We start from the raw sequence: 72,089 nt of genomic DNA, 5'->3' as shown, positions 1-72,089 counted from the left end.
GGCCCGTTCAGTTCGCTAATTTGAGTTTTTAATTTGAGTTGAGATGTGATGTTATGTGAGAGCTTTTTATCGTAGCAAAAAAGTTAGATGTGACTGTTTCTGAGAGTTTTTTACTATAGCAAAACTCGAATTCTAAACTCGAATCAGCAAAAAGAACGAGACCGAGTAAAAAAAAGAAAAAAAACTATTGAAAGGCAAATAAATAGCAACAGAAATATAGGAAAATTCAGGCGGTGGCCGTAAAAATTATAGAGAAAATTACAGCAATAACCATTAAATATTTGAACTACCCATAATTCTAAAGCATCCAAGGTATCAAAATCCAATTTCTTAGAAGTTTCTTCCGTATTTTGGTTTTTGGGGTTTAGCTCCGTCAATCTGCCAATGCCCTGATCATTGAGCAAAAGGTGCATTAGTGGTAGAGTCTAGCTTCTCTTCAAAAATGGGATTCTTTCATCCAGAGAAAGATTTTTTACTGTTAATTGAGCTTTTGCGGAGAAAAATGGCAGAGAAGAATATTCGGAAGGTGTTGCGTGCAAAATATGTGCAAAATAATTCTGATTTAAAAATTATGATTAGAATCATCCTGATTTAAATTTTCATAATAAATGAACTTTTAATTGTGTGACGTTATTATAGTTCAGGGTAAGCTAACGTATAAAATACTAAAAATGAAAAACCAAATAGGACAAGTGTTAAAGTTCGGAAACAATTTATAAAATTAACTCAACCAAATATTCAGCTAAAGAGAATTTACTCTTAACAATATTTTCATTGTTATCCGCGTTTCTCAGAGAGAGAGAGACGGGTGCTAATTGGTAATACATAAAGTTCAAGGGCTTATTTTTTTGAGTGAAAAACTCAAAAAGAGACAACTCGAGTTACAATTTTATTTGAGTTCATGTTCTTTTAAGTTTAAATTCGAGTTTAAACTCGAGTTTAAATTTGAGTTTAGGACTAAAACTCGAGTTCAAGTTTCCTCTTCAACTCGAGTTCAGAAACTCGAACTCAAGTTAATGAACAGTATTTTTTCTATTCTTGAAAATGATATAACTTTTTCGTTTTAATTCTGATTGAGATGATTTTTTTTTCTATGCGTTAACAATGAAAAGACGAATAAAACTAGACCAATATACCCTATTAAAATTTTTCATTAGCATTGAGTTTTTATTAAAATACTATCTAAATACAAATTCAAGTTTTAACTTACTCAAACACAAACTCAAAAAAGATTCTTATCTCAAACCATAACTCAAATGTACACAACAAAATACAAACTCAAATTACAACTTCAATTCAAGTTATAACTCAAACTTAACTCAAAATCTACACTCAAGTTACCTAACTCAAAAACATCAAAAGAACAAGCCCCAAAGTTCACCTCAGCTATGGAACTTCTTGTCACAACATCACCATTTTTTTATGGAATGCACAAAATAAAGACAAAAAAAAATCTAAGAATATTCTAGTAAGCAAACTATTCTAAAAACTGTTCTCCGACTAGAGCAGCAAACACTTGGGAATTAAATTAAAAACAAAAATTAATAGCCATCCTCTTTAACACTAAGCAGGACATTACCACAGCAAATTAGGAATAGGACAGCAAATTTTCATAAAAGAAAAGGTGAAAAAATTATTTACAACACGACAGCTAAGTTTTATCCTTGGCACCACCTGTTGTGAAAGAGAAGCTATATCTTAGGCATAAATAATTTTAGAAATTCAGCAAGTTGGCCAATGGGGTCAGGCTTTGAAGCCAAGGACTGTTCAACAATGACCAATTGTCTTGAGCGGCCCAATCCAGGCCCAATTCTCTGGGGACTTGGATCTCTGGCAACTTCTCCTTGTACCCTTGTGGCAATTGCAAAGATGCGGAAGACCCTTTGACTCCCAATATTGCCCTCTCACCATGTTTGGTTTCTATATTTGCCACTTCTTCAACTTCTTTTTTCATGGGGACCAATTGGTGAATGGTCACTGATGGCACTTGTGGTGGAGTTTTCTCTTCTTGTGGGCTGCAAAATGAGATACAAGTGTCCATTGGAGAGGCAGGGCATGCATTTTGTAAGTTCTTTAGCTCTTCTTCCATTGCCACCCTCTGCTCTAGGACCTTCAAAGAAGTTGCCTTTCTATACACCTTGCACAAGACTATGTCCTGCATGGATTCACAAATTGAAATCACATGAATTCCTATATAAGGTCTTCTTTTCGTAACAAAAATGAAAATGTCACATTTCACTAGGCCTAAAACATTACCATATTATCACACAGCAAGTCTTCGGCACAACTTATAATAAAAACAAAATTGCTAGAGAGCACCAATGAAGTTTAACCACACACAAATAGAAAGTTGGGACACTCTATCCACTCTTTTAGTTTTGTTCAACACCACTGGTGACTCCTAGTATTTTTTTTTTTTCAAAATTTGGTTGATCCCAATTATTTATTGAACAGAAAAAGCCACACGTGTAGCTTTTTTTTTTTTGTTTTTTTGGGGGGTGCATTCACATGTTTCATGTGAGATTTTTGTTACATGTCAATTGTGTAGAGATACGCGTCCCATATTTGAACTTAAGCTATTACCAGGATGCTTCTTCATATATATATATATATATTTCTACACACATGTATATGGACTAAGGGGCAGACTGAGAAGATTTTTCCTTCATGTTCATGTTAATTATTTTTGGAACACTTCAACAACTAGTCCTTTACTTTATAATCACTTTCCTTAATACTACAAAGTACCCTGAAAAAGACGTGACTATACGAGTTTGTAGTACCTTTGACAGTTTGCAGTGATCAGGCAAGCGGTACTCGTTCATGACCCAATCAGTCTTAGTTCCTCTGGGGGCTCTGCCCTTGTAGAACACAAGAGTCTTTCTCAACCCAATCACCCTCTTTAGCTCCGATAAGCTCACGATCTTACGGTCGGAACCCGTCGCCTTCCAAAACCCTCTCTCCGTCGTCCGGTTTGGCCTTCCACCACTGCCATGTTTCCTGTCCCTCGGCACAAAAAAGTACCACTCTCTCTCCCCAATCTTCGCCTTCCCTATATATATACATATATATATATATATAAATGAACAATTATATTTTCTTAGTATATCTCACTAAAAAAAAACTAGTTTATAAGACATGACATAATAAAGTGGTATCAAATAAATATGTAGCATATGTATATTAGGGTGTAAATATATACCAGGCAAGTCGCAAGGGTCGTAGTGGTAGATATTGAGATAACCAATTATGTCAAATCTCATCTTGCCAGAAATCATGTTCCTGAGGTAGAAATCAAGAAGCTCTTCCTCGGTCGGATGGAACCGAAAGCCCGGGAGTTCTAGCACGTCTGATGCCACTTCTTCCATGTTATTGGCTGCCATTGAAAGGATTAATAAGTTTGTTGGCTTTTGATCTTTTTGGCTTTCTCTTTGTTCTTTTAAAGGTTCAAGTAACGAGAACTTGTTTTACATGCAAACATAAGATACGCTTTGTAAGAGAATGAAATACCAAAGTGAAGGATGGGGATGGAAACAGATAGCTGATGTGTGTGTGATTTTATAAGCTGGTTTGGTAGATGAGGGAGGCTAGGACTTGGTCACCAAGACTTTAGGGAGCAGAAAAGTCTGTAGAAAATTGTATTCTTGTGGGAATGGGGCCCACGAAGCTAGGACCCACGCGGCTTGACGTAAAGTCCTCACACCAAGAGAAAAAATAATAATAAATAAATAAATACAAACATAGTGACGTGGACAGGACACGCAATTTTTATCCTTTGCTCTAGCTTGACTTAAAAGTTTTCTTTTTTATTTATGTTTTGGACTTTTACCTGGAAATTATAACAAGTGTTAAGGTATATATATTTCCAAGTAAAATTTTCCAAATCCATTAATTGTTGAAAAAAACAAACAGAAGTATGAATGAATGTGCACCAAATTTTCAATACATATGAGGCGAGTCAGCAAGTCTCCGGTCCGTTCAATGTTCAATCCTTGTTGTATTACTTTGAGTCAGTCATAACTCGCTGGTTCCCAGTTTGTTTCTCAGAACTCAGCGGTAAATCATCAAAAGCTTCTAGTTTGCTGATCTTGATTTCAACCCTTTTAAGTTTGTTGAATTGAGAAATTGTGTATAAAAAAAAAAAAAAAAAAAAAAAAAAAAAAAAGGAAATAATTTTGAGGAGCCGTTATATGAAGATTTAGCAAATTATTTTAAGGAGCTTTTTATGTTAGGATTGTTGTATTTGGGAGTAATATATGTTTTTGACCATTAGATTAAATTTTCATTAAAATGAAAAATAACATAACTAATGATATATATCTGAACTTCAAAACAACCATGTTTGTTAGGTATCTTTTCATTCCACATAGTAAAATCTATTGCCGTATTTGGAATTGTTCTTGTTTTTATTTTTCACGTTTTTTTAAAAAATAAAAATAAAAATGATTTTAAAACGACGTTTGGTACAATTAAAGATAAAAAAATTGAAATAAAAATGATTTTTTAGTTTAGTGTAAAACAGTCATTTTTTATTTTTTATTTTTGTTTTCTTTTCTCTCGAGCATAGAGAAAGAGAGAGACATTAATGGATTTTTTATACTGAAAATAATCTCTTGATAAAATTACTAAACACATTTTTAAAAATAATTTCTGTCTGATATTGAAAACGTTTTCATTTTTATTTTCATACAAAAAATAAAATTATTTTAGAACAAATTCTAAATGCATCCTATAATTTTGATGTGAATTGAGATCAAACACGTATGACGAACAGGCATACACTTTGCCCTATCACAAAAGTTATTACTTACATTTATGATTCAACAACAAGAAAAATTCTACGGTAGGACACATTAGGGTGTGTTTGGTTTCGTTTCTAAAACGTTTTTCACATTTTTCAAGGAGAAAAAATGAAATTGAAAACGAAACGGCGTTTGTTTAGGAAATATTTTGAAAACAAAAACAGTGAGAATAATTTTTGTGAAGGAATTTTAAAAACAGTTGAAAGTTGTTTTTACTTTTTTGTTATCATTTTCTAATACTTATCAACAATATTATAATATACTAATTAATAATTATAATCAAACATGATTTCACTATTTTATTATACTCAAAACAATCTTTTAAAAAACCAACCAAACGCAATTTCAGAATCGTTTTCAGAATGATTCTCAAAACAATCTCATTTTTACTTTTTATTGAAAACAAAATCATTTTAAAACTAATTCCAAACGCACTCATTATTTTGTCATACCTTTAAAACAAGCTATTTCAAGAGGATCCAAGACTCACCCATCAATTATGGATGGATTCTCCTCGTCCCCAAAGATGATGCAATTTTGCCTCTTAGTTGGGTCATCCAAATATGAACTGAGCCTATTGTAACTTGAGGGGTTTTTGATTGTTGGTAGAAGATTGTATGCACCAGGTTCCCTTATTGTCACACTTATGGTCTCAGTGAATTCCTCTTAAAGGGCTAAGTAAGGGCGTGAGGACATCATTGATATCTTTTTTCTCAACAAAACAAAATCATTTTATCAAATTTAAATTGTCTAATCTACGAGTGTCTGGATTAAAAATAATATACGGTTCGATACAATAATTCTCCCACACATAAATCAGACCTTATATGGCTAAAGAACTCGCTCCATAGATGAGGCAAACAAGGTATCCTAAATTTTCCTAACAATAATTCATGCCTTGTTTTCCACCTTTAGCCAACATATTACAGGAGAGAACTTAGTTCTACGGATTAGACCCCCCATGTTACATCATCATGCAAACAGAGCATAGGAGAAAAACGGATTATCACAAAACTCAATCTTAACAAAGAGGTCATCAAAGACCAAAGTGCAGATTATATATAATTTTTTGCCATCATTTTATTTTATTTTATTTTATTTCATTTCATTTCGCCTTAAAATTCAGATCTAGAAAGAAGTAGAAGATACTTAACAATTATTTACATTTTAATGCCCCAAAAAAATATTAATTACAATTTCAGAAAGCAGTTGAAGCATCAAAGCACTTTGTTTTAAACTATTTTCCTCTCACTTTTTACAATGATTATCACCTTCAATTTGCATAAATTAACAACCTAAAGTTGCTTTAATGCCAAAACGAGTTTCCTATGAAGCAAGCATCTTTAGTTGTCTAATATTTTAATGTTTAAAGGAAGCTTAATTATAAGGTAAGTTGACTTGTAGGGTCAACATGACGGGGATATACTGACGTTATTGGAAATTTCTTTATATTGGAAAAAGAGGAGATTTATCAATCAATTAACGCATTTAAATGAGTATAGATTTATTTGAAATGGTGGGGGTCGTCTCAAAAGTCTATATACAGAGAGTGGCCACAAAACTTAGAAGAGAAAAACAGAGCTTTCAATTAGTTGTCAATTCAAAGCAATAACGCGTTTTTCACATTATCTATTTCATACCCATTTTTCCTTTTTTTTCTTTTTTGTCTAAAAAAGGATTATGAAAGCAAATAAAAATAAAACTAAAAATATTTGTTATGCGATTTGATAGGAAATTTGACTTGGAAGTCTTTAGCCAAGACCAAAAAAAGTCCTTCCTTAAGTAAACGCTGAGCCTTGTATTTTCTTCTGGCAGTGCTCACTTTCTGGCCTCGGTTTCACTTATACCTTTTGTTGTTTGTTTTAATGTTACTTCTAGGCTTTCAAATTAAAGAAGTAGAACAGTTTTCTCCGATTCAACAGATCCATAATTAAAGGCCAGTCCATCAGTATCTTTGATTTTCCTGTGCTACTTCCTCGAATTTTCTTTCAGTCATTTAAAACTTATAAGCGCACTTTCACAGTTGCTTCTTAATGGCTGACAACGCACCCCACATGGTCTAGCATCGTCCAATCCCGTTACTCTGATTAAGAAACGACAACAAAAACCAAATGATCAAATTAGAATGCAGAACACTATCCTATATAATTTTGGAAGAGAGTTAATGGGGTTAGTGTTGAAGAATTCTGTGTTAGGATTTGAAAAAAAAAAAAAAAATAGTGTACCGTTATTGATTCACATCAAATTTATATTTAATTACGAAAGGAATGACAATATTACAGATTTTAAAGGAGTGTAAGTTATTTTTAAAGAGAAAATAGAATTATAGGTTGTTTGATATGAGGGAAAAATGAAGGGAAAAAAATGGAGAATAAAAGAATTTATCTATCCCATCATTTTTTATCCTTACAAAAGTGTAATTATTTTTTTTTTTTTTTAAAAGAGTGGAATGAATTTTTTAATGAAAAACTATTATCTCATACCGAAATAATTAAATTATATTTTTGTCTTTATTTTTAAACTAAAATAATATCAAATAATTAACAAATAGTAATTTAATTCAACACTCATTTTCATCCCCTTTTTCCTTCTCCCTTGCCAAATGGAGCATTTGTGAAATCTGACATTTAAAACTATAACCCTGTTTGTTTCCATTTTGGTTTCCATTTTTCACGGTTTTTGAGAATGAAAAATAAAAACGCATTTGGTGTAAAATTTTCTAAAAAATAAAAACAAAAACGTTTTTGTCCTTTTCTGAAAATCTGAAAACGATTTATTCTTGTTTTCATTTTCTCCTCCGTTTTCCTTTTCTCTCTTCAGCCCAGACTAGAGACCCCCATTGTGTGAACCTACGCTATTTTTCAGTTTTTTAAAATTGAAAACAATCTCAGAATAAAACTACCAAATGTATTTTCAGAAATGATTCCAAAATGAAAATGAAAACGTTTTCGTTTTCATACAGAAAATAAAATTATTTTGGAACGAATTCCAAACGCACCCATATTTTACGGATACATTTTTTTGCTCTTTCTAGCGTCCCACGGTCTATTTTGGATATATTATATTGGAAAGGCACTTTACTTAAAAGGATGAAAAAGGAACGTGGCCAACTATTATGGAAGTTGTTAAGCGTTGTTGGCTTCGCAAATTTAAGTTTTTAATTTAAGTAAAGATGTGATAAATTTTTAAAATTTTTAACTGTAGTAAAAAAATGTTAGATATAACATTTTCTAAAAGTTTTTAATTGTAAAAACTTAAAATTAAAATCTTAAATCGGTGAAATGAAAGAGGTCTTAAGCTTTGAGCTTGCAATTAACCGGTTGGCGTGGGTCACTCTAACCTAGCTTGCAAAACCCCGAATTGGGTCACTCAATAGAAGTTCATCTCTAACCTCACCAAGAGAACTCTAGCCTAGCTTGCAAAATATTCTCACAAGTTCTAGAGAGAAAATATGAGAACAATAGCAAGACGACAGAAAATTGAATATTAAAAGCTTTTAAAAACCTTAGGCCAACCCCTCTATTTATAGTGTTCAGAGGTTGCCTTTCAAATAAAGAAACAAACAATAAAAATAGAAAATTACAAAAGAAAATGATACAAAATAAAATTACACATAAATTAGGATAAATCATATAAATAATTTGAGGAAGAAATCTGGTATTTGCTCTGATTTTTAGAGAAGAAATTCAGATTCAGCACACAAGGGACACGTGTCGAAGCTTGGTCGGAGGAAAGGAATATAGTCACCACGTGTCGTGCTCAGAGTGGCTTGTGTGTGCTGGCAGAAGGCTGTCGCGGAGACAGCTGGTGCACGCGAAATGGATGGAGGGCTGGCGATGAACAGACGCGGGACCCACGCGAGACAAGGGAGAACGCGCTGTAGATGGCGCGTGCATGGGACGCGCTGCCTGGACGTTCTGCGTGTAGGTGACGCACGCGAGGGAAAGCGTGGAAGAGCTGGGGCCCACGCAGACTGATGCGACTTGGCCGACTCAGCTACTCGGCTCTCTCTCTGATGGCTTGTGCGGCTCGGCTGAGAGGCTTGGTTCCGGATGGTTGAAAATATGGCTTTCATGGCTTATTTTTGTGTAGTTTTTTACACTGCTTTTTATCTGTAAATAATTAAGCAAAAACTAGACAAATTTCAATTAGAAATATTATGAATAAAAATAATGGAATTGATTAATTAAAGCTTAAATATTTTAATATTATATAAATCAAAAGCAGTATTTAGGGTGCATTTTCATGCACTAATCATGAATAAAATGAGAGAGTCAGGCCCGAAATAATCAATCGGAACCAAACAACCTTTTTCTGAAAGGTTAATAAAGTGAAATTTCATATTTCAAGCAACCAGCAAGTAATTTAAGTAATTAAATTACTTACGACCAAAGCAAGGCCTTATCACCACCGTAATGGCCCATTCGGATTTCAGGTTCTGCCCCCAATGATACAATCTCCATATCCTATCTAGGCTATTAGCGGGCTTACCAATTCCCAAGATCTCTTATCTTAAGAAATCATTCATTAAACTTTCTAAAATAGCTCATTATAATTCCAATAGCTAAAATCAAGCTATGGTATCAAAAGGTTTTTCTTTCGTAAATATGTCATTTCTTTAAAACATTTGCAAGGTCAAAACTCTTTAAAAACAGGCTAATAAAGAAAGGGATCTTTGATACTAGCCTCTCGGATGTCAAATCTGTAGCTAACTTCTCGTCACCCTAACTTCCGCTTTTCTTAAAGCTTTAATACTCAATCTTCTCCGCTAGCTTTATGACAAAAGCAGTGTCTTAAGAAGTATTTCTCATTCCTAAAACAAATTAAGCTCAACCATGTTTAATTATTTCCTATTAGTGTGCCTTGACTCAAATCCAAATTTCACAAACGACTTTATAATCAGTTTGGGGGTTCTTTGAATATTGAAATCCAATTCATGAGTTTGGTTTCCTATTTAATTTCAGCTTAAAAATAATTTTTTAAAGAAATTTCGGCAGCATACCGACATAAATAGGAAAAATGTCAAACCTGCAATTCAAGTTCAATTTTAAAATAAATTCTCTAGAATCCATCAAAACCAGTTTGTAATCAATTAAACATGTCCAATAACTAAAAACCCCCAAATTTCATTCAATTCTAACAACAATTATTCAAATCCAAATCCTAACTCAAAATTATTCAAATCTAACCAAAATTAAACTTTCTCAAGTTTAAAATTCAAATCAAGAGTGGGTTTTAAGGGGTTTTTACCTCAAATTAGTTACAATGTCGTTCTCCCTCTTTTCTCTCTTTTTTTTTTCTTCTTTCCTGCTTCGGCAGGAACAACCCAGAGAGAGAGAGGTGAGAGAAAGAGAGAGAGCAAGGGAGAGAGAAAGAATGCCGGTGAGAGAGGGAGAGAGAGAGATGGCCGGCTGGAGCAAGGGGAATGGTGGCCGGCGGTGAAGGAAGAAAGAGAGAGAGGGAGTTGCCGTGGAAGAAGAAGAAAGGAAAGAAGGAAAAGAAAGAAAGAAAGGAAGAGAGAGGGAGTGGGGCTGGTCTGGCAGCCACGGGAAGGGAAGGGAAAAAGAAAAAGAAAAGAAAAGAAAATTAAGAAAAAATACATTAAAATTAAGAGTATTTTTAAAAAAATTTGGGATGAAAATTAAAAAACTGAAAGTAATTTATAAGTCCTTGAAATAACTCAAAAATTTAATATTTAATCACAAGATTAATTAGAAAAAATTAATTTTAGACACACTAATATATACAATTAACATAATTAAACATGTCTAATTTTAAAAGGCGTTATAAATATATTATGTTAAATTCAATTATTTCCATCAGATTAATTCAATTTTATATCATAAATTTCAGTCATGAAAAAATTAATGGGTATTTTTTTTTACCAGTACCAATTTCCATTAACATCTTCCACCAAATTAATTCAAGAAAACCTATAGCTTTTTTTTTTTTTTTTTTGTTATAGCTTAACACCTATCAACATAACCCCTGCTTTTTGTCTGCACAAAATTACTTGAATGCTAAAAAATATTAAACATGCATAATAAATCTATAACCCTAACGCGACCGAGTACATCGTTCATGGAAACTTACAGGACCTTTACTGACCTTTCGTCATAATCCCTTCTGTTCTAAATCAAGTGACAATTGTCAGTTAAGCAGTCTCCATCATTTTCGTAGTTGATTCTTAGGAGACGTTTAGTTCATAGATTAAAATCATAAGATTAGAATTATTTTTAATTTATGTGTATTTTTTATGAGAAAAAATACTGTAGAAAATTATAAATTATTATTTAAATTGAGATACGAATCCCCCAATCAAACAACCTCTTACTCTGAATTGGTTTTTTTTTTTTTTTTTCAAAAGTGAAAAAAAAGGGCATTTTAGAGCTACTATTTCAGCAAACTTTTCAGATATGCAAAATGCATTGTCGTTTTTACTGCAATTAATAATCTCATTGACCGGGTGTAGAAGTCATAATGAATAAAACAAATATTTACCCAATCAAATACTCTTCATTAAATGCCCACCGTCAGATGTCGCACGGATGATATTAAAAAATTGGGACAAACCCTCCTTTATGAACAAGAACGGAAGAACATCCCCATTTTTTTTTTTTTTTACCTTGCTACTAGTTCTATATGTGATTTTAATTTTTAAGGCATCGTTCCCACAAAAATCACATCTAATTTTTATATTATAATTAAAAAGTTTAATATAAAATTAAATTAAAAATTCAAATTTAGCACGTACAGTACTTTCTTTTTTCTATCCACGAGAACAATTATCTTTGTTTATTTGATTACAACTGCAATGATTGCTTTTAACAATGACGCTAGACTGCAAAACCATCGGACCATGGCTCAATTACTGAGGAATGTTTTTAGGTTCCGTGCACAATCTCATCCCAAAAGTCTGACAAGTCTTTACTGGGCCCGTTTAATTTATTAATTTAATTTTTTAATTCGAGTTGAGATGTAATTTTATGTGAGAGTTTTTTACTGTAGTAAAAAAGTTAGATGTGATTGTTTATAAGAGCTTTTTATTGTAATAAAACTCGAATTTTAAACTCGAATCAGCGAAATAAATAGGACCATAGTGATTTTGAAAGCCCATTTGGTACATATATTTAAATTTATACTCCTAATTTTATTAGTCTTTGTGAATTAAAAAAAATTATCATCAATATTATAAATTAAAATTTCGGATTTAAACACGTAAATCATTCGTGCCCTTAATAGTTTTACAATACAGTTACTTTCACAACACTTCAGCCCAACTTTTTCAACTCAAATTTTTTTGAAGGAGAAGCCTGTTTGAACCCAAACCAGAAAGTGGTGATTTGAATCCATCCTCTTAACACACCCACGATTGGCCCTAAAATCCATTGTCACTAAAGCCTCGCTCACTTCGCGAATTTGAGTTTTTAATTCTAAGACCCCGTTTATTTTACTGATTCGAGTTTTATTACAGTAAAAAGTTCTCAAAAATAGTCACATTTAATTTTTTTGCTATAATAAAAAGCTCTCACACAACATCACATCTCAACTCGAATTAATAAACCGAACGGACCCTAAGTTTCTACAGTAAAAAGCTCGAAAAATATTGAGAAAAATAATTAGAATTATTTTTAATTTATGTGTATTTTTTATGAGAAAAAACACTGTAATAAATCATAAATTATAATTTAAATTGGGATACGAATCCCTCAATCAAACAACCTCTTACTCTGAATTGGATTTTTTTTTTTTTTTCAAGAGTGAAAAAACAGGGCATTTTAGAGCTACTATTTCAGCAAACTTTTCAGATATGCAAAATGCATTGTCGTTTTTACTGCAATTAATAATCTCATTGACCGGGTGTAGAAGTCATAATGAATAAAACAAATATTTACCCAATCAAATACTCTTCATTAAATGCCCACCGTCAGATGTCGCACGGATGAAATTAAAAAATTGGGACAAACCCTCCTTTATGAACAAGAACGGAAGAACATCCCCATTTTTTTTTTTTTTTTTACCTTGCTACTAGTTCTATATGTGATTTTAATTTTTAAGGCATCGTTCCCACAAAAATCACATCTAATTTTTATATTATAATTAAAAAGTTTAATATAAAATTAAATTAAAAATTCAAATTTAGCACGTACAGTACTTTCTTTTTTCTATCCACGAGAACAATTATCTTTGTTTATTTGATTACAACTGCAATGATTGCTTTTAACAATGACGCTAGACTGCAAAACCATCGGACCATGGCTCAATTACTGAGGAATGTTTTTAGGATCCGTGCACAATCTCATCCCAAAAGTCTGACAAGTCTTTACTCATTTAGTCGAAGTATGACCCGTTTAGTTTGTTGATTTGAGTTTTTAATTTGAGTTGAGATGTAATTTTATGTGAGAGTTTTTTACTGTAGTAAAAAAGTTAGATATGATTGTTTGTGAGAACTTTTTATTGTAACAAAACTTAAATTTTAAACTCGAATCAACGAAATGAATAGTACCACAGTGATTTTGAAAGCCCATTTGGTACATATATTTAAATTTATACTCCTAATTTTATTAGTCTTTGTGAATTAAAAAAAATTATCATCAATATTATAAATTAAAATTTCGGATTTAAACACGTAAATCATTCGTGCCCTTAATAGTTTTACAATACAGTTACTTTCACAACACTTCAGCCCAACTTTTTCAACTCAAATTTTTTTGAAGAAAAAGCCTGTTTGAACCCAAACCAGAAAGTGGTGATTTGAATCCATCCCCTTAACACACCCACGATTGGCCCTAATATCCATTGTCACTAAAGCCTCGCTCACTTCGTGAATTTAAGTTTTTAATTCTAAGATCCCGTTTATTTTACTGATTCGAGTTTTATTACAGTAAAAAGTTCTCAGAAATAGTCACATTTAATTTTTTTGCTATAGTAAAAAGCTCTCACACAACATCACATCTCAACTCGAATTAACAAACCAAACGGACCCTAAGTTTCTACAGTAAAAAGCTCGAAAAATATTGAGAAGAATAACCCTTTTCACATACTTCGTCCTAAGAATTAGAAAGATGAATAAGATGGGGAAAATTAATCAAATGACTATTTATTGGTATGGTCGAACTCTCAATTTTGTAGACAAATGGCTGAACTTTTTTTTTTTTTTAAGGAAATGGTTGTTTTCTGCACTTGTTAATGAGTGATAAAACCATTTATTATTAATCTATCACCAATAAACGGGTAATTTATTGATTGAAATTGAGTATCTACTAATTGTTATGGATTAATCACTAAGTAATATTAATTAATCAGTGATAAATCACCTAGTTAATTAGTGCTAAATTAAAACTAATTAGTAATAAACTACTAAATTAATCAATGATAGACTAAAGTTAATAAAAAAAACAGCTATTTCCCTAATTTCTGTCATTTACCTAAAAAAATCCCTAAAAAATTGCCATTTAATCCCACTAAGATATTGCAAATCACCAAATCCCAAGCTTTAACATGGAGAATAATTGAAAAAGTATAAAAAGGGGGGAAAAAAGAAAAAAAGAAAAGAAGGTGAATGATAGAAAGCCATTCTACCGCGATACTTTTTGGATGCAGTTTACTATTGTGATGCTAATAAGAGTGGGAGGATTGTAAGCATTTTGAAAACGTTTAGTAAGGAGATTTATACCATGATTTGAATCACAGTTCATAATTCGTTACAGTATTTTTTTTTATAAAAAATACACATAAATTAAAAATAATTTTAATTTCATTATTCTAATTTATAAACTAAACGTCTTTTGCGCTCGCATTTCAGCTTGAGTGCCTAGGACAATTATTCTCTCCATCAATTTTCACAGTTTCGGATTGATTATGCTTCGAAATTTTGTTTTTATTAGGTTTTGTATCAATCATAATCTAAAAACTAATTATGACTAATTTCTCTAATTAAATTTATTTAGAAATGTGTAGATTGTTAAACCAATCACTTTTTTCGTGAAGGGCAGTTACACGTTTATGATGCAAATAATGTTTGAGAAGGAGCGGGAGATGATTTCCTCGGAGAGATCTCCGGTATGTTTTTCAGTCATGAAATAAAATGATGAGAACTCATGTCATTTGTAAATGGTTGATGTGGACTAAAATTTATGGGTCCCTTGTACACGTGCAGGTCTCTCGTGGTGTACTTTACAGTTAACAAATAAAAAGCAATATAATTTTGGTGGTTTTAAGGATAGCGTGAAAAAAATAGATTGAAATGTAATAAAAATACCGTACATCAAATATTTCAATTTATTATTATTATTGTTATTATTTGGGAAGCGTAAAGTTTTTTGCTAGACTTTGATTGCCTTATATATGTTCGTTACGACGAATTTGTAACCCAAAAGCTACGACGAAATTGTAATTTAAAAGGCAGCGGCACAATTTATTGAAATACTAGTTAGTAAAGTAAATTCATCATTTTCATGTTACATTTTGTAATATAGTGAATTTTAACTTTGATGTTAGAATTTATAAGTAGTCCCAATGTGAATAATATCATTCTTGATATGAGTGTACATAATATCATTCTCGAATTTCTCAAATTTCTTGATCCAAGTGTAAATAATATCATTTTGAGTCACAATAATATCATTTTGAGTCACATGAAAATAATAATTTGATATTTTCACTTTGATTTATGTTTTTGATCCGTTGTAAATAATATATTGTTAATGTTCTTGATCTAACTGTAAATAATGTGATATGTTCTTCATATAATATATTTTTGATATTCTTGATCTGACTGTAAATAATGTGATATGTTGTTGATGTTCTAGATAATGTGATATGTTCTTGATGTTCTTGATCTGACTTAAATAATATGTTCTTGATCACGTAAATATTATACTTTGATTTGTGTTCAATTGTGTATTATGTAAAGTACACTTTGTAAACATTTTTAGAAGACTTTGATTTTAGCCATGAAGACAAATAATCTATTAATTGTGTTTGATTACATCTCTTCTTTTGGTGGTGATGGCACTTTCTTTCTACTTGGTCGACGTGGGAGTAAAAAAAATTAGAAAAACTTTTGGAAAAAAAAAAAAAAAAAAAAAAAAAACAAACAAACAAACAGTAATAGCTTAGTTCGTGGGTCCCGTATCATTCACAAATAAAAGTTGTGTTTAAAATTAATCTCTTTTTTATTTTTTACGTTTTAAAAATAATAATAATAATAATAATAATAACATTTTTAAAACGAGCAATAAAAATAAAAAACATAAATAAAAGTAATAATGTTTTCTCATCTCTCAAACATAGAGAAAGAGATAAAGACATTAATAAAAAATTTTATACTGAAAATAATATCTTAATAAAATTATCAAACGCATTTTTAAAAATAATTTTTATTTAAAATTAAAAATGTTTTCATTTTTATTTTTATTTTTATATAAAAAAATAAAATAATTTTAAAACGAGTTTCAAACGAGCCAAAATTAAGGGCCCGTTCGGTTCGCTAATTCGAGTTGAGATGTGATATTGTATGAGAGGTTTTTACTGTAGTAAAAAAGTTAAGTGTGACTGTTTCTGAGAATTTTTTACTGTAACAAAACTCGAATTAGTGAAAAGAACGGGATCAAAAAACTCGTTTACACAATTGAACTTGTCCCATTACGTGGCAAACTGATAAAAACGGATGGACTCCAATGAAATCAAATGAAACCCCTAGCGTCCCCCCACGTACGGGATCGATTACTATTGCAAATTCCATTCCATGCGTTTTGATTAGAATTGACGTTTGGATCGAACCAGAGTGACTGTTTTTAGTTAGAATAGAAAGAAAAATGGTCAGGTGTACGGAAGAAGGACACGAGGGGACAATGAAGAAGTTATGGGTTTGTCAGTGAGAAAGCTTTGGGAATGGCCTGGGACTGGGAGGGGCCAATAGATATTAAATAGTATTATAGTACATGAATTTTGCACGAATTTTTACATCAGCCACATTCCTCAATGAATCTTGATTGATATTTTCTTTTGTATGTTCACTTCCTTTAGTAGCACTGGTCCTATAGGTTTTTCGTTGGTTCCTGCATATTCCAACTATTTAGGTATCGCTAGTCCCTTCAATGGCGTCCGGAGAAGAAGGGGTTTGTTCCCCATTTGTGCTCCATGCTTGCAAAATTGATTCCTGTTTCATTGCAATCTCTTCTATCACGTCAACTTGGTTCTCAACAGTGACGACGGATCCAGAATTTCATTCTAATGGAGGCACGAATAGTGAAAAAATAAATAAATAAATTGAAACATGAAAGATCAGTTCTTTTGCTGAAATATATTAAAAAAAAAAAAAGTTTCTGAATATGCAACTAGTAATAAAATTCTATTGAAACGACATATTATGATTATTTCCTAGTGTGTTTTCACGTTTATTGTTGTTGTAACTGGTCGTTGTCGTTGTTGTCTAAGGATTTGTGAATTTAAAAATAAGATTAAAATGATTATTATAAATATTTTAATAATATTATGAATATGACGAATACATAAATAATAATAAGTCTAGTGATGAGAATAAAGAAGAAGGGGAATAGAAGAAACAAGCTTATACCAACGACGATTGGTATATAGAGAGGGTATTTCATTTAAAAAAAGTACATATAGAGAGAGAGAGAGGGGGTAATTAAAAAGAGAAGTTGTGCAGAGTCACTCGTCACTAGAACAGAAGCCATTCAAAAAAATAACTATTGATGATGAACAAGGAAATACTATTTATGGGGGAGAAAAAAGAAAAATAAATAAAGAAGCCAATGTTGCCATTTAATCTGAGATTCGTTTAATTCGATAATTTAAGTTTTTAATTTAAATTGAGATATAATTTTATGTAAAAAAAATTTATTATAATAAAAATATTAAATGTGATTATTTCTAAAATTTTTTTAATATAACAAAACTTAAATTAATGAAATAAACGGAAATTTAAAATTTAACTTTTAGAGGCAAAAACAAATATTAGAAAGGAAAATAGTAAAAAATATGCCAATATGAAAAGCTTAAGAAAATATATAGGTCAATTTTTAGTTATAGAAATTAATAGGTCATAACTTGTCAAGTTATGGTTCATAACCAGACAAGTTATGAACAATAACTTATCAAGTTATGGTTCATAACCAGACAAGTTATTGATGAAAACAATAATTTAGCCTATTTATTAACTTATGTAAACTATTAACTTATTAATTTTAATTCATCTCAAGTCTTGACCTATTTTTCTCTTTATCCTTATTAGAAATTGAAAAGCGAAGCAAGTTTGACCAGTAATAAATGGATGATGTCATCCAATTTGGGGAAAAATGTTTCAGTAAGAATCCAAGAATTTATTACCGGAAGTTGGCAATGGGGGCACCAGTTAACTGAGCGCGTTTACTTCGTTTGAATTTTATTCGTTTAAATTTTTTAATTTGAATAGAAAATTTTAAATTGTATAGTTTAAATTATATTTTAAATTGACGTTTAGATGTGTAATTAAAATATTAATTTAAATAAAAAATAAAATTTAAATTTATGTTTAATAGGTGCGAAAAGCAGAGAATTGACATTTTTTACTATTTAAAAATAATTTAAACGGTTGAACTTGAGAGTAGAAATTATTATATTTAATTTAAATAAGAAATGTAATTCAAATTACATGATTACTAAACGTCATTTTAAACTGTACTCATTGTTCAAATTGAATTAAACTTAACTAAATTAACGAAACAAACAGAGATGCGTATGTCTCTGGTTCTCAATCTATTTTCTTAACATGGTATTTTTTTCTCGTAAAGATGGATGAGATGTTCTATGCGCCTCATTATCCACAAACAAAATTTTACCTTTCAATTACACTTGTATTTGGCTCCTAAACATGACCTAGGCAAATAAAAAATATCTAAACTATGTTACAGTGTATCCTTTGGTACGGTTAGATTAAAGTGCAACTACATTATTACTATATTATGGGATTAATTTTAAATTTGATCCTAAAAACTATGAGCTATCTTATGTTGTTCTCTACAACTTAAAATGAAATAAAACTCACTCTAAACTTATTACAAATTACAACTTTGGTACTTTTGCTATCAAGACGTTAATTTTTTTAACGGTTTTAATCACGTTTAAGTCAAGTGATTGTTTGGTATAAATGATTAAAAGTATTTTCAAGTCTGAGTCACTTTACATGCAAACATAATTAAAGTCGTTAAAAATTAGCGTATCCATGACAGAAGCAAAAAAAATTACAACTTATAGTTAAAAGAGGCAAAATAAGACAACCCCAGTTCTTCAAGATCAAATTTGAATTAATCCTGTATTTTCTCATGGTCTGAGATCAACATACTACTTGGATAATAGTGCAAGTTCAGGGTTTCTCATATTCTAATACGGATTATTTTTCATTGTCATGTTTGACCACAATCGATGTAGTTTTTCACCGCCCATGGTCCGGCTCTTGTGTTAGCTAAGAGCCACAATGATCTGTTTGAGCTGGAGTTATGTTGCTAGTTGCTACTGGACAAAGCTTTTCAAAGGCATCATAATTGGTCATTGCCTTTGCCAAGAAAAAGGACCAAAGTTGAGGCTAACTCGAGCACAAAAGGCAGCCAACAAACTGCTCCAACTTCAGTACGGCCGGGTCCCTAAGCGGGTAAGTCATATTACCCCAAAACAGACCGTGGCATTTACTTATTTGGGCATCCCATGCTTAGAGCTTTCTCTATGATTTCTGTACCAGGCTGAGAGAATGGTACAAAGAAACAAAATTATCAACATGCCTCCTTATCCGAGAAAAGCTAGTTTAATCCCATGCCACGTGTTATCCATCAATTCTCTTGCTGAATTGATAGCCATCAATTATTTGTACCTACCACCTATATGTTACTCTATTTTATTTCTCTATGTTTTGCAGTCAAGATTTTAAACTTTATATAGCCCTCGTATAGTTTGTAAATTTAAAATTTTAATTTAAATTAAAATATAATTAGTAAAAAAAAATTAAATATGATTTTTTAAATAAATTTTTAATTATAACAAAATTAAAATTAAAAACTCGAATCGTAACACTTACGGCTTAGTGGTAATGGAGCACTGTGATAGAACTGTGGTCACGCATTTGAGTATTGTGTAACCTTTACGGAGATATTAAATCAATGTAAAAGCTTATTTTTTACTAGTCTAGTTATCAATTTAGAGCGTCTAAAATCACACCTGTAACACTCAAAATTTTATTATAGATTTTTATGATATCTTGTTGTGAGCTTTATAATTATAATGTGTTTTATGATTTTCTCGTGACAATTAAAAAAATTTAAATATTCTAAACTCACGTGTCATCTGTCTGACGAAAAGGGATTCAAAATATGTGAGAGTTACACACGTTATAGTCTCCTGTTTTTCTCACTCAAACAAGTGGGAGTGCCTCTCAGACTTTTGGAACAGAGCCAAATTTGAAAAGCTGGCTTTCATTGTTCATTTAGTTAGGTCATCACTCTTTTTTTTTGGCACATCATGCCCCCTCTTTTCCCTCTGATCTATACATTGCAGTGCTTTTTCAGGAACAACAACAGAAACAGCCTCCGGCTACAGTCAAGTAAAGAACGATAATTATAAATAAATAATGAAATCCCTTGTCCCTGCAAGCTGAGCTGTAAATAATGAACAAATACACTGGTCATTCCTGTGATGCCCCCAATCTAACCCAAAACAATTGATGATTTAAATTTTTAATTTAAATTAAAATATAATTTTATATATATATCAAAAAATTAAATATAATTATTTTTTAAAATTTTTTAATATAATAAAACTTAAAATTTAAATTGTGAAATAAATGGAGCCTAATAAGATGGCAAAAGAGTCCACGTTGGCACTATGTGGCTCTCTCTCTCAACACAATTATCCAAAACCATTCCAATGCCCCCAAATGATGCAATCCATAAATCATCACAAACCCCACATCACAGTACCTTAAAAAACTGGCAGGGGAAAAGAAATTAAATGAAAAAAAAAACAAAACAAAACAGAACAGAGGAAAATTATAACACCAACAGTCGGGCATGCATGCCTTGGAGCAATGAAATAGAGAATAAAGCTGCCTTTTCTCTGCTATTTTTTGGATCTTGCTTCTTGTTTTCTTTTTCACTATATAATCTTTGTACATAATTCATCAAGCATAACAACAACAATAATAATAACAAAAAGGGGTAGGCTCTTGTAACTAGACATAAATATTATATATATACGTAAATATATAGGCATATACACAAAAAAAACAAGCATCTGTCCATGTTTTTCCATTTATCTCCTAGTCAATGAAGACTTGCCATACCATTATGGTATGGTTGGTCTATGACCCCAAAAATCAGATCATCAAAAGCAAAAGAGCCCAAAACACCTTTTCCCCTAACTTTTTTCCCCACCCTCTTTCTTTTTTTTTTTTCTATTTTTTTCCTTTTGTTATATTTCTTGTCCATATTCCATCTTTATAGTGCGATCTCAGTCTGCAAAGTAGTAGCGGCATTGAACCCCCCCATCTGCTGCTGCTGCTGCTCAACGCCATGATCTTTCCCCCACCTTGCCTTTGCTATCACACCATCATGCACAGGCACGTACTCCTGACCACATTAACAGTGTTTTTACGTGTGTTTGTGTGTGCCATCATCAATCAATTACACGCCCAAAAACAAAATGAAACACCGAGAGGAAGTTTTTTTAGGTTTGAATCACAGTTTAAGAAACGTCGAGACTTTAATTTATGAATTAGAATATTAGAATTATTTTTAATTTACGTGTATTATTTATGAGAGAAAATATTATAACGAAACATGAAACATGAAACATGATTCAAATCATGATTTGAATCCTCCGACTAAACATCCCCTAAATTTCTATTCAAACTTATTCTTCGAATCTATGAATAAAACGGACCGCAAGATGGTTTAAATGTGGTTAAAAAATGTATTAATTCTCACGAAAAAAAAAAAGAGGCAAAAGAGGTGTGACCCACCTCGAGTTTTTGGACAAGCTCTTTGGCGTTGGGAGCTGAGACAATGATGTGGCGCTGAGAGGGCTTGATGAAACCATCATCAACGGCTTTGTCAATGAAAGTGAGGAGAGAGTTGTAGTAGCCATCAACATTGAGCAGACCCACCTGGTGCATTTATATTTAGTTTAAGATAAAAGATAAGATTTTGAGCATTAAAAATGCATTATTAAAAAGAAAAGACAGATTTTCATCAGTCAAAAAGGTGTTTGGTGCGGTTTTGCTCACTGGCTTGTCATGGATACCGAGTTGAGCCCAGGTGATCACTTCTAGTAACTCCTCCAAAGTTCCATACCCACCTGATTAAATAAGGAAATTTGGAACAAAACCCCATTAATATTAGTGGAATATGAACATTGCACGAGAGAGAAGTTGGTATATTATTCACAGAGAGAGAGAGAGAGAGAGTGGGACCTGGCAAGGCAATAAAACAATCAGAATGGCGGGCCATTTCTGCCTTTCTTTGATGCATGTCGGCTACTGCCCTTACTTCCCCAACCGTCTCACCCGTTATCTGAGGTTCAACATACATTTTCCGACAAACCAATTAACCAAAAGCACTAAACTTCTTTAACACGAAAAAAAAAAGAGGGGAAAAAAACCCAAATGAGAATAATACTCACCTCTTTACACATTAGAGTCCTGGGGATGATCCTACAAAATAAAAACAGAAAATGGATTAGTCATGAACAGTTATGCAATAACATGTTATAAAGAACAAATCATGTGTAAATTCATGTGTTTGTAGTTTGTACCCAAGAACATTCCCTCCACCACGATGAACAGCCTGAGAAACCAAACCCATTAGCCCAATACTGCCTCCTCCATAGACAAGGTCCAACCTTCTTGAAACCTTGACAAAATAACAACCATTAGATAAAATTAAAAAATAGATTAAAAAAGTACAATATGGGTATTTCTTAAATTTAAAAAAAAAAAAAAAAAACATTATACCAGCTCTTGGGCCAATTCAATGGCAGCATCTCTGTAGCAATTTCTCTTGCCAGTACTACTTCCACAAAACACACAAACCCTATTAAATCGTGATTTCACCACTTTCCCTTCCATGCCCAAATTTTCTTTTAATCCAATGTTTCAGACTTAATAACACTGGAGTTTTAATAATAATAAATACTAATGATAATCATACATTCACTGAGATGCAGAGTATATCAAGAATGAAAGGACAAGCCACAATATATAGACACCTCAACGATGCAAACTAAAGCAAAGGACAGACTCTACTACTCTACTCTATAAACTCCAGCCATTTTATTTTATTTGTATGATGAAAAAAAGAAAAATAAAATAGGAGAGAGATACTTAAAAAAAAAAAAAAAGTAGACTGCTATTCTGTGAATGGATTGAGATGAAGTAAGACAAAAAGGCCAAGCAAGAGACTAGAGAGACACGGAAAGTGGGATGACTGTGTATCATGCCAGGGCAAGGTGCACACGTGTCGTGAGATTAGGCAAGAAAGTTGGTGGTTTCGTGTTTGGACTAGTGATTTTAAACAAACAAAAAGAAAACCTTTTGCAAGAAATATAATAATAACAATTAATAAAAAATAATGCTAATAGAATAATAATTAGAAATTCCCAACCTTGCAAATTATCATCTTAGCCTCCATTTCCAAGGCCTTTCTTTTTCTCTCTACCGCTTTCATATCTGTCTCGGTTTTAATGCAAAGCAATCATAACCGGATGGCTAAAACACGTGCAGAGCTTTTCTGCACCAACACTCGGAACCAACGAATACACAGATTAGAAAGTATGTGAAATTATGATTCTTATTTGAAATTTAAATTTTTTATAAAAAAAATTTATAAGAGAATCGGTTATTTAAATTTGAGTATATAAAATATAAAATTTTTTTTGATTTTTTTTAAAGATATTAATATTTTATATTTTTTAACCGTTCGATTTATATTATTTTTATAATTTAATTTAATTTTAACAAGATTTAATATATTTAATAGTTGATAAACATATAATACTAATATTTTTAAAAAATAAAGAACATTAAAAAAACCTCATAAAACAAACAAACGAGTCTTTAATATTCTTCTTGGCTTTGCTTATATCCGATTCCAAGCCAACTTCTTTTTTGCTTTGCATGAAGAAGATTAAACATGCCTTGATTAATTAAATCAATCGCTCTTCTTTGTTCATAAAGTAATAGGAGTCAAAAAGATCATCTTAAACATTGCCATTAGTGGATGCATGTAATGCAATAACATTTTACAAGTAATCTCTATGTAAATCATAGATAATTAAGGTTCATTAGGGAAAAAAAAAAAGAAGAAAAAGACAACGCTTTGCGTAGAGAGGTTATAGACGCGTATTTCAAAATTCAAGATTATACATTAAGTAAAGATTAGTGTATCTGCTACGTACATATGTACAAACCCATAATTCGAGTTATTTGATATATATATATATATATATTTATATACACACACATATATGTGTACCGCGTAAGGGACTTGATGGTTTTCTCGTGTTTGAAATATTATTATTGTCAAGCTCAAAAGTTACTATTAATTTCACATTGGTCTCTCTCAAATCTCAATTATATATGATGATTATCAACTAATTAAGATTTTAAAGGGTATCGATCTAGGCATTACTAACCCAAACAAGTTGCAACAATTAATCATCGGGAAGCAATTGATGCTTTAGTGCGTGTTTTCGAATGAATCAAACAAAACATGATAAAAATATTACGGTTCAAAACAATGACCTGAACTATTTTTTTCATACTTGACCATCAAATTCTATTTTTTTTTTTATCTTTCCTTAAAAAAATTCAATTTTTTTGTGGAAAACGTTTGTAATTGTTTGCTGTTCACTGTAGAGCCACATATTGCTCTTAATTCTTTGCTTTTTTTTATTTATGTTTTTCACACACAATATTTTGTTGAAAGCTTGTTTAGTCATTTCACATTAATTTCTTCCATCGATGTCTTCTTGAAAGCCTCGTTTCATGACTTACTATTTAAAGGGACAAAATCCCTCTTACTTTTTGACTTATTTGTTGCTTTTGGCTATTGTAACAAGAAGAGTACATCTTCCCACTATTTCCCTAGCTTAAAGAGGCATATATTCGTCCACAAAATCGGATATTTGTAAACGGACATCTTTTTATATCTACCTAGTGTAATATCCTAACAAGTTGGTGGCATTAAAAGTTCCAGCAAAAGTACCGAGTTTAGGGTTGAAAAGACTTTCTTTTAAATTCGGCCTTTTCATTAAAGAACAGGGACTTGATTGAAAGACTTGCTATTGAATTTAGACATCAATATGAAGGCCATGTGTCGGGATATGGACTGTAAGAGTTAACACCCCACTGCCCATCTTTCTAAGATGCACCCACGGAGGTTTATATTTATATATATATATATATATGTATGTATATATGTACACGTCGGTTACTTATATCAAAAAAGTAAAAACCTGAAAATAAAATTATAAGATTATGACAAGCCATTAGGTGGAAAAATAAAAAATGCAGTACTCCTCGTGAAAAAAGTATATATGGAATCATTAAAATTTAACTTGTTAATAATAAACTTATTTTTGTGAATCTTATCTAACAATTTGGACGTACTATATATGTACCTCTAAATTTCATGATTTTTCTCATTAACAATAACAATGATGAATAATCTTTAGGATGAATGAAGCAAACTTGAACTCTCATATTACCAAACTGATAAAGGTTACGTATTTGAGTCTAATAGCAGGCCAATTAACATAACGTGTACGTGTAGAAATCCTACCAAAAAAACACACGACTATATATTACTTGTAAAAAAATTCTTTTCCACTGTGCTTTCATGAAAACTCATATTGCTATTTGACCCATTTGGTTTATAAATTTGAATATAAATTTAAATTTTATAAGAGAAAATATTAAAGCCTCGTTCATTTCACCAATTTGAATTTTCAGTTTTAGGTTTCTACAGTAAAAAACTATCAGAAAATGTTACATCTAACTTTTTCTGCCACAGTGAAAAGCTCTCAGAAAATATCACATCACAGCTCGAATTAAAAACTCGAATCCACAGAGTGAACGAAGCCTCAGTAAAACAAACACACGTGAATATTATAAACTTGAGAGAGGTTACAAAAACGAGAGCAATTCCTCACCGGATTTACACCAAACCTAGAGCTAGCGCTCAGCAAATTATATTAGTTCTTTTCATAACTTTCTGACTAGTAGTAAATAGCCTGGAACTTAGGACGGGCCGTCTGCGGCCACTCAAAAAATCAATTTTGAGCTCAAAACCCGACCGGATTTGCAAGAATTTTTTAGGCCGCCTGCCCGAGCTCGAGAAAGCCCGTGGACAGGCCGCGGGCCTGGTTTTGGCTGCTCGAGTCTGCCCGAATTGCCCGGAAAAAAATAAATTTTATTATATTTTTTAATTTTTATAATATTGTATATATATATATTTTTATATAATATACTATTATTTAGTAATTGTATTTGTATATAAATAATTATTAAGTTTTTTGTGTTAAAATTATATAAAAACTAAAATCAACATTCAACATACATTATTAACACAATTTAATAAATTAATTTTGTATATTAATTTTTAAATTCGTAATTCATGATTGCCTCGTTAAAAATCTTACCATGAAAAACTCAATTAGGATAAAAACTTGGTAAGGAAAAAAGAGTGCAGTCATTTTGTGACGAATTACAAATTTTACAAACTTAAATACATATTTACAAATTACATTTTAATTTGAAGCTGAATGATTGTCTTCAAAATTAAATGTTAATCTATTAAATTCATTGTCCCATCTTTACTTGTCGGTGAAATTGTATCCTGTAAACGTTGATCAACATAATCCCAATCCTTAATGCAGACCAAGGCTTCAACAATGTCCCTTTGTAATGCGTTTCAGCGTTCCTCAAGTATTCGTCTGGTCGTACTTAAGGCTTGTTAGGATGAAACAGTGGAGACTGGGATTGAAAAAATATCCATTGCCAATTGAGTTAGGATTGGCCATTTTAATGCTCGTGTCCTCCACTATTGAACTAAGTCAAACGATTCTCTAGTGCCGTCGACTACTAAGCTCTCACTGAGGTATGCTATAAGCTCATTGAAGCTACCGCCGCCGCTGCCACCTGTTGATGAAGATCCATTCCCAGCTTCTGTTTGAGTCGTCATCTTCTTATTCTTCAACCCAAAAACATTCAAGAATGGATGCGGGTTTTCATCTTGTTGTTGCGGTTCTTGTACTTCAGAGTTTGTGTTTCTAAACCTATTCTCATATTTACTATAGATCGAAAATATTTTTTCCTTTATTGTTGGAAATTGGTCAAAATAATTGATGCCTAAAAATTCACCTAAGTTTTCTAAACCGTCTAATTTTAATCTAATATAAAAAATAGTACCGAAACCATACAATAAAGGCAATGTAGACCAATATTTTTGAAATTTCATTTCCACAGAAGCGATAGGAACTCCTAAGATTAGGTCCGTCATATATTTACTAAATAAAATATTAATTCTTAAAAGTTCAACTGAAGCTAAATGTGATGTTGGGTAATATGTTCCACTAAGTTTTAAAGTAACTTCATGAAACCTACCTAAAAATTGATACAAAATTTCGGCAATTTACCAATCATATGCGTCTATATGTCATGTTCATAATTTTGTATAGATATAGTTCGTTATCGCATCCTTATAGGCGATGCATTGTTGAAGCATAATATAAGTTGAGTTCCATCTTACAGGCATATCTAAGGCTAATACTTTAAGAGGTAGATTTAATGCTTGTAAGAACCTAAACTAATCTTATTCTCTTTGGTTACTACCTTAAATCCATGCAATACTATCTCTAATTCTTTTAATGTGAGTAGCCGTTTCTTTTAAATCAGATTTAACTATTAAATTAATTACGTGACATTCACAACGTTGGTAGAAAATAGTACCATCACCGAATAAACTTAAATGATTTTCAAAGTACTCAATTGTTTTAGTATTTGCATTATCTAATATTATAGCCATTACGTTATCTCTTAATCTAAATTCATCAATTACATTTAAAATTGTATTATATATTAAATCAACGCTATGTGATCCTAAAACTCATTTAAAACCTAATATTATCTTATCTAAATCGAATCCTTTAAAGTAATGTCCGGTTACGGCTAAATAATTTTTATTGGTAACGACAGACCAAATATTTACCGTCAATGTAACGCAACCACTCTTTGAGTGTAAAAAGTTTATTAATGCTTTTTTTTTTATTTTTTAAGTAATTTTAACAAATATTTCCTAAGAGTTGTTTTTAAAGTGAACTGTGATTTATGATTATGTACAACTTTAATATATCGTTGCCAATTATGATGCTCTACAAAACTAAGTAGTTGATCTAATGCAGCTATCATTCTCGCAACTTCCATACGATCTACTTGCGGATCGTATTTCTAAGTGGTTAGACCACCGGTTGCGCGATCAAAACATAATTGTGTTTGGCGGAGTTCGGCTCCGCCGGACTGGCTAAGCTTTTGAAGACACTTTTCATAGTGTCTTTTCAAGTGTGTTGTGCCGTGAATAGTGTCACTTTGTAATTTAGATAAACAATATTTACACTCAGCTCTATGTTTAGTATTACCGTCATTGTCGATCTCCTCAATTGTGTCGAACTGATCCCAAACTGTCGAGGTGGGCATTTCCTCTAGGAGATTGCAACACTTGTAGACGCAGTAGCACTTGCACTCACCGCTTCTCCATGCCCACCACCATTGCGACCACGACCTCCAGTACGTCCACCATGACTCAGATTAGTAGATTCTTGTGTAATAAATTCATTAGTGGGAAATTGTTCTTATTCGATATTGTGTTGGGCATCAACAGGAATACCACCATAACTAAAAGAATCAATTATAAAAAAAATGAGAGCGATTTGAGAGAGAGAGTTTTAGGAGATTGTGATAGTTTTTGGAAAAATTATGTGAGAGATTTGAGAGATTGAGGGAAATTGAGAGAGATTGAGAGAAATTGAGAGGGATTGAGAGAGTTTGTGTGAGGAAAATATTTGGGGGATGAGAGATATTTATAAGAAAATTTTTAGGTTAAAAAATTAATTTTTTCCCCCAAATTCAGATCTAGCGGCCATTTTTTTCTCGGCTGGTCAGGTTTGGGTTGAAAATCGGGCGACGGTAAAAAAAAGACTGTTGGAGTCGGGCAGCTAAGGCGACGGGTCGGGCGCCAATGGCAAAAAATGTAACCGTTGGTCGGGTTCGGCCTTCGGGCAATTTGGACAAGTCGGGCCGGAGTGAAAAAATTTTAAAAAATTCTTGCGGACGACAATTGACGGCGATCTCTCAACGGCGGACTCTGACAATTTGACCTTTTTCAGGTAGCCCAAACTCGAGCTCGAAAATAAAACTTGGACGGGCTGGCCTTTAGGTGTATCCGCTGCCTAAAATTCCAACACCAGTAGTGAACCAAAACCAATAATAATCAGAATATGAGAGGCAGTGCAATATATGTAGAAGCGTACGTATGTACGTGCATCACCATCAAGAATATGACTAGATACAAGGTACATATGCATGTTTTGGCTGAAGATAAGGACCACTTAAATTGGCTGGCCTGAGAAAGTATTAAAAATGAATGCCCTCTTGGGAAGAACAGGAAAAATTTGTTTTACTTATTTTTTATTTTTGCACAGTACTAAAATGAAAGGGATGTCAAGGAGGGTAAGGGGAAAGGAAAGCGGGCGGCGCAATGATTTTCCTGCTGTGGTACATATAAAAATTAATGTAACAGTACTATTCTTTTACTGGCCGTTGCATTTAATAGTTCTTTACGTAATAAATTTGCTCTCTTATAATTACCATACAGTCCAATTAATTAACAACAATTCAGCAAAAAAAAAAAAGAAATTAATTAACTGTTCAATGCAGGTTTTTTTTTTTTTTTGGTTAAACTTCTGTTATATGTTACGGAAATGAAAAATATCTAATCAAACAAGGAAATTTATATCAGTTTTGATTAACTGACCGTGTAATTAAGAAATCAAACGACAAGTGCAAAATTTATTTCCCATTCCTGACTTCATGGATACTTCGGTTACGAATCATAATCATGATACAAATATTAATAAATTCCTTTCGTCTTGTTAAGGAACTCTTTGTTAGTACGATTATACCAGAGCATGTGGATCGAATTAAGCTCATTTAATACCTGCGTCGTGATGGAATCGAAAAGTGGTACACTAATACTATAAATTTTCATAATGGCTAGCCCACTCTGTAGTAGTACTAATTGTTCTGAACACTACACATTACCGATATAGGGTTTGATAGTGTTTTTTAATAAAAATTTTAATTTAAAATTTTTGTTAAAATATTGTAAAATGAATATACTCTCAATTTATTTATCGTATATTAATTTATATAGGATCTTTTTACGACGGGTCTCAAACACCGTAAATTTTTAATATTAAATTTTATCAAAATCACATAGAAAAAAGTATCCAGAACTTTCTTATTTAGATGTGATTGTTGAAAAATAAAAAGCTAACGTTAGGATTTACGTATATTTTTTATGATTCGTTTAGTTGGAAGATTCAAGTCATGTGATTCGAATCATTTTCGATTTACGTATATTTTTTTATGAGAGAAAATACTGTAACGAATCACGAATCATGATTCGAATCAGGGAACGAATCCCTCTACCAAACGCCCCTCGTACAGTAAAAATCTCCCTACTTTGTGTTACTAACTTGCCTAGACTGACTTTAATATTAATGGCGCCATCGTAGCCACTTACACTCTTAATTGGGATAGCCTTTAGATATATGTGATTAGAGGAACATGTTGATTCAGCCGTTGGATTGCTCACATCATGAGTTGTGATTCTCATCATCGAATCGAGATAAAGCATTTGTGGTAGCGTAATTAACTCCGTCCACGACGTACTGTGTAACTCTTGCTGTCATTGTTTCATTTTGGTGGTTGCGTCTGCTTCAGAATGTAGGATAGGCTATATATATACCTATTAGGCTATTACCCCTACTTCGCTTACCAAGGACCTTACATCTTTCCTTTGCTTTTGACCCTAAATAAAATTAATAAATAAAAAGAAAAATCATTTGCTCAGAAACAAACAAATCTTCAACAGTCTCCTAGAATAGTATTTATTAGTACGTTAAGAAAGGTATAAATCATATTGACCGAGTTGTGAATTCACCCATTCTGTTTAATTATACATATGCTACTTAAAAAAAAAAAAAAATGTTACTTTCCAATTCCTATACATGATCTCATGTTAATGAATAATTCTTATAAGCAAGACATTCATTTTGAACGTGGTTTCATGCATTTAAACATGCATTGACATGAAAACATGAATGGTGAACCTACAAATTTTCCCTGCTGATAGTGGGAGCGCCACTTTTGATTGATTGAGAGAGAGAGAGAGAGAGAGAGGAATGACAAACTGAAGAGGCAATTAAGAAAAATGAATCATGAGAGAATTCACGTACGCAACTTTTTCCAGATTTGACTTACATACATACATAATGATAACCTTCACAGTCCACATCTTGTCACGAAGCATTGCTATGTCATTTCACTTACATACATACATAATGATAAGGGTAGAATTGTTCCTTCATTTTATTTTATTTTTTACCCTAATAATTAAAGCTTTAGTTTAGTGGGGTATTATAATAATCACACTATAGTACTATACTACTCTCTTTTTTATCCGAATTTGACGTCGCTTTGCTAAATGGTAGTAGGTGGGAGCCTATAATTTTCATTTCGACCATAACACAGTTCATTTAGGTAAAAGATTTTAAGGTCAAGCCTCACACGCAAATACTACTCTTGTTAGGGGCCTGCAAATCAAATAACAACTATATTATTGTTTGGCATGTAAATGTGTGTTAAGAGAGCAAGAACGACGAGAATATATATATAGTACAAGAGAAAACTTGTATATATATATATATATATCTTGACTTTTGGTCAAGCCCATAGTTTGACTGGGTCAAAGATGCGATAATATTGTTTAATGGTTTGGCTACCGACCTGGGCAAATTTTATTCGCTAAACATGCAGCTGTGCCTACCTGAGTTTAGGAGAGACAAGATAATGGTAGCAGTTGATTCATACCTAAATTTGGCGTTCATCGTTTTCAATTCAGATGAACTTGGAAAATATTGCTTAATGTTATATATAGGGTAGCTTTGAGTTCTGTTCGAGTTAACGTATGGAGTGTTTAACCTTGCCATGTTTCAAATGATCATGAGCCAAAGATAAAGCCTATAAAACAGTATCTCAGCAGCGATTGATGGTTTGCGATAAAATGACCAAAGAAAAAAAAAAAGAAAAATCCAATTGAAGCATTTGTCACGCCGTCATGAACTATTTGAAACTACATTCTTCTTTGTGTTTTTTCTTTCAAGAAAAAACTTTCTGGATTTTGACATCAATGTGGTGATTGCATGTAGTAATTAGACGCCAAGACTGCCCCTTCTTAAGCGATAATATAGTCCATTGGATTTGTTTAGCTTTTTACGCAATAGAAAAAGAAAAGTTATAGCTTTTGAGTTAGTATATTTAGATTTCTTTTGAATATTTAATAGAATAAAAATAATGTTTAAATTTTTTTATCAAGTAATAAAAATGTTAGAATAAAGTTTGTAATATTTCATCAAAAAACTCTGATAAAGTTTTCAAAATTAGTTTTCTTAGAAGAATTTTTTGAGAAGCTAATATTTTCTCACTTTGACGGGAAGCTAGGGTCCGTTTAGTTCGTTGATTCGAGTTTTTAATTCGAGTTGAGATGTGACTTTATATGAGAGCTTTTTACTGTAGTAAAAAAGTTAGATGTGACTGTTTCTGAGAGCTTTTTACTGTAGCAAAACTCGAATCGGTAAAATGAACGATATCTAATTTTAATAAATCATCACAATAAAGTGAACAAACAACAACTACTGGGGGAAAAAAATTAAAAAAAAAAAACGGATTATAAGAAGGGAAACGACGTCAGACGACTACATGAACAGACTATATGAAACGACAACATATGTTGGAAACGACAAAGGAAGAAAAACTACATGCTCTGGGGGGAAAAAATAAATTGAAAAACGAGAAAGAAATCCGAGAAAGACGGTAGGAAGAATTACAAAACCACATCATATTTAAGAAAGGTAAGAAACGAATGAAAAATAGAATAAAACTCAAACAAGAGCGTAGGTAAGAAATGACAAGTGATGTACGAAACAGAAAGGAAAATGAAAATATCAACAAGAAGGAAAGCAACAAGCAAAAACACGACAGCACCGTGGAAGAGGGAGATGAAAATGGTAAAACCACGAGAAAAATCGAAAAATAAAAGAAGACGGAAAACTAAAAAAAAAGAAGACAAACGACAATGAAATAAAAAGCAATCATATAATAGCATCGTTCGAAATGTAATGCTATAATTAATGTGCCAATTATAAATTTAGTATTTGAGTACAAAAAATAATATCTAATGCAATATTATTTATTGTATCAAATTTTTCATATGTAATACTTTGTGGTAAGTTTCTCACTAAGTAGCATATAAAAAATTTGACATTTGATTTTTATTGGTTAAAATGTTTACTTTTTTATATAATCATTACAATTTTTATATTTTCTAATTATTTTAAACATAAAAAAAAATTTATTTTTACAACTTTCAAAGCTTAATAATTATAAAAAAAAATAAATTTAGCATTTCAAATAGCGTTATGTATCGAAACAAAAATGAAAATAACATATCATATAATATTTTTTGATAGTAAAAATACAATTAATTTTAGTATTTACATCGGAGATGATCTAAAGAAAAGCTACAGGAGCATAAAAAGGCCACAAAAAATGGAAAGTAAAAATCAGAAGTGAAAATGAAAATGAATTTGAAAGCGAAATGAGGACAATTTATAACGGGAGAAAAAAAAATAAGAAAAAAAAAGAGGCACCTAGAAACGACAAGAAATTGAAGAGACGACAACAAATAAAATGCCGGTGACTGTGAGTCTTCCTAATGCTGATCTCAGTTAGCAATAACATCTAGGGCTGAAACATTGGAGGATGGCCAAAGAGAAAAGCAGAGGAACATAACTAGGATAGATCATTTCTTAAAAAAAAAAAAAAGAAAAAAAAAAAAACTAGGACAGATCGTAGTTCAAGAGTCGCTTGTGTAACCACCTTGATTTTCCAATGTCGCTTGGTGTACACAAAACATCGACTTCGAATGGAACACTGGATGCCCACATTTATTTACTGGCACGAGAACGAAACGGCACAAGAAGCAAGAAACGACGCGCAGAAAGAAGATGACAACAGAAGTGAGAAAGAAAAGACAGGCAATATAAACGTAGTACCAATAAACAAAATCGAAAAGGGTATGCAACGACAAAAGCGAAAAAGTGACAACCATTATGAAAACGACAAGAATATAGAAAAAGGTGCAGTATATAGGAAAGTAATAGAAACGGCAAAGGAAGACAAAACCACAATGAATGGAAAAACAGAAACAAGGATAGCGAATGGGAAAAAAAAAAAAAAAAAAAAAAAGAAAAGGAAAACCTCCCAGCAAACTTGAATAGTGTTAAAAGAGCCACGGCATAAAGCGGCATTAAAATAAGTAAAAAGCAACAGAGAAAAAAGAGTACTAAATAACAGGATAAAAAGAAACGACAACGAAAGTAAGAAATGACAAGACAAAACGTCAAGTGTTCTATTAAACGAAGTTTTTGCCTTTTTTTGGCATTAATGTCCCTCTATGTTTCATGATTTGGCACAGAACGTGAAAAGGCGACGATGTATTAAAAAAAAGGATAAAACGACATGGAAAGGGAAATTACAAAACGAAGACGGAAAACGACAAAAGATTAATAATATCAACCATACGGAAAATAGACGACAGGTGCATAAAAACGACCAGAAAAAGGGAAATGAAACAACAGGGAAAAACTAAAACGAAAAACAATAGGAAAGAAAGCAAAACACATAAGAAATTAGATAAAGGACAACAACTAAAATGCCACGAATCGAGTATTTCAAATGTTATCGGTTAGCAAATAGAGGGTAAAAGCCTAAACGATTGAATGAGAGAGAGATGGCCAGAGGAACTTAACCGAAAAGGACTTTAGAAAAGTTGGAGAAAAATTAGGAAATATTTTCCTTTCCACTCACTTTTTAGTGGGGGGTGTCATTCTCTTAGATTTGGGCTTTTGAAGTTGATACGAGAAAAGAAGAACAGAAAAGGTATAAATCTTTTGTGTCCAATAAGAGATTTCTCTAAAATTTCCTTTTATTCGACGGGGCATCTTTGTCCTTTTGGGTGGAAAACAAGTAAGTGGGCTCTTATACGCAGCATATGCATTGTTAGATGAGTACCGCGGGCTTGGTTCTTTCTTACTCTGCGAATGGGATGAAAAGTAAATAGATTTACACCCACTACATTTATTAATGTCCCCATTAAATTATAATTTATATTTATTATAGTCTTATCAATCTTTAAAATTACATACATAAAAACCTAATATACGCAAACATTAACTATTACAAAAATACATTTGTTGAAGAAATAAAAAATCACACACCCACGTGAAAACATGATGATAGAAGTGTTTTCGTCCCGCAACATTTTTTTTTTTTTTTTTTTTTTTGGCTACAAGTAACTTCGGTGCTCTTGTAGAGTGTAAACAAGCAAACTAAAACCGATAAATAACACAATCAAATTAGATTCAAAAGTCATAGAATTGTAGGGTCTGTAAAAAAACAAAAAAAAAGTCTCAGAACTGTTGTACACGATGAAGTTAATTTTAATTAAATTAGGTAAAAAAAAAAAATAGTGTCCTTTCACAAATATTAGCACTTATAAATTATAAACATACACACACACATCAACCGGACACTCATTTTGTTGAGGTATTTTTTGTACTTCTCTAACTTGCATTCCACGATAAATTTCTTAGGTTTAAATAAGACATTTGATAAATAAAGGTAAAATGGACAAAAATGATTGATGAATTACAATGATTTTGAAAAGAAAATATAATATTAATAACTGAAAATGGAAGGGATTATATTATCTTATAAGTTAAATAATAAATTAACAAAAGAAAATATAATATTAAAAGTTAAAAATGGAAAGGGATTATATTATTTTATAAGTTATAAATTAAAATTAAAGTGGAAGTAGGAGAGGGTTAAATTAACTATTATTAAAATAATATCTATAAAAAGATAGTTTTTTCAATTCTTTATTTAAAAAGTATTAATTATTGGGGGCTTCCACAGACTTTGGGGTAAAAAATAACTAATCAAACCCAATAAGTATTTGAAACTTCCTAAATAATCAAACTATCAATACTAGCCTCATTAGTTTTAAATTAATAAATTATACGTCAACACTAGTTCGAGTTTTGAAAAAAGAAAAAGAAAGAAATTGATGAAAGGGAACAGGACAAAATATCCACTTGTAACATAAGGATATTAAATACTGCCAAGTATTGCATGTTTTTCTTTCCTTGTGTATAAGCCAATCCCGAAGTACCGAGGGCTTTACAAGAGTACACGAGGTATTAAAAGAAAAAAGTAACGAAAAAAGGAAAGAAAATTATCGTTACATCTATAATTCTATTTGCAATATTTCCAACATTTTTTTTTTTAATTTTATTTCCTAATTCTACAAACAAATTGTAATATAGTTATTAGAAATCAAATTAATTTGGCTCTCACTGATTAGGTAGACGCAGCTACTAGTAGTACTCACAAAAGCTCATTTCCAAGTGCTAATATCACAAGGAGAGCAACCCTCTTGAGCAATATCATCAATTTGAACACCGGAGTCATATGTGACCCCAGGCTTCCAGTCCGAAGGAAGCACACTCTTAGCCCAAATCCATTTCCCGTCGTAACCCGCCGTCACCACAAACCGGAATTGCAATGCCCCCGCCGGAACTCTGCTCGTGTTCCACACTGCCCCATAATTTCGAGTCAGGAAGCCCCAATTCGACGAACCAACCTAACCCATTATTATTTTAATTAGTAGGTATAATTGAATATTAATCGTTACAAATTAAATTATAATAGTGTATGATTGAACTAAAACTAGACAGTGACAAACCTGAGCCACATCAATGGCAACTATTTCTGTCTGACCGCCTTGGTATAGTATTTTGATTGCTAAATAGTTTGATTTTTGGCTTGATTCCTCCACGCGCACTGCCAAATTTTGGCTCTTGTATTCACAAGGTACCCTGCTCCAAATAGCCAATAAAAAATTCAAATAAGAGCTCTAATAATATCTTAGAGAGTAAAATAATAATTTGGTGTCCCTAAAGACCAGCAATTAATCCAGGGACTAATGATTTGCTGTCTAACTATTTTTTTTTACTTCTATTCTTATTTTTTTTTTTACTTCTAGCATTTTCATTCTATCTAGATATTTTTTTATGTCGTGAATCATTTTGGACCGTTAGTGCATTAATGAGCTTGTTCTTTTGTCCGGGCAGACCTGTATTATTTTCAACGGTCTATAGCTCCAATCTATGTAGTGGTTGCAACAAAACCATTACCCTAAAAGTCTCGAAATAGTCAAACTTTGACTTTTCCCGCTGAACCTATCTTCTTCTTTATTTTTAGGGGAAAAAAAAATAAAAAAAATGGTTTAAGAGCTTTGAATTAATAATGCGAATTTTGCAGAATTTCAAATGTACATAAAAATGCTCACCTCTTGTACTCAACGTCCACAATCCCAAGCTTCAAAATATCTTTGTCCGCACCTTTCCGAGCCATGGCTCTGAAAGCTCTACTGCTCAGAACAAAATCTGTTCTGTTATTGGGATTGAGATCAGTCACTATTACTCTGGTCCCTTCTTTGGTACAAAGATTAGCGTTCTTGCATCTTATCTGTTACATATATTCAAAATCATATATACGGAAATATATATATATATATATATATATATATATATAAAACTAAAATTGTCCCAGTTATAAACAGAAAATTGAAACTTGAACAAAGTAAAGTTAAAGTAGAAGTTGTAGAGTAGAAACCTGAAAACAAGCACCACAACCAGCACCATCTTTGTAAATTGAAGGCACGGCAGCTGCAAGATGTCCGCCACCGAATCCTATTGCCAACGACCCATACCCACAAGCCCCGGCTGCATTAAAATCGCAGAACAAAAATTGCCCACTTCATATTTCGCTTAAATATCAATTACTCAAGCCAAAAAAAAAAAGAAAAAGAAAAAGAAAAAACAAGCTACTTTTATTTTATTTTATGGAGAATATTGATGAATCTTACAGGAAAGTGCAGAAGCTTTGGAGAAATAGGCAGCTTTTGATTGGTGCACACAGCGATCACAAGCAGTTGCGGAGGAGGCAATGAGAGAGAAGAAGAGGAAGCAAAGAAGCAAAGCCATTTTTGCCTTTAATTTGTTTTTGTTTAATTGAGAAAGTGAGTTTGTGAAGAGGAAGGGAAATTCATGGCGTATATATATGGGGGGGCTCAGTGGTATGGTATTATGGATAGAAAAGCGTGTTGGATTACAGGTCAGCATTTTCTACAAAAGCTAGAACTTTTTTTTAATTTTATTATTTTTTTTGTTAAATGTATATAGTACTAGTAGTAATAAATATGCAGTTTTTGATTTTATTATGTTTGTTATTATGTATGAAAAGGCTTGGACGTGAAGGGGGAAAGAGACAAAAGAAAAGTAGCAGGAAAAACGCGGCGGGACAAGGAAAAATAATATATGGGGCCGGCCTCTCTCACCGACTCTTCTTTTTCTTGCCTTTGCACAAACAGCTGTTCAGTGTGGAGAAATTTTAATAAAGCATTTACATGTGTTTTTGTTTTGTTTTTTTATTAATTTTTTTTGTGTCTGTGGTGGTTATGTGAGTGTGAGGGGACAAACTTTTTGCACTTTTAGGAGGATTTTCATTTTCATTTGTGGTTCTCCAATGTCCCCGCAATATTGAAATTAAAACTATGAGTAATGTAATATTACAGTTTTTTTTTTTTTTTTTTTTTTTTTTTTTTTTGCTTTCTTTTTTGGGAATTATCTTAGAGATAGTTGGATGTAGATAATGGTTTTTAGCTCCAATTATTGGGATTTGTGTGGTTTATGATTTGGTTTCTCATCCATTTTTTCTAAAGTGGGTGTTAGGGTGTCCTATTGGAGGGGTGGAGGGTCAAATAAAGCGTTGATAAAGTTTATCTAGAGAAAAATTAAAAAACAACGTGGGAGCTTTTTATTATTATTATTATTATTATTATTATTATTATTATTATTTTTATTTATTTATTTTTAGTATTACTTTTATTATTCGGCTTGGGAGGTGCTTGCGCGTATGGTCCCTAAGGAAGAAAAGAGGAAAATGAAGTTAAAGTTTGGTGAATATGATGATTGCTTCTTAATGAGTGGAAGATAAGAACAAAAGTCTACGCAAGTCCCACCTGTCAAGCAAGAATATGAGTATTGCCAAAACAAACACAGCTAAGAACCTTAATTATCTTCATTGCAAACGAATAGTTATGTAATCATCCTCTCTCAATTCTACGTTATTAATTTTGGCTCATGTGCTACTTATAACAGTGTAATGCAATCAATCATCTATAGTATAGTAATTAATTAATTAAGGGACTCATATCTTATAAATTTTCTCGTATTTGATGGAGAACCATTTTTTTCATAATAATAATAATAATAATAAAATCGATGGTGTTCTCTTGCTTTCAGCCCATACGGTCATAGTCTTTATAAATTAGCATCTAAATTATATTCGACACGTTAAAAACAAGCATGATTTCCATCTGATTATAGATAATCGATTCGTAAATGTTAAGTGAAAAAATCTTATTAAGACCTTGTTTATTTCACCGTTTTAAATTTTTATAATTAAAAATTATCAAAAAATATCACTATTTAATTTTTTTTTATACTAAAAAATGTCACATTTCAATTCAAATTAAAGACTTAAATCTGGAAAGCGAATGGGGGCTTAAATCGTCCTTTCTCACTACAGTACCAAGTAATGCAATTAAATTAGCATCTAAATTATATTCGACACGTTAAAAACAAGCATGATTTCCATCTGATTATAGATAATCGATTCGTAAATGTTAAGTGAGAAAATCTTATTAAGACTTTATTTATTTCACCGTTTTAAATTTTTATAATTAAAAACTATCAGAAAATATCACTATTTAATTTTTTTTTTATACTAAAAAATGTCACATTTCAATTCGAATTAAAGACTTAAATCTGGAAAGCGAATGGGGGCTTAAATCGTCCTTTCTCACTACAGTACCAAGGAATGCAATTAATTCATTGAGCGGGTAGAACTTCCACTCTTTATTATTATTATTATTATTATTATTTTAAAATATAAAATGCGCCACGCCTATAACCGTATTAGTTTCACTACTTTTCACCGCCCACCCAATGTCAAAGCTGAAAATTGACCATTATTCATTTAATTAAAGTTAAAAAAACCAAGGTGCATTTTATATCATGATCCACCACTCGGATAAAATGGGCTCGAAGTGCGTTAATCACTATATTGAACAAGCATCATTAGTTTATAGTTGTTGCGCACAGATGCCTTAACATGGTAAAACTTTCATCAGAGTCACTTACAGTGGGATTAGAGCTGTTGGTTACTGGTTAATCCACTACTCAAACTTAAGAAAATACAATATAAAAATCAAAGTTAAAAGAATAAAGAAAATAAATAAAAAAAGTAACTAGAACAAGAATGAGAGCCTGAATGCGGTACGGCCCATGAAATGCAAAGCAAAATCCTATTGGGAAAATCCCAAACCATGTGTCGAAATCAGACAAAGACTACAGATTTTATGGGGTTTTCTAGTTGGCCCATGTGGTGGATATCTTGACCTAACAAAGTCGGTTCATGTGGTTCATGTGTGCGTAGTAGTAGTACCAGATGGCTCCAAGATTTTCATTCTATATTTATATTTTATTATAAAAAGACATATAATTATGTGCATGCGCAATACACGTCTTACCAAATGTCAACAGCTTCGATTATAATTAGAAAAGAACAAAAGTAGATGATAACTACTTCCAAATTGTTGAACTAAAATAGCTCTGGTTGACGATGACGCCACAACAAATTGGTGCATAGTTTAGGCGTGACGATTATTAGTGCATGGGCGTGCCCAAATATGCTACAAGGGACCATTGATAGCACGTTGGCATGCTTCTGATTGCAGCAGAGAAAGTTTCAAACAAGGAATAATGTCGAAAGTTGTACAAAGAAGAAACCAAATACAGAGTCCATTTATACATTACCAAAATGTTGAATTTCAACTTTGTGGTTAAGGGGACCAATTACATTTAATGCCATTCATTACACAAATCGCTTTGTTTCAAATGCTATATACAGGACCTAGCTAGAAGCTTTTACAAGATGGAGATAATAAAACAAATGGATTAGTTTGGTAAGCTCGGATCATCAAGAATTGCACAAGTTATTTCCATTTCTGTATAAAAGGAAAAAAGGGGTATGATTTTGCCTTTTCGTAAAGAAAAGTGTTTTGGAGCCTCCAAGAGCAAAGCATTGTTGTTCTTGTAAGCTTCAAAATTTCCAGAGAGAGTTTTCATGAAGTAGGAAAGGAGTTTCAGCTTGCCTTTTCAGATAGTATTGAGAGAAGCTCTGATCGAGCTTTTTGAAGCGCGTTTGATAAGTTCTAAGGCTTCCTCCCACCTGCCTGCGCGAAGTTGGGCCTGCCGCCGCCTCCTCCTCCGCTGCACAACTTAGCAATGGGCCCTATGAACTTGCCTGCCTGTATTCCCAACTGCACCACTCCCGGAGTGAATGCAGCTATTAAACTGACATTTTCCTCACCTGGACATCAACCCAGTACCACAGCTGCTGGATCTTGAAGCGTACGTATCAAATACTCAGCTGCATTCTTAAGTGCATCAGCATCAGTGCCGTCCATGCACTCGACCAGTATAGCCTAATATGAGATTTTTCAACAAAGCGAAAAGGAGTTTAAATCAGGATTTTATTTCAAATTGATTGGAAAGTTATTGGTGCTTTTGAAACTATAGGCTCCTATGGATGTGACGAACAAGGATAAATCATGTATCAACTAGCGATCAATAGCTTAAAATAACGAGCATAAGTAATGGTGATGACGCAACTGATAGGAGGTTATTTACCGTTAAATTAAGTATTTTTGAGTTCAAATATCTTTTAAGTCTTTAAGCATTTTTTTTGTTAATTTGATGTGTTTTTAATGTTATTTTGTAGTAAAAATAATAAAATGGGACTTAGTAGTATTTTAGAGTTAAAAAGCACTCAAGGCCGCGCACAAAGGCCCTCTTGAGTAGTTTCCCCCAGGCGCGCCACCTGAGGCGCGCGTCCGCACCACACCCCACGTGCCCGTGCCACATTAGGCATGCGGCCGCACCCTCCTGCGTGCTATTGACGAACTTTGGGCCATTTTTCAGCCCTTGATCAATATGGATGGCTAATTTTGGACCCTTAGATGAGTTTGGCTAAGATTTTCTCTATGTTTGAGCATACTTAAGCAAAAGAAACCCTAGTTCTCACTTGGAGAGGATGAGAGGCACACAAATTCTTAGAGAGAGAAGCGTAGAGTTGGAGATTCTTAAAAAACGCTCGGGAGAGATTCTTGAAGATTTGAAGAATTGAAGTTCATCTCCACAAAAATTTTCTCTTCCTTATCCCTTTTCTTTGTAGTTTTTGTTCTTGAATTTGTATGGATTCCTCTATGTTGAGCTAGATTTCATATTCTTGGGCTTGATGTAGCTTTATTTGAACAATATTTTGATTATCTTGTCAATTGTTAGTTAAATTCTATTTTAATTTATTTATGTTTCTACATGCTTAATGTTTTTAATTTATGTGGCCAATGAATTAGATAATTTTATATTGTGATTTTGATGCTCGAGAGATATTGATTTCATAATATGGAATTGAGAAACATAATCTAGGTTCCGGGAGGATATCGACACTTAGATAATATCGTTGAGATTTTAGAATATTGTGAGACATGGAGGTGATCAAGTCTTAGATTATCAACTAAGATTTCTATTGTTGTGAGGCAGGGAAGCGATCGACATTTGATTTTCAATTTAAGGGCTAAACTTAATAAGTGTATGAGTAAACGGGTTAGATAGGAATATTGATTCGGGTATTCATGCATATGACTTCGTTTGACGCTCAGGGGAGGTAACGGGGTTAGATTAGGTCCCTTGATTAATGAATTGAGTAGAATTGACTAGCAATGGTTTGATAGGATGGATGAACATATGAATGATAAGGTGAAGTCAAGTCCCTAGTATATTTGTGCAAAGAAGTTTCCATATTTTATTTTGTTTTTGTATTTATATTTGTTCTAGTTCTATTTTTATTTCATTGAGTTTGGTTACCTAAATAAAGTTGAGTTACGATAATCGCAGTACTTAGTGACAATTTAATACCCAATCTCTGTAAAAACGATACTTACTCACCTTTTACTATCAAAACTTGACACCGTATGCTTGCGGGTGAACATACATTCTCATGAATTGTTTCTTGGTTTATGATGTTCACCAACAACTCATTAGGTGGCAATCAGTTCTGTTGGTACCGGTTTGAGTCTTTTAATACTTTATAAGACAATATAAATAATGCAGAAACGTAAAATAAATAACACGAGAGAAATGATATCGCGGTTCGGTAACAACCTATTCCGCGGGGCCACGCCCAGATGATGAACAATCCACTAAGAACTCTTTTACAATTCAATTGGACTTAATCTACCCGAGACTCCCTCTCTAAGAAGACGCCTATGAACTTGCAATTTCTCAATGGACTTGAACAGTGATATCCCCTCGACTTTTTAACATTGGAATCCCTCCAACTAAGTTTTTCTCTCAAAACACTCAAATCATCTCTCTTGAATACAAGTGCTCACCTCTCTCACAACCCAGCAAAACTAATCAAAAGGTGTACAATAAACAAAGAGACTCTTTGAATAAATAAGCAGAAAGTTAAGAGCTTGACAACCTCTTCAAAATAATTCGCTGAACCAAATCTGTTGCAGATCCTTGTTGCAACAATAACTGCAACATAGCTGTTATGGTCGACTTTTTTCAAACCAGTCCGAATCAATCTGCCTTAAATATGAAACCTTTCCGAAACTCATATATGAACCTGGACACATTCTTAGGAGACAGAGAAAGATCATCCAGCTATGAAAACTCAATCAAATATCAATCAAATCACCAATTCTCAATTTACCATCTTTGGATCAATATTGGACTTTCAAAAGAAGAAACTAAATTAAGTTTTCAGATCTTACAGAAACCTTCCATAAAGAACTTGCCAGCTACACATCTATTCTCAAACACAATCAACCAGCCAATCTTTCCCAAAACAGTGCCAATCATAAAACGATTAGAATCAATACAGAATTTGGAAACAAATCCCAACAATCTCCCCCTTTGATATTATTTTGGCAAAACTAATAAATGGAAACTGAAATAAAAGAACTTTCAAAAAGTCAACCAGAACAAACCAAATCTCCCCCTTTTTGACAAAAATAATGCTCAAAGTAAAACTGCAGATCACGTTCCAATTCATTGATTTCTGCAAATCGCTCCCCCTGAATCCTCTACGACTCTTACTCACTCTGAATATGATAATCTCCCATGCATATTGCTTTTATCACCTATCAAAAGCTTGAAGTGACCATTCCCACAATACTCAGGGTTAGTAGTACATGCTTTAAAAGAAGTGTAAGCCCCATGACACCTTAAATCAGATTTCCTTACCCACACACGTCTAGGAAATTTATTTTGCACATCAAACTTTGCTTTAGGTGTCCTTCTTATGAATGCAGAATTTGGTGGATTAACGATCATACCTTTTTTTAAAGCATTCAAGAATTTGTAACATCTAGGTCTAATGTGTCCAGACAAATTACAATAGTGATAGATATGAACAAACCTGTCTGTTGCTTGTCTTGTTACAACAGGCTTTGCAACAAACTTCTTGTCTGATCTTACCCAAGCTTTCTTAAAGGACTGCATCATAGTATTGGTGGCTCATTTCACAAAGACAGTCTTCCTAAAAATTTCTTGACCCTTGTAGCCAAGGCCTGAATGATCAGCACAAGTTTTTTGTTGTAAGAGTAAGTGATCCAATTTTGTTGTGCCCGAGTTTAGCATCCTTAAATTCTTCTGGGTCTGCTCCAATTCGAGTCTAGTCTCAGCAAGCTTTCTCTAATGCTTTGTTGCCAAGATTTCATAATTTGTTGCACCCTTCTTCAACTCATCTCTTTCCTTTGTTAAGACAACAACTTCATCTTCAAGCGATTTATTTCGTTTGCAAATAACAAGCCATTTGCTGTACATCATCTTATAAGCCTCATGAATCTTCCCAAGACTTAGGTAATCATCGTCACTGTCATCTTCAGTTTCATCCTCGAAATTTGTATCATCAACAACACCACTAGAGGTTGTTGCAACAGACTTTGCAACAACATTATTAGTGCTAAATAAATTTTTATCCGTGAATTAATTTCTTACAGTGAAAGCCAAATAATTACTGGTGTGATCATATGCATCCTCTTGACTTTCATCCGAATCATCACTCCATGTAGATGTCATTGGCAGCCTTGTTTCTCTTCTTGAGAGTGTTTGCACACTCCGCTTGAACATGTCTGAATCCTTCACATTCTCGGCATTGTATTCCCTTATTTCTTTTCTTCTCTTTAAACCGTTGAGAGTTAAAATTCTTCTTTTAAGAATTTTTGTTCTTTGAATTCTCTCCAAATCTCCCTTTCTTGTTGATCTTTCTCAGCATTTTATTGAAGTTTTTGGTGTGTAAGGTAAGAGACTCACTCAAGTCGCCATCTTTGTCGGTCTCATCTTTGGTGGACACATCATCATAATATGCTTGAAGAGCAATTCCTCTACTTTTCTTCTTATCCTTAAAGTTCATCTTAAAGATTTGAAGATTACCTATGAGTGCATTAAGTCTCATCTTTTTCACGTTTTTTGCTTCTTCGATGGCTATCACTTTGTAAGCAAAACGTGCCGGAAGCGACCTCAAGGTCTTTTTCACCAATTTAGCGTTAGAATATTTTTCTCCAAGGGCGAAGGCTTCGTTAGCAATATCATAAAGCTTTGAGTTGAAATCGGTAATACACTCATCTTCCTCCATATGCAAACGCTCAAAACTGGTTGTGAGGATTTGAAGTTTTGAAGACATCACAGCATCCGTACCTTCATGTGCAGTTTGAAGAATATCCCATGCTTCTTTAGCGGACTCACATGTGAAAATCAATTTGAATTGGTTAACATCCACAACATTGAAAATGACGTTCAATGCTTTTAAATTACTGTTTGCTAGCTTGTCCTCATCGTTGGACCATTCCTCTTCTGGCTTAGGAACAATATTGTCTTTATCATCTTTAGTTGTTGGATGAGTCCATCCGGTTAAGATAGATCACCATGCTTTCTCATCAATAATTTTAACGAAAGCTTTCATGTGAGCCTTCCAATAGGGGTAATTGACACATTCCAGAAACGGTGATTTGTTCACGAATCCTCCTTCTCTCATGACATCCATTCCTGCAAAATCAACCAATACACTAGGACCTCACCGAAATACACGTCAGTGACTCTCTCTGATACCAAATGTTGGTACCGGTTTGAGTCTTTTAATACTTTATAAGACAATATAAATAATGCAGAAACGTAAAATAAAGAACACGAGAGAAATGGTATTGCGGTTCGGTAACAGCCTACTCCGCGGGGCCACGCCCAGATGATGAACAATCCACTAAGAACTCTTTTACAATTCAATTAGACTTAATCTACCCGAGACTCCATCTCTAAGAAGATGCCTATGAACTTGCAATTTCCCAATGGACTTGAACAACGAGATCCCCTTGAGTTTTTAACATTGGAATCCTTCCAACTAAGTTTTTCTCTCAAAAACACTCAAATCATCTCTCTTGAATACAAGTGTTCACCTCTCTCACAACCCAGTAAAACTAATCAAAAGGTGTACAATAAACAGATAGACTCTTTGAATAAATATGCAGAAAGTTAAGAGCTTGACGACCTCTTCAAAATAAGTCGCTGAACCAAATGTGTTGTAAATCCTTGTTGCACAATAACTGCAACATAGCTGTCATGGTCGATTTTTTTCAAACCAGTCCGAATCAATCTGCTTTAAATCTGAAACCTTTCCAAAACTCATATATGAACCTGGACACATTCCTAGGAGACTGAGGAAGATCATCCAGCTACGAAAACTCAATCAAATATCAATCAAATCACCAATTCTCAATTTACCATCTTTGAATCAATAGTTGACTTTCAAAAGAAGAAACTAAATTAAGTTTTCAGATCTTACAGAAACCTTCTATAAAGAACTTGCCATCTGCATATCTATTTTCAAACACAATCAACCAGCCAATCTTTCCCAAGATAATGCCAATCATACAACGATTAGAATTAATACGGAATTTAGAAACAAATCCCAACAAGTTCAATGTAAGAGTTCCAGACCTTTCAAAACACTATAAGAACATTGATTGAAGACAATTCTATGCTAGGAAATGATATTGAAACTCAGTCGTATATGTAACGATGCAACTTTCCGAGCCTTTACTTACCATAACTTAAACTGAAATCCTCTTTAACTAATTAAGTTATAAACCCGGAAATCTAAAGTTTTGGGGGCATTTCTTTTTTATGAAAAACTATTTTTGTAAACAACTTGAAGTAATCCCAAATGCTGAAGTTTCCAAGCATCTCAAAAAATGTTTGATGCCGTGTAGTTCGACCTACATTTTCCACATTGTTTGTACGTGTGCACTTTGTGCAGTAGTAGCACGAGGCACTTGTCTAGGGACCTGAACATGATGAGCGACCTCAAACTTCGACAAAAAAACAACTCAAGACATGTCGAGAAACCTAATTTAAAACTGATTTTATGTTACCTTCCCAAGAAATATAGGTTTTCATTCCTGCAATTCTCAACAGAACGGTCGGAACATCCGGTAAAAGAGAAGCACTTGGAAGAACCTTGTGGCCACGGGAAGCATAAGAATCAAGAAAACGATGACGAAGTGAATCGCCACTTACAAGGGGATCTTTGGACTCATCTTGCTTCAGTTGTTCTGTCGCAGGCTGTACAGATGCTGATGAGTGAAGCAGCAAGTACATTATTGATTATGCTAACAAAATTTAAAAGCACAAAAGTAACAAACAAAGCTGTTCAAGATGGACATCGTACACAATTAGCCACAGCAACCTGATGTACTTCTTCTGCTAAACCACATGCCCCATTCACCTTTAAGAACATGAGGTCCGAAGGGCAAGATATTGGGTGTGAATAGCTGTATGGTTGTTCTTGCAATGAAGCCTGTAGAATTCCAAAAATCTAGGGCATGTTCTTTTGTCGAAAAAATTCAAAAAAAGACACATCAAGTTCTAATTTTAGTCAAGTTCACGTTCTTTTAAGTTCTGACTTTATTTAATTTTATTTAACTTTATTTAAGTTACAACTTCAACTTAAGTTATAACTCAAATTAAACTAAAAAACTACACTCAAATTACACTCTAAAAGAACAACCCCCTAATTGTTAGAATTAAAAAAATATCGTTGGCTCACTACCTAATAGCTTGAGTTTGAAGAATGGATGGATAAACTAATTTGATATTAGAGCACTTGTGATTTTGCAACTCTAAAATTATTATCATGCGTTTTCGGGCTCGTTAATAAACATTCATGTATTGGGCATAAAACAATTATTTGCACACCTCATAATAGCTTAAAAACAGTTCAGTTAACCCAAAAAAGCTGAAAGGGAAAAAAAAAAAAAAACATGTTTCATAGAACAAATTCATTAAAGCTTATAAACCATACATATAAAACTAGAGCAAATGAACAAGAACAAGTAGTCAATTTGAAAATCCCTTGAATAAAGAGAGCTTCAGTGAAACATTAGAAAGACCAGAATTCAGTGAGACAATAGGACAAGCACTTCTTACAGAATCATAAAGCGAGCAGAAAAGCTAGAAATTGACAACTGGTTCTTGGTGGGTTTTTGGTTTGAGAACCAAATATTGATGAAAGCTGAGTAATTGTTCCAAATTTAAAGCTTTGAGCCGGAAAAAAAAAAAAAAAAAAAAAGCTAGAGGAGAAAATGAAAAGAAAGTACCATTGGGAAGTGCGATGGTACGATATGGGTGAATAGGGGAGGTGTGGCTTTTGCTCAGTGAGTGTGGGAGCTTCAAGCTTCCCATCGCGACCTCTTTGAAGAAATTTCGAAGAAATATTCAAATGGGCGTTTATATACGTTGGGAAGGGATACGCATTTTTAAGACGTTCACACATTTTTAACTTGATAAAATAAATAAATAACCCACGGGGCCATTAGCCATACACTCCTTTGGGATTATGTCGAACAAGTTTTCCGTCGTTTCCGTCTTATTGTCGTTTATATATTTTGTTTCTTCGAAGTGTTGAGTTCGTTCGCTTCATTCTATGAGACAAGAATTATTTATATTTTCTTTGTTGCTTGTAATTTTTTAGTCGTTTAGTTGTTTAATATCGCTTTTCTTTTTGTTTTATTTTATTGTCGTTTTTCATTTTTCACTTCATATCCTTAACTTTCTCTATTGTCGTTTTCACTTTAATATCTTATGCTTTAGGTGTTTTACTTGGTTGTAGTTTCATTCTATTCTCGGTTTCTATTTTCTTGTCGTTTGTAACCTCTGTTGTTATTTTGCCATTTGGTGTTGGTTTTTCCTTGGTTTCATTTTTACTGTAGTTTGTCGTTTTTCAATATTGTCTTTTTTTTTTCTAAGTGTCGTTTTCAATTCGTTGTCATTCCATTTCGTGTCGTTTTCTACTTTCTTTGGGTTACTTTTGGTTGTCGTTTTTCAACGTTAGTTGTTGTTTCCTGATTTAACATGTATATTGTCAAGAAATGAAAGGATGAAGAAAACAATTTGTTTGACATCGGCACATCGCAACACGAAGAAAAAAACACTACCTTCCAACCATCAATATGATATAAACACAATTATTAAAAAAAAAAAAAAAAAAACTGCCGCTGGTCTGTATCTGCGCTTTCCTTATTCAACCAATTTCTTTTACGGTGTATCCTTCATGGTCAATGTCGTTCCTTGAACAATTGAAACGACATGTCGTTCATTGATGTGGTTTCCCTCGACATATTGAACGGCGCGTCGCTACGTCGTGAAATATTTCCTCTTCTGTTGTTCTCCATCAAGCAAAATACGAAGCATTTTTCTTATTGAGTGTTCTTTGTTCCGTTGATCAAAACGAAACCTTTTATTTATGATCACTGTCGCACCTTTTTTTTTTTTTTTTTGCTAAACATTGTCGTTCCCATTTAACTAACAAAAGCAAACAACACATCCTCTTTTATAACTACACAAGTTTTCTTCAAAATGTCATGTCCTTTGGTGTTATTACAAATTATATTCTAGGTTATTATTCCATTATAATGTACTAGAATTTTTTAAAAGAAAGAAGCGAATTAATTAAAGGACTAGTTTCATATAAATGAAAAGTAGAAGCTTACGTGCTTCATTTATTCAACTGTACTTCTTAAAAAAATCAGGTGTTTAGATCAGATAGGCATAATGAGTTCTGTTCTATCTGCAAATTGTCTTGAGTTTACCAAGTACTGATTTATTTGGAGTAATCTGTTGTATTATTACATATGAAAATTGTTGGGAGTCCTGGGACCCCTATGACGTAGAATCACAAGACGAAAAAAAGTTGGGATCTAACTATGGCCTTTTGGTATGAGTGCTCCCTCAACTTATCGCAATTGGCAAATCAATCCCTAAACTAAAAATTATGGCAATTGACCCTTCAAACTTTAAAATCCTTACATACCAAGTCCAATTGAAAACAGTGTTAAATTTGGGATGGTTTTCTTCACATAAGAATCACGTGACTTTTGAAAAAGGATATACTAAGTCTTTATGCTTGAAATTTTACTCATTTAATTTATTTTAAGAAAAGAAAACGAGAAAAATTTTTAAAACTGAGAAAGAGAATAAAAACCACGCCTGAATCTTTTAACCTGTAACTTTTCAAGGAATAAGAAATACAAGCAGGTCTGGAACACCTCTCTATTTGTTTATTTTAACTACAAACCAGCAACAACATTATTTTTTTTTTTATGTGGAAAGGAACATCACTACCAACAAAACAAAGGCAGAGTCCTAAATTGAACTGCATTGTTTAAAATGAGTAAAGGCACATATATTTTCATCGATCATATATTTTATTTAAAAATTGTCAAACCCATCAGTTTTCATAAGAGGAGCAGAGAATCCTCGAATGAATTTCATATGGAAGCTATGTGAACATGGGTACATCTCTAAAAATAAAAATAAAAATAAAAACCTGACAAAAGATGAAACGCCATTTTCTCTTCTTTGTTGCCCAAAAGCAGTTGCTTTTTCCAAAATTAAAAGCCTAACAAAGAGTTGAAATATCAAATTCGAAGAAGAGGAAGACAACAAAGGGTATGCAGCCTAATTGGTAACCAGTCTTAACTCTAAATTTCGGTCCATTCTCTGCTAATCTTGTTGTCGCCGGTTCCAATTTCGACATCAAGCTTTACTTTTCCTGCATCCACCAAAAATTATTCTATCTTGATTTTGTTAGATATGGTTATTTATTGTAATGGCTTTATCTGCGCTGTGACACTGGAGATTCGTTGCAACGTCGGCATCAGGTAGGGTGGGGGGCCGACGGTGAGTGCGGTAGGGCCAAGGGAGAAGGTGAAGGGTGGGACTAGGGTTCTTGCTACTTTATATGTTTTATTTTATTTATTTTTTTGTTAATTCTTAATTTGTTCAAAAAGACCTAGCATACCCTTCTCTAAAAGTCACATGCTGCTCATGTGAAGAAAATCTGTCAAAAATCTAAAACCGTTTTCATTTAGGCTTGCTATGCAAGGATTTCAAAATTCGAGGGGTTAATTGCCATAATTTTTAATTCAAGAACTGATTTACCAATAGTGATAAGTTGAGAGGGCACCCATGCAAAAAAGCCATCTAACGATATCCATATACCAATTCCAGGCGTGCAGCCAAACAAATGATAATGGCCTCCATCTTTCAAGGTACATTTTTTGTCATGAAACAAATCACATGTAATTTATCTACCAAAAATATTGCTCTATTTTTTTTTTTTTTGGGTGCTTGGAACTAAAAATAGTGCAGCGTCTAGTACATACTACATTCGTAATGTCATTATTATATGATCTCTTCCATATGTGGTTCAAATTGGCCTTTGCCAATTGTGATGTCTGGCTTGTTAGGTATGCAAATTAATTGGGCCGTGCTTTGTCTCCACAAGACAAGCAAGAACAATCAAGATGGTATACACGAGTTATTGTTCCCACTTGATCAGTTGGTTGCAAAAAATCAGTCACTACTTTTGACCATGCAAACATCTATTTCCAATACAACCAGTCACATGCTCTTCTCTCGGAAATTTCCAACATAATGGAAGCAACAAAAAGTGACATGTCCCAAATCCTTTTTATATATATAACTGTATATATATAACCCATGAGCTTTCATTGACAATCACCCATTAGAAAAATACAATCTAATCAGGTTTCTAATTAGAATCAAATAGTGAGACAACATGATCAGTGCAAAGAACCTCATCAAGATGGCAAGGAAGTGGCAAAGAATGGCTTCTCCAAGCAGGAGAAGAATCTGTTTGTCCAAAAGCAATAAGGAAGTAGATTTCGAAACGTCATGTAATACTACTTCTGTGGTGAACAAAGGTCATTTTGTTGTTTACACCGCAGATGAGAGGCGCTTTGTGATGCCTTTGGTGTACTTGAAGCACAACATTTTGCTAGAGCTCTTCAAGATGTCTGAAGAAGAGTTTGGAGTATCGACCAACGGCCCTATAAGATTTCCTTGTGACGCTGTCTTCATGGAGTATGTGGTCACACTCATCAGCCGAGGTGTGGCAAAAGATTTGGAGAAGGCGTTGATTAATTCCATCGAAAGAACGGGCAGATGTTCATTATCGGCCTTTTCTTTTCACTGGGGACTAGTAGGCCAACAAATCCCACTTTCTGGGTACTAGGAACAGCCATGCTTTGATTTTGTATGTGACCCTTTATGGGACAGTCGATATACTTGTACATTGTAAGATCATGATTAATTGATACCTAAATGGATTCTGGCATTTCTTTTGGTTGACAAAATTCTTCTTTAACTATGTTCATTAAAATTAGAAATCAAACCTTGTTGGGAAGTGCCTGTTCATAAAAATTGACATCATGTTCATGACTAAAAATACCGAATAAAACACTACAACCGTTTGATAAGGCTTATTGTTTTATTCTTTTAATAAGGGTCTGTTTGGAACTTAAATTTACCGTTGAAAATCCTAAAATTATATATATATTTTTTAATATTTTAAAATTTGAGGACCACTTTGACACAAGATGAAACCTTAAGGTGATATTCGATGTTCTTAATCCTTATAAGAATTGGGAAAAAAAAAAAAAAAAGTGTTGAGGTTTAAATAGGCATTGTTCTATATCAATGAAACTAGAGCAATGTCTTCTTGGTCCAAGTTCAACTATTAACATTAGTGTTTAGGTTAAAAAATTAGGCCTCGTGGGATGTCTCTGTTCTGTTTGCATATCGACCTAAGTTTCTCTGTTCATTCTCATATCAAGTGGTTATGGTTTTCGAAAAATACATATCAAGGGGTTCATGGAGTGTGTTATTTTGGTTATTATGAAAATTGGTAGGACCAGCTCTGTCCATAAATCACAAGACGAAAAAAATCATGATAATAATATCCACATACTGAAGGTGTTTATTTAGCCAAACAAAATGACAATGGCCCAACTTGCAACCACTTTTATTTTTTATTTTTTATGAGGAAACAAATCACATTCATCTTGATCATAATCAAGAATTGGACTAGCCAATGCTACTAGCTTCTAATTTATTATATGTTCCCTAATGGTTCAGAATTGGACTTGTCATCAATGTGATATCTTACTTGTAGTTGGTGTGAACATATATATATGTTTTTTTTTTTTTTTTTTTTTGTGTGCCCTGAATCATACTTGTAGTTGGCTAGTTGCAATTGAACAATGAAATTGTGTCCGTTGTGTCCTTTTTTCGCAAGACAGAAAAGAAAAATCAGATGGTATCCAGAATTGTTGTTCCTTCTTGATCTGTTCGTTGCTTGACATGACCTTGTGAATATATGTATTCCAATATAACCAATCACGTGCTCTTTCCTTGAAATTTTCCAACATATTAGAAGCAAGAAAAAGTGGTATGTCTCAAATCATGTAAATATATATACAACTAGTAGTAAGCCTCAAAATAGCATCTCATCTTTCTAAGAATCAAATCAAAACCGCTTTGGTGTATACAGAGTTAGCTAGACAACATGATCAGCGCCAAGAAGCTCATCAAGATGGCGAGAAAGTGGCAAAAAATCGCCGCTCGAAGCAGGAGAAGAATCTCTCTGCCTAGAAACAATAAGGATATTGTGGATGATGAAAACTGTACTTCTTCATTTGTGGTGAAGAAAGGTCATTTTGTTGTTTACACCACAGATGAGAAGCGTTTTGTGATGCCTTTGGCGTATTTGAAGCACAACATCTTGCGAGAGCTCTTCAAGATGTCTGAAGAGGAGTTTGGAGTATCAAGCGATGGCCCTATAAGACTGCCTTGCGACGCTGTTTTCATGGAATATGTGGTCACACTAATCAAACGAGGCGTAGCAAAAGATTTCGAGAAAGCGTTGATTAGATCCATGGAAACCGGCCGCTGTTCGTCATCAGCCTCTTCTTTTCATCAAGGGCTAACATTAAGCCAACAAACTCTAGTTTCTGGGTACTAGAAGGAAGCATTGTTTGATAAGTCATGTTTGATTTTGTATGTGACTTACTAGAGATAGTTCACAGTTCATAAACTATAGTCTACACTTGTACATTATTGTAAGGCGATTTGATTCACAAGATCATGAATTCAAGCATTTTTTGTAACAATATTTTTATTTCTCGAGTATTTTAGGGAGGGATTTTTTTTTAAAATTTAATTTTCTCTTTTAGGGTCAATTTGGAACTTGAACTTTTCCAGAGGAAAGAATATATTTTTATATTTTTATTTGTTTTATTTTTTTTTAAGGAGGGCAAATGTTTGCCAATACTTTTTGGTTTACAATTTAGTTAAGGGTGGTTCTCTATGCACCCATTTTTTACTTTCTACACCCCCTTAGGTTAAAAATTTCTAATTATAAAAACATCCTTAAATAAAATGACCAAAAAAGTAATAGATTTAATTATATAATTAAATTTTATTACGAAAGGAAAACAAATGATAGAGGATCTTTTTTCTTTCCACACATCCCCCAATATCATATTGACAAATTATAAATTATTTCTATTTTAAAAATCTATAGCAAAACTCTAATTTTTACCTTTCAATCACTATTCTAAAAAATTATATGGGGGTATGTTAAATTTTCTTTGCTATTGTATTTCATTTTGTGTTTATATTTGTTTACTAATCAATTTTTTAAGCTAATCATTTTATTTTATTTTTTCATTTTTTGTAATGTGAGATTATGATTTCCCTTCAGTCTATTCTCTCTCTCTCTTCTCTCTCTTTTCTCTCTTTTCCCTAAAGATGCTGCTTGTGGTCGTGGGTTTTTTGCTCAAACACTTATACACATGGTTGTATATCTATCTTGCTGCGCTTTGTCTATGCAATCCGAGGGCTGACCAAAATGCAATTCACCTTTTGTTTTTTAATTTTTTTTTAATTTACTCTTTTATTTATTATTTTTAGTTTTTTTGAATTGTTTCATTTGTTTTTTGTTTTTTTGTTTGGTTTGTATTTGAACGTTTTAACAGGATAAAGTTTCTATTCAATGCAATAATATTTATTCAGATTACCGAATAGACTACACAAATGAATTACCACTTCTCAGGTGACAAAAATTAAAATATGATTTTTCTTTTTTGGACTTTGGTTTTTAAAAGTTGCTCATTTTAGACAGGAAATAAAAAATATAAAGAGATATAAACAAAAGATAGAAGTGGGTGTAGAGAGTAAAAATATGAGTGTGAAGAGAAAAGAGGGGTACAAATAAAACCATTCTTAATAATTTTATTAAAATAGTTAGGGGTAATTTTAGAATAATAAGAGTGTGCAAAAAAAAATTTAAGTGTTTAAAAATTATGTGGGGCGTGTAGTTAAAAAGAGGGTGTGTAGAGTAAAAAAGGAGTAGGAATAGAATCACTATTTACTTAATTAATGCCAAGTTTTCTGCCATAGTAGCTTCTAAGAAAGCTGTAGTTGTTTGGGTTCCACCATGAAAATATTATGTCATGTATTTTCTATAATGACCAAGAAAATCTTAAATTTTAATAATAAAATTTACATATTTAAGTTAAGAATTTTCCTAGAAATATTATGTTTGATTTTTGTGACTAAAGGATTTATGAAATTAATATTAATATTTCAAAATTCTATTGCAAGTTTTAAGCAAATTTACTTTTCGTGATTAAATAGTTCAGTTCATAATTCTCACCGTGATTTAAGGTGAATTTTAATATGAAAATAACTTGAGAATTTTAATTATAAGAATTTTTAAGTGTAGTACTATAATATCTATAAATTTTGACTTGCTAGCTTAATTGGTTTATTTTATGATATTTGGAGATTTTAGGATGAGGAAAATTTATACCATTTAGATGTCCTATTTGAAATAGGATGAAGAGAAAATAAAAATAAAAAGAAAGTGAAGATTTCTACTCTCTATCAGTTATTTGTAAGTAGACTTTTCACTGCATCACTTAAACAGTAGTATATTTTTAATGAAAGTTTTCAATTTATATATGTTATTGTCGACATGTTTTCATGAGATTTGGAAAGTATTTTTGAGTATGATGTGAATCTTGTGTCTATTATGAACTAATTGAAATATGATGAAGGGCCAAATCCTGGAGGAATAAGAGATTCCATGACATGGGCTATATGAAAGAGGTTCTAATAATACAAGATTAATATTATACAAGAGGGCCCTAAATGTTAAAGAGAAGTATTTGAAAGTGGAAATTATTTATGGTTTACTTACTGAGCTTGTGCTCAAATAGTTCTCGTGATGCATGTAAGTGCTAAACTAGAAGTTCCAGTTGACTGAGTAAGAATAGTTCAAGGTCCCATGACAAGTTAGGAGATCTTAAGAAATGAAATTTTTAATATTAAGAATTCTGTTCGAAGATTGTATTTATGATAGATATTATTTTTCTATTAAGCAGTAATATTTAATCCAGTTAACGATTCTTTCGAGCGGGCGTTGTTTTTAGCTGCTTGCTCGGGAGGGACGTTACAAGTACAGTGTTAAAAGTGTGCTGAGAAACACTCTAATACTCAAGAACTCCTTAATTGCCAATTAGTTAAATCAAAGTTACGTGAGTAGCTTTTTCGATAGAAAAAATGCTACCCAAACTCGGGAATTGACATTGTTAGTGATTATGTCATTAATGATGCAAAATACAAAAAAGAATCAAGTTTAGAGTTTATTTAATTCAGAAATAATTTTAAGAATTAATACAGTCCAATTTTAATACACGATTAAGAATTTAAATCAATATCGAATTAATTAGAGACTGATAATGGACTGCAAGTGAGCAATAGAAAAAGGCCCGCCGGAAAATTAAAGTTTTTTATCGGCTAAGTTAATCACCTCAGTCAGTGCAAATTATATCTGTTTAGAGAAAATCTTTAAAGATAAGATCAAGGACGAGATTTGACACCGATTTAACGTGATAGGTGGTAAAAATATGAAATCCTACCCATTTCTCTCTCCTTCCTCACATTTCACGTCACTCTCTCTATCTTCCCTCTCTCTACAACTGGCCAGGACCTCCGATTACTATTTCTGTGTTAGTTTTGGACACCTCCCACACTAATGGAAAGTTCTCGTTGAGCTAAGCTCGGAATGGTGTCATGCAGCCGCCAACTCCTCCGAACGAAGCGGCACTCACGGGCCGAAGTTCTGAAAACAATAAAAACTTCTGATCGTGAGATCTTCACCATTTGACATCCGATCGAGGTTATTCCGGTCTCTATGAACTCAGAATAATGAGATGAAGAAGACCCGAAAAGCGGAACTTCCCAACTCTCGATGGAGCGTTGCCGCCAGAGCTACTAAACTCCGCCACCGCCACCACTCACTGATCTCCACCTTGCCAGCATACGTTTTTGACACCACCGGTGCCATTAGATTCAGAGGAGTACATGGAGTAAATCTAACCTTTACTTGCATGTTTCCGCAGTTGTTTTCCAGAGATTCAAGTTCGTCGCCACCATCTTTGTGGTGTAGGTTGGTTTCGATGATCCAACCATCGGATCATCATTTTCTTGGTGTCATAATGCTTAGAAGATCACGGGCAATGCAAGCCCTAAACCAATTTCAAGGTCCCATTGTTAGAAAATCAAGATCCGAGCCACCGGATTATGTCAAAGTTGACGGTTTTAATCTGTACAGTTAGAGGACGAATTTGGTGAAATTAACCACACCATTAAACTCAGAAGGGTTAATTTAGTAGGGGTAGGACCCAAGTTCGGCGCAGGAATCAGCTCCGATCACAGCCGCCGCTGCCGGAGGCCGTTTCCTGGCAAACCTCTATTTGGCAGTCTCCTAACCTCCTTTCGATGATACGAGACAATATCTCGACTTGTTTCGACGAAGTACTACTCGGACCGCTTAGCTCGAAATCATGGTAAGTACAAATCTCGCATACAGTTTAATTAAGATAGTCATTTAAAGCGTATGATTTTCCCGAAATACGTTAATTATGAGGTTCGCAAATTATGTTAACCATCGTCTATAATTTTCTAATAAAACTTAACGGTTTTCAAATAAGTGTGTAAGCAAAAATCATAAAAGCCGGTACACTTGACCCTTAATTTTATGACGTTAAATACAGGCCTCAATACTATGATGAGCCTATCAAGTAAGGTAAAGTAAAATTTATTAAAAGTTTAACTTATGGATAATAATTTAATTAATTATTAAATTAATTAATTAAATTATCTTAGATTTAGAATATGGTTAAGGAAGTTAATTAATTATCAAAATTAATTAATTAAATTATGTAGACTTAGTATATGAACAAGAGGGTTAATTAATTGCTAAAATTAATTAATTAAATTATTAGACTTACTATATGGATAAGATAATTAATTAATTTATTATCAACTTAGCACGAATTTGTAAAGACAATTAAGAAAGATAGAATTATGAGGATTTAATTAATCCTTATAATAAAAATTACAAATTTTTATGATCCTTAATGAAAGGATAAATACGTTCTAAAAAAGTAAATTATTTTATGTTTATGACTCAATATGTTATATGTTATGCGATAGTAAATTATTTTTTCCGTATTCATCTTACATTCAGTATAAGTATGTTCATGAATGTGATGCTATGTAGTAATATATCATACTGCATACATACAATAAGATAAGTGAAATGAATAAGTTCAGTTAAGGGTGTCGTACCAGCGTCTACGAGGGAGGTAAGTAGAACTCTGCGAGGGAGATATTCAGTTTCAGTACAAATTCAGAATCCTCCGCGAGGGAAACATTCTGATTAGTATGATCACGGTGTTGTTGGAGACCTTCGCGAACCCTAACTTCCTGATGATTGTGCACAACTGGTACGAACACTTAGGCCCATTATGTATAACCAGATAAATTCATAAGACATTACATTGTGTTATAGTGTGCGATGTCATGCCATATTGCGTACTCACTAATAAGTCCAGTGAAACTTATAAAAATGAAATTGAGTGTCATACCAGCCTCCACGAGGGAGGTAATCAAGTTCTCTACAAGGAGATATTCAGTTCAATACAGATTTAAAGTCCTCCGCAAGGGAGGCATTCAATTTAGTTTAGGATCACGGTGTTGTTGGGACCTTAGAAACCCTAACTTCCCGATAATTGTGTGTGACTGATATGAACACTCGACCCCATCAGTTTAGTAAGATAATAAGAGTTTAATAAGACATGATCATAATTAAGCATAACTGGAACATGCATATTTTATTTTATGTATTCTCAATAGTTTTGTGAGATATAGTTCCTACTTGCTGTGCGAAAGCTCATTCAGATATGTTCATGTTATAGGTAAGAAATTTATTAGCAACTCTTGACAGGCAATGGCGAGCGGCGAACGAGTGATGGAGATGAGAATGGATATTACTTACGAATAAATTTTTCGCAGCAGGTTTAAATTAAATTATGTATTCATGATTTACAAGTTTTAAATATGTATGTAAGTATGTTATTGAAAACCGAGGTTGTAATTATACAACCTTAGACTAGAAAGTTTTAAGTTTTAAAATTATTACCGCAACTCGTGCAACAATTATATGATATTCCATATAAGGAAATTTTAACGGTTAATTTTGGAAAGATAATTACGAAATGTTTTATGAAATTATCATTGATATGTTTTACGAAAGTATTATTTTGTTTTAAGAAACTATTACTGTGTGTGTGTATATATATATATATATATATATATATATATATATATATATAATTTCCGCAAAAACAAATATTTTTAATTAAGTGCAAGATTATGCAGTTAAGACGTAACTCGGGTCATTACATTTTCCTTGGTTCTTTTGGCCATAACATGCACAGGACAACTTCCTAACTTGACAAGACAAGAATAGCTGGGCTATCAGGTTCGATGAACGAAAGTGTCACTATCTATTTTTCCACCCAATTGTCGGAAGACAAAATGACTCACTTAGTTCAATTATCCATACACTACCAAGAAGATAATTATATCCTCACAAGAGTTGGAGATTCTATAAATAACGCAGAAACCTCCAAAATCCTAGGAAAAGTACCATCACCAAAATGGAGTAACTTTACCACCCTTATATTTTTCAATTTTTTTTTAAACTGTACTAACGTTATACTGTATAATATGATATATTAGCTCATTCATGTTTGATTAGACCGTATACGTATTTAATTATGAAACCATGTAACAGAAGAATATAACCTAGTATCGAAATTTTTTTTCTTCTGCTTAGTACTATGGTTGCCAAACGTAACTAATCATGCCTACCATATGAACATGTAAACATCTTTAGCAATTAATGCACCTAATTATCTAATGGCTTTGCATGGGAAATATTGACCACCACACAGAGAAGACACTAACTATAATATAAAACTAATTATTCGAACATAATTCATCATTATATAATCGCCTCACTTAAGCAAATATTAATTTCATCATTCTAATATATAGATAATTTCTACTCTCTTCTTGCTCAACGATTGATATAGCAAATTTCTTTCCAATTGATAGATACTAGCTAGGAAAACATGATTAAGAAAATCATGGTAAGGAAGTGGCATAAGCTAGTTTGTTGCAGAAGCTTCGTCGGTGATAGAGGCTATTTTGTGATTTACAGCAATGACCAGAGGCGTTTTGTGCTGCCATTGGAGCACCTCCAACAGAACATCTTTCAAGAGCTGCTTAAGATGTCTGAACAAGAGTTTGGCCTACAGAGCGGAGGTCCCATCACATTGCCTTGTGATTCAGTCTTCATGGATTCAATACTCTCACTCATCCAACGGGGAAAGGCTAAAGACTTGGATAGAGCTATATATGCTAATTATCGACTCTATTAATTTCTTCATCTCCACAACATGCCGCTGTTGACCATCCACGGTTTAATTTTCATGGTGGTCGTGTCATTTGATTACAATGAAAAAATAATTTGGAGTTAGGACCATCGGTTTTAAACACTACAACTAATAAAACGTGGATCTCATCTGTGAACCTTATTGTGACCTTATTGTGTGGGATCCACTTCTATTTGGATACGGTGCTCAACACTGTTAGTACCGGGCATGGTTAATTACAATACACTACTGAAAAAGTCATGCATGCTTGAGTGTGTACGACGACAACATTTATGGTTGTGAGTTGTTTGTAAAAGCAACAATTAATAATAGAGAAATCTTGACAAATACTTATAAAAAAGGTATGGGTCTTGATTACTCATTATTTTTTTATTAATATTTTTTCTAGTCAAGAATAAAATATAAAAATTTAAACTCATACATTTTTAGGATAACTTGAGCAATTTATTCTTATTAAATTGCCCATGTTTCAGCCCAATTGCCATGCATGATATATATACTATATAGCTTCTTAGCATCTATTTAATATATTAGTGATGCAAAGTGATCTGTAGATAATAGAGAGTTAGCTAAACAGCCCTCTACTATAAAAATATTATATGTTTATATGCGTTTGTGGCTACAAATGAATTGGTTTTGTGATATCCGTCCCGTTATAATTAGCATAAATTTAGGACTGGTTTGTCCTTTCTTCTTACAGGACATAAAAGAAGTATATATGAGATAAGTGTAATCCATAATTTATGTTTCGTTTTGATCGGTCGGCTACCATACATCAATAAATATGCAGAAAATTCAAATTAAATGACGTCCTATATATGAAAACACAACCAATCACATGCTCTCGCATAGGAACTCCCAACACAAGAAAACCCCGCATAGGAATCTAAGATGAACTGTCCCCATATTCTTGAATATATAACAAGATCAGTTGCCCATCACTACGTACCATAAGCCATAACCCATCCCAGAAAAATCTCTCTCTCTCTCTTCTTTTTTTTTTTCTCGTCTTGTCATAAAAATCTAGCTATATAAGTTAAAACATGACTATCAGCCCCAAGAAGCTCATCAAGATGGCAAGAACGTGGCGGAAAATGGCAGCCCTAAGCAGAAGATCAAGAATCTCCTTTCCCAGACTTATTACCAATACTACTAATTATGATAATGTGTATGCTATTATTGAAAGTTGTACTACGACATCATCATCAGTGGTTGATAAAGGCCATTTCGTGGTCTACACCACAGACGAGAGGCGTTTTGTGATGCCCTTAGCGTATCTTAAACACAACATCCTGCGAGAGCTCTTCAAGATGTCCGAGGAAGAGTTCGGACTGTCTAGGGACGGCCCTATCATGTTGCCGTGCGACGCGATGCTCATGGAGTACGTGGTCACGCTCGTCCGACGAGGCGTGCCAAAAGATTTGAAAAAGGCTTTGCTTCGTTCCATGGATAATACTTGTGGCTGCTCTTTCGTTTCTTCTTCTAATTTCCAGCAAGGAGTACTTAATGCAGGCCAACAATTACTTGTTTGTGGCTGCTAGAAAAGATCAAATCCAATCGATCATTGATTTTAATTCATTTAGGATTGAAATTAAAATAGGATCTACTTTATATATACTGGTATGTATATCTTTGTTTACATTGAACTTCAATGCCATTTGATTAAGCTAGTTTGCTTAAATAGCTGAAGCTGAATGTTGCTCAGCTAAATATAAATTAATCTAAGATACGTCCATAATTTCATTGTCGGGCATTTTTTCTCCATATGTGACTGCCTTTTTTTTTAAGGATCGGATCAGCAAAATTTTTGTGGCTTTTGTTCTAATCGTGACTCTCTTCTGCAATTTAAAAAAAAAAAAGATTCATGACTCTAGCTCACATTATTTGCCACATGTCAATTCTGAAGCTAGATAGCGTAATATAGTTGCCGGAAATTAGTACATTGCGCACTAGGCTCAATCAAACAATAACTCTTTTTTTTCATAATTAACTAGCGTTTTGTCTTGGTTAGTTAGGGAACTAGCACCTGAAATTTGAATAATTACAATAACTCTTTTTTTAATTAACTGTCGTTGTTGTCTTGCGCCTCGTTTAGTTTTCTAATTTGAGTTTTCAATTTCAGTTTACTACAGTAAAAAGTTTTTACAATAAATTACATTTCAGCTCAAATTAAAAACTCGAATCGGAGAACTGAACGAGGTCTTAATTAGTTAGCTGGGAAGTAGTACCTGAAACTTGAATTATTTTATTTTTTAAAAACCCTATTTTCGGGTGTTACAGCTTCATCCCTTGGATTTGAGGTAGTAATGTTGACTCTGTTGTTTTTTTCTTTTTTTTTTTTTTTTTTTTTTTTTTTTTTTTTTTTTGAATAAGCAAAAACTATCGTTAAGAAAGAAAAGAAAAAGGTCTCAAAAAATTTATCCCTGATCACAATAATATTTTAAACTCCCTAAATATATATATGTATTTTTTTTTTAAAAAGTAAGGTGGGTCTAAAAGTGAATTCAAACAAAATATGTGTTTAACCATCATCCAAATACCAAACATAAAAAAATGTGTATCCTAACACCTATAAACCCTCTTCTAGTAATTAAACATAATTCCAATAATATTTATGGTTTATGGTTTATGCTTTCTATCTTGAGAGTTCGTTTCCACCACGGATTTTTGGTCATCGCGATTCAACTCCGGGACCCATCAACCTTCGTCCAGTCTTCTCCCGGTGTTCATTTTGTGCGCTCACATGGATACGTCTGGGATCTAGCACTAATACCACTTGTTGAGTCCTTGAGGTTCCATCCAAAAGGTTATTAACTAAGATCGTAGTCTAAATTCCTTTTAACCCGTTCTGAATTTCATGTCTAACCAACATGAAACTACGTTCGCACATTCCCAGAATGTTATTTCTAACAAACATTCTTAATATCTTTTTTTTTTTTTTTTTTTTTTTTTTTTAACGTGTTTGCTTTGTATGGCAATCGGCAAGTTGTTGTTGTTGTTTTTTTTCCCCCCAAAAATTGTTGCATTCGAAGGATTTATAAAAAAATTAAATTAACCATTCATTATATTTTCATGATAGAGTTCTAATCAATATTCATATTAATTTAGAAGTCTAGAACTATTTAAGACTCCCTAATAAATATTTTCTTTCTATTTTAGTTTTCCTTTCAAATTATACTCACTTTGAAATTTACGTCCCATAATCTAGAACAATTATATGTAACACCATCATCACTTTTCTTTCTGTTTTAATTTTCCTTTCAAATATTCACCTTGAAATTTAATATGTTAGATGATCTAATTAGCTGTAATTGTGTAAAATTCCGATGCGCTAAAGGCCAGAGGACCCAAAAAGAGATCAATGATGAGAAAGATACACTTACACAACACACATAAATATATTTGAGCCACAAGTTTTCTCTGCTTCTATTTTGTCGTTTAGGCAGTACTCAAAGGACAATAGCAAGATACATTGCAGTGGATGATGTTGTCTGCTAATCGAACAACCTTCGTCTTTATACCACATATCTATGCATAAGATCGGACCTGCATGCATAAGTACTACTTTGGCTTTTTCCACTCCTTTTCTAGTCTTTTTACTAATTTTTTTCATGAACTTAACAAAGGCTTTTTTGAGTTGGGATCAATTAATGTACACCGCGGACCCATATTGTTTTTTAACCCGTGCCACTTGGCCTTTAAATTAAAATAGATATATGAAACCCCGATTCCGCTTCCAAACTTCATTTAATATATTGCTTGTACTGTACATATATATAGTCAATATATATGTATACACACATAAATGTGTGTGTGTATATATATATATATGCCCGACCTCACAAACTGCCATCACCCAAAAAAGATCACATGGTTTGCTCCCCATGCATGACTTCCTGCTTAATCAATATTGAGACCGCGCGCAACTAATTATAAGAGACTATCTAGCTAGCTGACGAAAAAATTCAACACGATCAAACATATTAAAAACTTGACACTAGGAAATGGCTCTAAGTAATAAGTGTGTGTAATATCATATATTTGCAATGTGCCTGTTATGGACCCAGTGTTTCCCTGAATAGCCCACTTGATAATTAGAAGCTGCAATAACGAATGTGGCCTACACACACCGCCACATTTTGAAGGTTTTTGATTTCAAACATAACCAAAATTGTCAACCACAAAAAATATAACTCATCACATGCAATGTTTTCCATTCATAACACAATAATGAAACAAGTTGTCTCTTGCTTCGCCAGTATATAGCGGCTTGCCTATTAATTAGTCTCACACATATCCATCATCATCACACAAGAAAATCGATCGATAACATATCTTTCTTTGAGCTCCCTCAAAACTAGCTTATTTTTTAGCATCTTCTTCTTTGAAATACAAGCAAACATGACGATATTGATCGGAACCAAAAAGCTCGTCAAAATGGCGAGGACGTGGCAACGACTTGTCGCTATAAGTGGGAAGAGAATTACATTGCCAAGGCCATCGAACCAAGAAGCCGATGCAAGCGGCGGCGGCGGCGGCGGCACATCAACATCAACGGCTGAGAAGGGTTGCTTTGTTGTATATACCACAGATTCGAGACGATTTGCTCTTCCTTTGGCGTATCTTAAGAGTGGCATCTTTAGAGAGATTCTTAAATTGGCAGAAGAAGAGTTCGGATTGCCAAGCAATGGACCTCTCACTTTGCCTTTCGACGCGGTCTTTATGGAGTATTTACTTTCATTGATCCGGAGAAATGTAGCTAATGATATTCTTGAGAAAGCATTATTGACAACGTCCACGTCAAATGGTCGTTGCTTCAGCTCATCTTCCTACCTTCACCAAGAACAAGAAAATCCACGATTAGTGCTCTGCGGATTCTGAGCAGTATCATTTTTTTTTTCTGTCATTAATTTGTAATCATCATACTACATAGCGAATTGATATGTTTAATATTCATTGACGACATTTTTCTTAAATTTTATCTTTTTCTTTGGTCCCAATGTTGGATACTTGGATTACAATTATTTACTACTAATTCTCTTAAACTGGAGCAGTTACGATTCAATTTCTGCCGAGCACGACATCCTTAGCCTCTCTCTCTCTCTCTCTCTCTCTCTCTCTCTCTCTCTCTCTCTCTCTCTCTCTCTCTCTCTCTCTCTGGAAAGTATATCATTAGTCTTTAATTATTTTCATATCAACAAATCTTTTTTTTTGTTGTTGACATTTTCACATCAACATCTCAATATATATCATATTCTCAACAAAAAATCATATTACCATGTGCATTATATAGTCATCATCATATCATCCTTACATATTCATCATCAACAACAAAAATCCTCAAATATCACGTTATCATCAATAAAACGTCCACGTGAAAAAAAAAAATACCGTTAAAACTAACACGTTACCAAAATCCAGAATAAAACTAATCTTTTGGCATATTCAACGGCAGCAAAATCATCATCATCATCATAATTAAATAACCATGATCAACATTAAATCATATCATTTATCTCAAATGATGCAAATAATTATATATATTTATATGTTTCCTTTGAGAGATCGTGATATACTTGTTTCTTTTTCTTTTTTGACAAAAATAAAGCTGGTATATAGTTTGTATGCGTTGAACTCAAGCATGCTCCGAATATAGTTAGAAAATATACATTTGGAAATTACATCAATTTAATGTTATTCAAATAGAACGATAGCGTTTTGATACTATTGTAAAATAGAGGGTACAAGACAATTATTAAAAAAAAAAACAATAAACACTTTTCTGAACAGATCTCCCAAACTCCTAAATCTGTCAATGGCCTCCAGTTCGCAAGGATCTCCAGGTACTGATTTCCCACAGAAGTGTTGCTTCCTCTTTTAGTTTATCTTATATCACTTTACCAATTTTGACGTTTAATTTCTTATTTCTTATAATTTTTTGAATGCATGTTCTGTGTGTATCGGATACTTACTTCCTTTAGGGTTTTTCATCACATTTCAATTCGAATTTTCCAAATATGTTTGTCGTTTTTGTCAGATGAAGCCCTAATTCTTGTTAATGATTGGAAAATAATTCTTCCTGATCTAGGTATAGAGTTGCCGCCTAATTCTCATGGCGTGATGCAGTCTGAAGGTACTATCTTTTTCTTCCCCATTGCGATTTCACCGAGATATTTTGCTATTCGTCTTTTTTTTGTTTGGTTGTTGATTGTGCTTGTTATTTTTTGGGTTCTTGTGATTAATCCTGGTTTTCTTTGGATTATGTCTGTGGTTTAAAATTGTATTTTCCACCTTCGTCCTTTTCTGATGAAGATAGGTGGTCTGATTGTGGTGTTGTTCTTCATATGAAACCGCGGTGGCGCGGTGCGAGATGCAGTTGCTTGCTTGAACCGGGTCCAAAAACTGGTAGGTGGATTTATAGCTCTTTTTTTTCTTTTTTTCACTCTAGAAACTACAAATATCCTTTTCTTCTTTTTTTTTTGGGTAGATTTTTTTTTTTTTTTTTTTTTTTTTTTTTGCCATACTCATGTATTAAATTTTGACGTCATAGTTTGAGTTTTGGGCTAAGAGGGGGGAAAAAAATGCTTTCCAAAGAATTATCGTTCTTCTCATGAACTGAGAAATTAGCGAATTTGTTTATGCCTTTGTAATTCTTACAGATTTATCCACACTTTGTGTTGTACACATTTTGTTTCAGGGAAAGGAAAAATAGACTCAAGGTGAAAGAAATAGTCAAAGCCGAGGTTCATTTGCACTGTTGAACACACTTTTATTTGACCATATAAGAGCCTCAGACAATGAGTTATACAAAGCCAAGGTTGACCATGGCCGGTCCCTAACAAGAAGCTTGGGATACATTGAGCCTATAGTGTTCTCATGACGACAGTAGTCACGTTGTGGGGAGGGATGAAGAAAGTAGTCACAATGCAGATGATGCAGGGAATAATGGTGATTGTCGTCAGAATGCAAATGATGCAGAGAAGGTTGGTGGTAGTCACAGGGCAGATGATACAGGGAAGGACGGCGATATTCACGATGCGGATGATGCGGGGAAGGACGACGAATGTCACGATGCAGATGATGTAGGAAGGATATTGATGATGCATGGCAGGGGCAGAATGTTGTGGATAGCCGCTCAGTCATCGTTTAGGTTTGGTTCATATTTGGCAGTTAAACAACACAAGCATTTTTTTGTGGATTGCCAGGCAAATCAATACGATGTTGTTTGTATTTGGCAAATTAACGTTGTGTTTGGAGTACTAGAAACTGAGATGCTATGCTAAGACCACAGTATTATGTGAATCAAGTGACTATTGAAGGTTTGAACTTATTTATTATCGTATAGGCTGTAGGCACAAACAAGCTTAATTTGGTGAAGAGGACCAGCTCAATATCCTAAAAGATACATCAGTATTAAAAAAAAATAATAATAATAATAAAGTCGCATACAAATCTCGGAAAAATCTTCTCAGAGGTTTTACAGCGACCATTTCCTTTATTATTTTTTAATATTCTCATTTGTCTATTTCTTTCTATGGTTTTTTTTTTTAGTTGAACTTTAGACATGAAGCCTTTTGTCATACACAAAAGAAATTTACAAATTAAAAAAATTACTATATTTACTGTTTCATTTTTCAAAGAAAATTTAACATGCATAAAAGAAATTGTAAATTAAAAATATAAACATACATAGCAAGACAACTAAAAGAAAATAATAAAAATAAAAAAGAAGAAAAAGAAACAATCCTGGTAAAAATCATACACTATCATATATTGGGGTACAACAAATAGCGAAAGAACGTTAATGTATTGCATGGAATGGTAATTGAGTTAATAAATTAAAAACAAAATGATTACGAAAAAACATAAAGATGATTCGAAGAAACAAGCAAAAGAGAACAATTGTCATACAACAAATAATAAAGAAAATTTAACATACTTGCACGCAATTTTTTGGAATAGTCATTGAAAGTCAAAACTTAGAAGATTGTTATAGAATAGTCTTAGCGTATTTTTATCTGAGTCCATTTGATTTCAGACGTTTAACTACAATGTTCAACAAAAAAAAAAGTTTTGCAGATCATATCAAGATTCATTTCTCATAACTGATTATGCATGTGCGTAGCTTTTTATTTTTAGTTAGCTTGTTGGTGTCATTATGACATATGAAATAGACACAAAATCAGTAGTTCATAGAGTATTTATTAGTTAATCAAAGGTGTATGGACTATTTTTATAATCTAGAAGTGAAATGAATCTTTTTTTAAAGAGAAAATTGTTAAACTTATCCTTCCAAGTGTACGAGTCTTCCTTTCTCTTGATTAGTATTCTTTTGTTAATATAGTTATTTGACTAAAAAGAATACTAATTAAGAATAAGGGATAAAAATCAAGAACCATGCATTTTTAAAGGATATTTGTGAAGATTTCTCTTTTTTAAAATTTAATAGGCACATTGAATTAAGGTATATAATTTAGAGAGCATTTATCAAAATAATCCTCTTGAAGTAGAACTATAGAATATATCCTTTTATAATAATTAAAAAAAACAACTGAGCAATACATATACAACAACGAGAATGGTACGTAGTTATAATTTATATCAAATTTTATACTATAGCTTTGCTTAGCCTGTTTTGTATTATTGTAATCCAAAGATACTCGTCTCTCCCTTTCTCTCATTCTGTTTTTTTTCCTTTAAATATTATTATCAACTATTTTTTAATGATTAATATTCTCTTGTCAAACGCAAGAGAAAAAAAGACAAAAAATTGATTCTGTCACTTTTTTTTTTTTTTTGAACAAGATGCTGTCGTAATTAATTTAGGCCTCGTTTATTTCACCATTCGAGTTTTCAGTTCTAAGTTTCTACAGTAAAAAGCTCTCATAAAATGTAACATCTAATTTTTTCTGCTACAGTAAAAAACTATAAGAAAATGTCACATCACAGTTCGAATTAAAAACTCGAATCTACGAAGTGAACGAAGCGTTAGTAATGCCTAAAGTAACACAACGCAGACATAGTTTCCAAGTCAACTGCCTGATTACCGTCACACCCAGAGCAAATTAATGTTCTTTCTTAACTAATATCTCTAAGCTGATAATATATTATCAACCTGGTTAGTGGTTTCACAACTAAATCAAACATATTTCTCTGTATCCCATAAGTACTACAGCTAGGTTCCAATATTTTGGACCGTCAAGTGCTAGCTTGTGTCCTCCTTTCCTGTAGTATTTGTGGCCCAAAAGATTTACAATAATCTTGATAAATATCTTTTAAGGACCGTTCACTTCGCTGATTCGAGTTTGTAATTCGAATTAAGATGTAATTTTATGTGAGAGTTTTTTACTGTAGCAAAAAAGTTAGATGTGATTGTTTGTGAGAGCTTTTTACTATAGCAAAACTCAAATTCTAAACTCAAATTAGTGAAGTGAACAGGGAATTTACAAATTAAAAAAATTACTATATTTACTGTTTCATTTTTCAAAGAAAATTTAACATGCATAAAAGAAATTGTAAATTAAAAATATAAACATACATAGCAAGACAACTAAAAGAAAATAATAAAAATAAAAAAGAAGAAAAAGAAACAATCCTGGTAAAAATCATACACTATCATATATTGGGGTACAACAAATAGCGAAAGAACGTTAATGTATTGCATGGAATGGTAATTGAGTTAATAAATTAAAAACAAAATGATTACGAAAAAACATAAAGATGATTCGAAGAAACAAGCAAAAGAGAACAATTGTCATACAACAAATAATAAAGAAAATTTAACATACTTGCACGCAATTTTTTGGAATAGTCATTGAAAGTCAAAACTTAGAAGATTGTTATAGAATAGTCTTAGCGTATTTTTATCTGAGTCCATTTGATTTCAGACGTTTAACTACAATGTCCAACAAAAAAAAAGTTTTGCAGATCATATCAAGATTCATTTCTCATAGCTGATTATGCATGTGCGTAGCTTTTTATTTTTAGTTAGCTTGTTGGTGTCATTATGACATATGAAATAGACACAAAATCAGTAGTTCATAGAGTATTTATTAGTTAATCAAAGGTGTATGGACTATTTTTATAATCTAGAAGTGAAATGAATCTTTTTTTAAAGAGAAAATTGTTAAACTTATCCTTCAAAGTGTACGAGTCTTCCGTTCTCTTGATTAGTATTCTTTTGTTAATATAGTTATTTGACTAAAATAAATACTAATTAAGAATAAGGGATAAGAATCAAGAACCATGCATTTTTAAAGGATATTTGTGAAGATTTCTCTTTTTTAAAATTTAAAAGGCATATTGAATTAGGGTATATAATTTAGAGAGCATTTATCAAAATAATCCTCTTGAAGTAGAACTATAGAATATATCCTTTTATAATAATTAAAAAAAACAACTGAGCAATACATATACA

General features: G+C 32.7%; 7 protein-coding genes across 7 annotated transcripts; 4 read left to right on the top strand and 3 right to left on the bottom strand.

Annotated features, from left to right (window-relative positions):
- Positions 1-1,444: 1,444 nt before the first annotated feature.
- LOC21397501 (NAC domain-containing protein 22) lies at positions 1,445-3,541 on the bottom strand. Its single transcript, XM_010105016.2, has 3 exons — positions 3,203-3,541; positions 2,784-3,052; positions 1,445-2,155 (listed from the first exon to the last, which is right to left on the bottom strand). The coding sequence occupies exons 1-3, from the start codon at positions 3,381-3,383 to the stop codon at positions 1,715-1,717; spliced, it is 891 nt and encodes a 296-aa protein (XP_010103318.1). The 5' UTR covers positions 3,384-3,541; the 3' UTR covers positions 1,445-1,714.
- Positions 3,542-21,034: 17,493 nt separating this feature from the next.
- LOC21397498 (cytokinin riboside 5'-monophosphate phosphoribohydrolase LOG5) lies at positions 21,035-23,108 on the bottom strand. Its single transcript, XM_010105013.2, has 7 exons — positions 22,804-23,108; positions 22,605-22,702; positions 22,473-22,503; positions 22,264-22,363; positions 22,078-22,148; positions 21,814-21,957; positions 21,035-21,421 (listed from the first exon to the last, which is right to left on the bottom strand). Exons 1-7 carry the CDS (start codon positions 22,915-22,917, stop codon positions 21,290-21,292), a joined length of 690 nt encoding a protein of 229 aa, XP_010103315.1. The 5' UTR covers positions 22,918-23,108; the 3' UTR covers positions 21,035-21,289.
- Positions 23,109-36,344: 13,236 nt separating this feature from the next.
- LOC21397497 (expansin-like A1) lies at positions 36,345-38,349 on the bottom strand. Its single transcript, XM_010105012.2, has 5 exons — positions 38,180-38,349; positions 37,927-38,036; positions 37,601-37,779; positions 36,995-37,127; positions 36,345-36,892 (listed from the first exon to the last, which is right to left on the bottom strand). Exons 1-5 carry the CDS (start codon positions 38,295-38,297, stop codon positions 36,647-36,649), a joined length of 786 nt encoding a protein of 261 aa, XP_010103314.1. The 5' UTR covers positions 38,298-38,349; the 3' UTR covers positions 36,345-36,646.
- A 14,229-nt stretch (positions 38,350-52,578) lies between these two features.
- Positions 52,579-53,034, top strand: LOC21397496 (auxin-responsive protein SAUR68). Its single transcript, XM_010105011.1, has one exon. It carries the CDS (start codon positions 52,579-52,581, stop codon positions 53,032-53,034), a length of 456 nt encoding a protein of 151 aa, XP_010103313.1.
- A 1,332-nt stretch (positions 53,035-54,366) lies between these two features.
- Positions 54,367-54,822, top strand: LOC21397495 (auxin-responsive protein SAUR68). The gene has a single exon (XM_010105010.1). It carries the CDS (start codon positions 54,367-54,369, stop codon positions 54,820-54,822), a length of 456 nt encoding a protein of 151 aa, XP_010103312.1.
- A 7,893-nt stretch (positions 54,823-62,715) lies between these two features.
- On the top strand, positions 62,716-63,213 carry LOC21397493 (auxin-responsive protein SAUR68). The gene has a single exon (XM_010105008.1). It carries the CDS (start codon positions 62,716-62,718, stop codon positions 63,211-63,213), a length of 498 nt encoding a protein of 165 aa, XP_010103310.1.
- A 2,800-nt stretch (positions 63,214-66,013) lies between these two features.
- LOC21397492 (auxin-responsive protein SAUR64) lies at positions 66,014-66,630 on the top strand. Its single transcript, XM_010105007.2, has one exon. The coding sequence runs from the start codon at positions 66,074-66,076 to the stop codon at positions 66,551-66,553; it is 480 nt and encodes a 159-aa protein (XP_010103309.1). The 5' UTR covers positions 66,014-66,073; the 3' UTR covers positions 66,554-66,630.
- Positions 66,631-72,089: the final 5,459 nt, after the last annotated feature.

The sequence above is a fragment of the Morus notabilis genome, unplaced genomic scaffold (genome assembly GCF_000414095.1).
Source record: "Morus notabilis unplaced genomic scaffold, ASM41409v2 Scaffold629, whole genome shotgun sequence".
NCBI lineage: Eukaryota > Viridiplantae > Streptophyta > Magnoliopsida > Rosales > Moraceae > Morus > Morus notabilis.
Note: the sequence above shows the minus strand (reverse complement) of the source record. Positions and strands in the feature narration are given on the sequence as shown.

Coding starts and splice junctions, on each gene's coding strand:
- LOC21397497 (XM_010105012.2), bottom strand. CDS start 38,297: ATGGCTTTGCTTCTTTGCTTCCTCTTCTTCTCTCTCATTGCCTCCTCC. Junction 37,128..37,600: donor GTGGACGTTGAGTACAAGAG/GTGAGCATTTTT, acceptor TATTTGGAGCAG/GGTACCTTGTGAATACAAGA. Junction 36,893..36,994: donor TTGCCATTGATGTGGCTCAG/GTTTGTCACTGT, acceptor ATAATGGGTTAG/GTTGGTTCGTCGAATTGGGG.
- LOC21397492 (XM_010105007.2), top strand. CDS start 66,074: ATGACGATATTGATCGGAACCAAAAAGCTCGTCAAAATGGCGAGGACG.
- LOC21397496 (XM_010105011.1), top strand. CDS start 52,579: ATGATCAGTGCAAAGAACCTCATCAAGATGGCAAGGAAGTGGCAAAGA.
- LOC21397498 (XM_010105013.2), bottom strand. CDS start 22,917: ATGGAAGGGAAAGTGGTGAAATCACGATTTAATAGGGTTTGTGTGTTT. Junction 22,364..22,472: donor GGACTCTAATGTGTAAAGAG/GTGAGTATTATT, acceptor GTTGAACCTCAG/ATAACGGGTGAGACGGTTGG. Junction 21,958..22,077: donor TCGGTATCCATGACAAGCCA/GTGAGCAAAACC, acceptor TAAATGCACCAG/GTGGGTCTGCTCAATGTTGA.
- LOC21397493 (XM_010105008.1), top strand. CDS start 62,716: ATGACTATCAGCCCCAAGAAGCTCATCAAGATGGCAAGAACGTGGCGG.
- LOC21397501 (XM_010105016.2), bottom strand. CDS start 3,383: ATGGCAGCCAATAACATGGAAGAAGTGGCATCAGACGTGCTAGAACTC. Junction 3,053..3,202: donor CGACCCTTGCGACTTGCCTG/GTATATATTTAC, acceptor GTATATATATAG/GGAAGGCGAAGATTGGGGAG. Junction 2,156..2,783: donor ATCACTGCAAACTGTCAAAG/GTACTACAAACT, acceptor GAATCCATGCAG/GACATAGTCTTGTGCAAGGT.
- LOC21397495 (XM_010105010.1), top strand. CDS start 54,367: ATGATCAGCGCCAAGAAGCTCATCAAGATGGCGAGAAAGTGGCAAAAA.